The sequence below is a fragment of the Ammospiza caudacuta genome, chromosome 2 (assembly GCF_027887145.1).
Source record: "Ammospiza caudacuta isolate bAmmCau1 chromosome 2, bAmmCau1.pri, whole genome shotgun sequence".
In the NCBI taxonomy this organism is placed as follows: Eukaryota; Metazoa; Chordata; class Aves; order Passeriformes; family Passerellidae; genus Ammospiza; species Ammospiza caudacuta.
In genome coordinates, this window is record NC_080594.1 from 118,051,547 (window position 1) to 118,123,635 (window position 72,089).

At 43.0% G+C, this 72,089-nt stretch overlaps 2 protein-coding genes across 2 annotated transcripts in view; both read right to left on the bottom strand.

Annotated features, from left to right (window-relative positions):
* Nucleotides 1-17,033: 17,033 nt before the first annotated feature.
* Nucleotides 17,034-49,199, bottom strand: IGSF5 (immunoglobulin superfamily member 5). The gene is made up of 9 exons (XM_058800137.1): nucleotides 49,058-49,199; nucleotides 47,017-47,214; nucleotides 40,209-40,529; nucleotides 38,772-39,080; nucleotides 34,560-34,688; nucleotides 34,046-34,070; nucleotides 28,795-28,907; nucleotides 27,622-27,698; nucleotides 17,034-18,681 (listed from the first exon to the last, which is right to left on the bottom strand). Exons 2-9 carry the CDS (start codon nucleotides 47,072-47,074, stop codon nucleotides 18,613-18,615), a joined length of 1,101 nt encoding a protein of 366 aa, XP_058656120.1. The 5' UTR covers nucleotides 47,075-47,214; nucleotides 49,058-49,199; the 3' UTR covers nucleotides 17,034-18,612.
* Nucleotides 49,200-65,431: 16,232 nt separating this feature from the next.
* Nucleotides 65,432-72,089, bottom strand: part of B3GALT5 (beta-1,3-galactosyltransferase 5) — an 18,032-nt gene continuing 11,374 nt past the window's right edge. Inside the window, 3 exon segments of the mRNA XM_058799981.1 lie at nucleotides 65,432-65,646; nucleotides 65,649-66,384; nucleotides 67,523-67,705. Coding sequence (XP_058655964.1) covers nucleotides 65,432-65,646; nucleotides 65,649-66,384; nucleotides 67,523-67,603 — 1,032 coding nt within the window. The 5' untranslated portion in view covers nucleotides 67,604-67,705.

The following is a 72,089-nucleotide window of genomic DNA, read 5'->3' on the forward strand; positions in this document are numbered from 1 at the left end:
AAAAATCTAAAGAGACAGTTTCCACAGCTGAACTCCCATTAGTATGCCTTCTTACCTTTTAATTAAGAAGCTAATGGCTGTGGTAGTTAATCAACAAAATACCTTTAAAGATCTGGGCCTGAGGGCCTTTGTTACAACCTAACCTTTGTTCCCATGCAAGAAGAATGAGTCAATGGCTCCAGCAAAATCTTATTGCTGTCGTTGTCACAAAGATATCAAATACCATTTGAAAAATTGAGTCTTTTCTCAGGAGAGTTACAAGACATGACTTACTGTACAGTGTGAGTCATCTTCCAGCCTAAAAAAATACAGCCCCAAAACCAATCACCCAAATATATGTGTCAATTCTTCTGTCTGCCCAAAGAGTTTTGATGGATTTAATTCCGAGCTGTGTCCTTAACTTGGACAGACTTGTAAAAAAAGCCATTCTCAGTTTAAGCCAAACTCCCTAAAGTTTTGAAAGCCTGAAGAATGTTCTGGGCTTTGAGTCCTTGGCTGGCTCAGCTCTGCAGAGGATGAGAAGATGTGGAGCATTCAAATGTTACCTGGCGCTTACCTGTGGCAGTTCCCCTCTAAATTAGAAGGTAAAAGACATCATAATTACCAGTTAACAATTTTCAATCTCTGTACAGGCAAGGGAATTAATGTGATTTAGAAGATGCTCAATTATAACTTGTGATGTGGAGAGATAAGGATGTTTTAAGTAGATTTGTTCCCTTACTTTATTTCAGTGAGTTTGGGGAGGTTAAGGGCAAATTCTCAGGGAGTCTCTTCCCTAAATCCTTGTTCAGATAATGGATTTAGAAGGCTCCCAGCTTCAAAAGGGCTGAGGTAACATCCCTATAAGTATTAACCACTGGGAGGACCTTAGGGATCCCATCCTTTTCTCCTACCCCAGCTGCAGAGAACTGGTTTGGCCAAAAAGGAGACTCAATCCACCAAACACCACCCAGCAGTGCTGCTGGGACTGGGGGAGCTGCTGGATTATTATTTTTCTTGGTCTCTGTAACAGCAAAAAGCTGAGGTTCCAAAGAGCTTCTCTCCTCTTTATCTTTCATCTCTTAGACAGAGCACAGCCCCCAGAACAACCTCTGATCTTTGTGTCGTAGCAGTCCCAAATTTTGCCAGATATTTTACAGGGAAAAAAAATAATCAAGCTGAGACATCCAAACCCTTTCTTTTCACTTCATCCAGAAACCTTTTATTGCTGTGTTGACAGTAATTACACATAACATGTTCCAGTAAAAGGAAGCTAAAGTCACCAGGTCAAGTGATGCATAGTTAGTGGCTGCCAAAAGAGGAAACAAGTATGAACTCACTTCATCTCTGCTCTTCCCTCATGCAAATGCACATTGGGATTCCTCACTCTCTCAGAGGGCACAGAAATGCCTCTGCTGTGCAGGATGGGCAGGGACAGGGCATGGATCAGGCCAGAGAACTCTGCTGGAGAGGGAAAACCCTTATCAGTGTAAGAACTCACACATAAGAAGGTCAGTGAACAGCAGGAGTTGTCACTATTGCTAAATCCCTTCTTTAAAATATATTTATGGACTGATAAGTGAAGTTTGGCATTTCTCAGCCACAGCTGCTGGGGCCTTTTTTCCCTTGCATGCCTGGGTTTTGAACAGAGCCAGTTAGAATTAATGTTACACACAACATTGGCTGCAGGTAGGAAGCATGAAATGGGCTTGATACTTCAAGAGGCCCTGTCTAGGTTTATTTCCTACATTCAGTTTATTCACAAAGTGGAATCTCTTCCACTTAGCAAGGTAAAGGTATTTACTCAACATTCAGAAATTGAGCCAGGCAAGGGAGAGGTGAGCTCAGCACTTTTTAATTTCTGAGCTGTGAAGTGCAGCAGCAGACTGAGACACATTGGGCTGCCTTGTAAAATACCCCTTTAGCAATGGGCATAGTCAGAGACCCAAACCCAGGCACTTTAGCACAGCCTGTTCTGTCCCACTGAGTTAAATCTCTCCTTTTAGCCATGGTTGGTTTGCTGAGAGGAGTGTGAGGCATGGAAAGGAAAGGAGACATAAAATATGCTACCAAAAAAAAAAAAAATTATCCTGTTCAGCATCTTAAGACCTAAGATGATGAATAGGTGCAGCTAATTTGGCTGAATCTTTTTTAATGATATTCTTTGTCACTTTTTATGTTAAAAATGATAAAATGGAGGTGGAAATAAAAGCAACTCCCTGCTGACTGATGGAAAAGGATGACCCCTCACTTTTAACAGAAAGAAATGCTTAGTTCCCTTTCCTTCATCTTTCATCTGCAATGTCTGTGTTACCAATAATAACACCTCATTCAGCTATTTCCTATGGGCTTATGGTGACATTTCAGTTTAATGGTTGATGACTTTTCTGAGGCCCCTGCCCACCTTGAATCCTTGCTAGAAAGTGCTCTCTCAGAGCCACTCTCTTTATTTGGGGTATTATTAAGTGAAGGTTCTTGCAAAGGTCAGCACAACTCTAAAATAGATTCACGTTCACAAAAGGGAAGTGGTTCTCTGTCCTGGCTCACCATGGTGCCTTTTTATTCCGAGTTTTCCATGGTGGTATTTCCAAAGCCCCATCAGAAGCTGAGGTTGGAAGGTCTGGGCTCTCGGGGATCTTTCTGCACACCATGAAAGGGAAGTTTCCCCTGAGGTAATTTCAGGACATAGGTGACCATCCTGATTTGTGCCTTGCCAGAGCATCTCCCACTCATTCCCCCTCCCTCTCCTTTAACTTTCTACTCAGGTGAGGGAAAGAAAAGATCCCAAACCTATTTTTGGTCATTGAGGCTACACCCCTAAGGGCTGACACAGAAACCTTTCTCCTGAAAGATGAAAGTCTTCTATGGATAGCACTGGAGGAGGGTGAGAACAAGGCCAAGCTGTGGGATCCCCCAGCTCCAACCTCCCAGGCTGCATCTCTGGCACTCTGCTGCTCCCACAGCTTTTCTCTACTGATGTTACCTCTTCAAAATGCAACTGAGGGCACGTGGAGCTTGTTTAACACTTGCTGCTGCACAGAAATTAAAAATAGCTGCACCAGGTTACCTGGGACTAGGAAAAAAAGCACAGTGAGGTTTAATGCATTCTTGGGTAGTTGGTTTGTCCCTGTGCCCCTCGAGTGCCCTGAAGCACAAAGAGCTCTGACATTTACACCAGGATCTGGCCAGAACAAAAGTCCAGCCAGTGCTCCCTCAAATGACCAGAAATAAAATAATTTTGACTCAATTAGAAGCAGTTCAGGCCCTACAGTGTCCTTGGCAGTGAGATGGAGCATTGGCTATGAGCCTAATGGACAAACTAGATCTGATCTCAGCTATAAAAAACAGGAGTAGTCCTGGATTTACATTTTTTTTCATGCATTTTATTTGTATGAATAATAAGTAGGTTCATTTATATAAATTACTCAAAGGAGTTTCTGAAGGTCAGAGGAATTTAATCCAAGGTTCTCTTAAATATTTAGTTTATCATCTCTTTGTATTTAAAGTTTCAGAAGGTGAAACTTTAATGATGTTATGCAAGTGTAAACAGATGAGTTCACCTGATATTGAGGAAGGCACGGGTGTTAAATAACATAGCTCTTACCCAGGAAGGACCAAAAACCTGCTGGGTAATTTTACAGAGCACATTGCCATTTTGCTGAGCACGGATCTACCTTGTTTCATGTTTCAGAGCAATTCAATGGAATTCAAAACAATTCATAGCATCAAAGAATAATTTAGGTCACAAAGGAATTTCTGGAGGTCATCAGTGGAACAGCAATGAAATAATGAGTGCAAGGAAACAGTTCAAACATTTGATATAAATTTCTGGACACTGTGTGCAAGGAACTCTGACCTAAACCTGGAAATTTTTTTTGTATTAATTTTGTCAATAACACATTGTTATGGTGCTGGATGGCATTAGCTATGTGACTGTATTTTTATACAAATTTCAGATGATTAAAGAGGGCTTTTGTGTGAACCCTGTGTAGTTCCAACCTGTAGCAGGAGATTTCAGTGGCCCTAACACACTCACAGGGCTCCTGCTGCCATCTGGGCAGGAGCTGTTCCTTGTTGAGAACTTTGGAGCTGCTGTGAAGTATGCCCAAATTTTTGAGAGGCAGAAAACCTTCAAATCCATGGCCTGAGGGCATGCTGGACCTGTCTTAGCCTGGTGCAGGAGGAAAACATAGTTCAAACACTTGATATAAATTTCTGGACACAGGAAAAAGTATAAATTTATAAATTTCTGGACATTGTTCTGGAAAACACTTCCAGTCCTGTTCTAGCCAGCATGGGTGCCACAGGATCTTTAATGATATCTGAAGTTTTACTTCCTAATGGGATTTTCTGTTGTTTGCTCTGGAGAGCTCAGTTTGATGAGCACTGATCAGGGCAAAGACTGAGAAGGAGGTGAATGGCCACTGTATCCTCACTAATACCTCATTAAGCAGGATGGTTAATTATACTCTCAGTGCTGCATCTATAAACAGTTTGCTTCTTATCTGCTTAGACCACATTTAAATCCTGTCACTGACCTGTGCAATATGTGCTGTTCAGTGGGAAAACACTCATGATCAGTGTAAAACTGGGGGATTGGGCTCTCAGTCTTCTTCAAAGTGGTGTCTTTCAAGAAAACAGCTTCAAATGAATGAGCTTTGGTTTACTGTTGGAACTCTAAATACTGAGAATTGTAGACTTTCTCTGTTGAAAAACACAAACCCTCAAGAAAACACTACATGTAACCTAAAACCATAGAAAAAAACTTCCAAAATTGAACGATAGAACTAAGATTATAAGTGTGTAGTTTCAATAAAAGTGTGTAATATCAAGTAGCAAAAAACTTAAAGTTTTAAAATATAATATATATAAAACTAAAATAGAAGTTTTAGGGTGGTAGCTAATACTTCTTCTTCATAAGTTTAAGTAGTATTTTATAATTAGACAGAAAAATCCACATTATGAAACAAAAGTCATTAGGTATTAAATTTTAAAAAATAATTTGTGTCATTTCTTAATTAAATAGTTTTTTCCTTAAAAAACCTTAGAAAGATAGATATGAGGCCATTTTATAACTTGTTAGTAAAATACTGCAAAACTCACAGCTTATAAAACTTTAATATAAATAAGAAATTATAAACAAATCTGAAAACAAAATAGTGTCTCAAATACTTTCAATACCAACCCTAACCAAACAAAATTAAATAAATAAATTTTAAAAAAAACAGTTTCCAAAAGCAGAGAGGCTGCTCTTGCTGCTGCTGCAATGTGTCCTTCCCTCTGTGTCCATGTTCTCCTTCCTCCCTCACTGCTGCAGTGTTCTAGATTGTGACAAAAACTATTTCCAGAATATGATTTTTGCTGCTTTCTATTAACGTCAAGCAAAGAAATGTGCAAGTACAGAAACACCCCCACAAAAGTCCATTTCCATATTAGAGGTTTATTCTCTCTGTTCCATTACACACTTTTCTAATTTAAAGGGGGATGTGACTGATGCCTGGAAAACAAAGAAACCGCTGTGTCCTTTTGAGGTTTCGTGTTATAAATTATCTTTGCCATCAAGTAAATTAAAATTGTAATGTTCCAGGACCTGAAGGGAGCTTACAAGAAAGATGGAGAGAGATTATTTACAAGGCCCTGGAGTGACAGGACAAAGGGGAATTGCTTCAAACTGACAGAGAGCTGTTTTAGATTGGATATTAGGAAAAAAATCTTTACTGTGAGGGTGGGCAGGGGTTGGCAGAAGGTGCCCAGAGCAGCTGTGGCTGCCCCTGGATCCCTGGCAGTGCCAGGCTGGACACTGGGGCTGGAGCAGCCTGGGACAGTGGGAGGTGTCCCTGCCATGGCAGGGGTGGCACTGGACGGGCTTTGAGGTCCCTCCCAACCCAAACCATTCTGGGATTCTGTGGTTCCATTGGGAATCACCATGCCCTGCACACTGAAATGCCACTTCTAACCCGGGGGCTGGAATCATTAATTGGCTAATGAAATTGAAAGCATGATAATAGATTTATTACCTAAATTGCTGATTATGCCAATTGACCTTTTACTTAGGTCTTTAGGCTTTCATAAAATCTTCTTTTCCCTGACAGGCGAAAAAAAAAAGGCAACAACCCTGTGCAATCAAATCTGTTCACTTGACAGCTGTGGCTGAGAAGCAGAAAACAGCAAATGGAGCAAACTGAGTGCAGTGAACTCTTCCCTATGGATCTGCAGCATGGCATCCACTGAGGCAGTGTGGGCTGAACCCTGGGCTCTCTGCACCTGCAGCAGGAAAAGCAGCCACAGCCTTCCATGGAAATTGTTGCAATCAGAGGCTGTCCTGCTGATGGTTTAATTGCCTTGCTTGCTGACCCACGAGTGTGGCTGCAGGCAGTGTGTCCCTGGAGGGCAAACACACAGAACACGAGAGGTGCTGTGCCCCGTCCCTCACTTGCCCACGGTGAATTTTGATCATCCAGCAGCTACAAGAGGGCACAAAGAACAAAGGTGCTGCTTGGCAAACCCTGCTCCGTGGCAAAATTAACAAACACCAGCCAAGGAGTGATTGAAGTGTTGTCATGTGGGTAACCACAGCTTGTGGCTCTTCTTACGGTTTCCATTTCAAAGCACCATCATAATCTTCTGACATGAATTGTATCCACCTCTGCCCTACCAAAAGGGATTAGCAGTTGGAATCAAGTAAACCAAGGCTTTGTAACTTATTAGCTGTAAGCTGCTGAGTGGAGCAATACAGCAAAAGAAAGAAAAGCTCCATGGTTTTAGTGGATGGTCTGCCCAATATGCATTAGAAAGTCTTCATTAATTATTTCTGATTGGGTTCATTGAAATAATTGAATCACCTCTGCAGTGCAGGGCAGAGTTTGTCAGCAGCCTGGCCAGTGAGGGGAATGGATATAGATTTCCTTCCTTGTTTCTTCTGCAGAGCCATGTGGCTGATCCCAGAGCCTGACAGCCAGCTGAGGAGCCAAGGCACCTGCTCTGAGGCTTTTGGGCTCCTGATTAAACGAGTAAAGCTCGGAGAGTCGACAACAAATCGAGGGCAGAGGGGGAGAAAAGAAGCATCTGCAAAGAAGGGTGAGAAAGGAAACTTTCTGGAGGGAAATTAAACATTATTGGCAGTAGTGCTGCATAGTTCAGCGCTGGATTTGTTGCAGCAGGAAAGGAGTTGCAGTGAAAAGGTTTCTGAACACTGAAGGAATTTTCTTTGGGCATCTGCTTAGGGGTGGCAGGGCTGAGTGGCCTCTGCATTGATACCCCCAGGTGAATCAGTGAACACACAGTGATGAAGGCAAAAGCTCATTTCCCTCTTCCCTGTACAACCACTGGGTCTGTTGTTATGTGGCAAAGGGAGCTTTGCCCCCTCAAAAAAAGAAAAAGCCCCAGCTTGTGCCTCTGGGTAAAGGATGTTCCCACCTGTGCCCTGTGAGTGATGCTGTGGTTGTTTCAGAAGGGAGTTTGTCCCTTGTGTCAGGGACAAAAGGAGCACAAACAGAATCCCCAGAGCAGCTTTTAGGTTGGACAAAGCCCCTAAGATCAGAGTCCAGCCTTTGCCTGGACACCATCATCTCACCCTGACCGCCCCACTGAGTGCCACATCCTGCCATTTCTAGAACACCTCCAGGGATGGTGATTTTCCCTCCCTGGGCAGCCCATTCCAATGCTTGGCCACCCTTTCCATGAAAAAATTCATCCTGATGTCCAGCCTGAACCTCCTGTGGCACAACCTGAGGTCATTTCCTCTTGTCTTGTTGTCTGGGAGAGGGGACCAGCCCCAAATTGCTGCAACCTCTGTCACCATGATATATTCTGAAAAATTCCCTTGCCAGTATTTTTCTCCTGAGAAGCTGAGAATTCTCAGAAAAGAAATATAAACAATGATTATCTGATTGCATTGGAATGTGGTCTGGAGGTTGCTTACCAACAGGTGCATCTTTGATTGGTTCCATGTGAATTGTTTTTAATTAATGACCAATCCCAGTCCAGCTGTGTCAGACTCTCTGTCATGGGTTTTTATCATTCTTGTCTAATCTTCTGAGGTATCCTTTCTCTGTCTTTAGTAATATAATATAATATAATATAATATAATATAATATAATATAATATAATATAATATAATATAATATAATATAATATAATATAATATAATATAATAATATAAATCAGCCTTCTGAGAACTTGGAGTCAAATTCTCATCTCTCACCTCGTCCTGGGGACCCTCACAACACCACAACAAACTTCTTATCAGGGAAATGCAGAGGGTGATGCTGTGCCTCACTCCTGGTGGAAGGATTGCATTTAAATATGGAAGTAATTCTGTCCCAGAATGGATGGGGGTTACTCATCATAATGTGCAAATAGTGGAAGCTACAGAAGGTGCATTAACCACTTTATTTGTGTTGTCTGTAAAAATAACTTTTAAATCTCTCCCCAAAATAATCTTTCCTATAACCTGCAGAATTCCAACAGCCCTTTGCCAGGAAACAGAACTTTTCCGCAGCTCACCAAGGGTCAGAGCAGCACACAGGGTCAGGCCCCACCAGGCAGGCACCAGAAGCCCAGATGACCACACAAGTATGGGAATAAATCCCACAGGACTCCATTTTCTTCATGTGGAAAAAGCCCCTTCTTTATTCTCATAACTCCTTTTTATCCAGTTTTACAGACCTTGTATGGGACTCCAATTGGTCAGTAGTTTCTTGCCAATTACCTTTATTGGTTAGTAGCAAGTTGTTATTCTGTATTGATGGGTCACTCAAACTCAGTGTGTGGTGGTGTTCACAGGGGTCCCAGGACAAGGGAAGAGATGAGATCTTGACTCCATGTTTCAGAAGGCTGATTTATTATTTTATGATTTATATTATATTAAAAGAAAATTATATAATAAAACTGTACTAAAAGAATAGAAGAAAGGATTTAATCAGAAGGCTTGAAAGGAATAGATAGGAAGGATAATAAAATCTTGTGACTGACCAGAGAGTCTGAGCCAGCTGACTGTGATTGGCCATTAATTAAAAACAATCACATGAGACCAATTAAAGCTGCACCTGTTGCATTCCACAGCAGCAGATAATCATTGTTTACATTTTGTTTCTGAGGTCCCTCAGCTTCTCAGGAGAAAAATCCTGGCAAAAGGATTTTTCATAAAATGTGTCTGTGACACTCAGTGCATACATGTAGGGAAGGTGTTTGTGAAAGACAATTTTCATTTTTCTGTCTAATGGTGTAAAACCAGTTTATGCAGGTGCAAGTTGTTTTTTTGCCCAGGAATAGATTGTTATAACAAACTGCTCACAACAGGATTGCTTTCACATGGGAACTTGCAAAATGCCAGCTTTGACAAGGCCAGCCACTGATTCCAGGAGAGCAGGTTTGATTTTATGATTACGATTTTTCATAAATCATTTCCCTTTCTTTATGATTTTCCTACCTTGCTGCAACCCCCAGGTGCAGAGGGACAGGCAGGTGCAAGGTGCAGGCACCCAGGAGGGGCTGGGCAGTGGGCAGGGGGTCCCAGCTCCCTGCCAGGCACTGAGCAGAGCCCTGCCTGAGGATTCTCTGTGCTCCTTCCCCTCAGCCCTGCCTGAGGATTCTCTGTGCCCTTCCCCTCAGCCCTGCCTGAGGATTCTCTGTGTCCTTCCCCTCAGCCCTGCCTGAGGATTCTCTGTGCTCCTTCCCCTCAGCCCTGCCTGAGGATTCTCTGTGCCCTTTCCCTCAGCCCTGCCTGAGGATTCTCTGTGCCCTTCCCCTCAGCCCTGCCTGAGGATTCTCTGTGTCCTTTCCCTCAGCCCTGCCTGAGGATTCTCTGTGCCCTTTCCCTCAGCCCTGCCTGAGGATTCTCTGTGCCCTTCCCCTCAGCCCTGCCTGAGGATTCTCTGTGTCCTTTCCCTCAGCCCTGCCTGAGGATTCTCTCTGCTCTTTCCCCTCAGCCCTGCCTAAGGATTCTCTCTGCTCCTTCCCCTCAGCCCTGCCTGAGGATTCTCTCTGCTCTTTCCCCTCAGCCCTGCCTGAGGATTCTCTCTGCTCTTTCCCCTCAGCCCTGCCTGAGGATTCTCTGTGCTCCTTTCCCTCAGCCCTGCCTGAGGATTCTCTGTGTCCTTTCCCCTCAGCCCTGCCTGAGGATTCTCTGTGTCCTTTCCCCTCAGCCCTGCCTGAGGATTCTCTGTGCCCTTTTCCCTCAGCCCTGCCTGAGGATTCTCTGTGCTCCTTCCCCTCAGCCCTGCCTGAGGATTCTCTCTGCTCTTTCCCCTCAGCCCTGCCTGAGGATTCTCTCTGCTCCTTCCCCTCAGCTCTGGCTGAGGATTCTCTGTGCTCTTTCCCCTCAGCCCTTTCTGAGGATTCTCTCTGTTCTTTTGCCCCAGCTCAGCTGAGGATTCTCTCTGTTCTTTCCCCCAGCGCAGCTGAGGATTCTCTCTGCTCTTTCCGCCAGCTCTGTGCTCACAGAGAGTGAGGGAAGGTTACACAGCATCCCCTCAAACACTGGCAGCAAAGCCTTGCATGTGCAGGGTGGAATCCCCTGCAAAGCAGGATTACAGGGAAAGGTGGCTCCAGAGGCTGCTGGCATTCCCAGGGCCCTGAGGAACTGCACTGAATGCTCTCAAAACTGCATTTACAGCACCTAAGTCGTTTCAGCAGCTCCCCCAAGACCTCAGCTCTCAGGTACCAGCTCAGAGCAGTGGAAATGTTTATGTAGCACAGCCACCTCCTCCCTCACCTTGTACTTTGCAGCCTTGCACCTCTCAATGTTCCATCCTCATCAGTACCTGCCTCTTGTAAACACATATAATACACTCAGCTAACCTTTAAACGTTATGAAAAGAGGTAAAATACAAAAGCCTTGGAAAGAATACATTTATTTGTAACTCTGGATGGTCCTATTGCATAAGAGAGGTATTTTAGTTTTAAAAATAGGCTCAACCCCACCGAGATCAGCAAAGGTTTTGCATGAGCAAAGGGAACAGAATTTTGACTTGTCATTTCACACAAAGTTCTAAAATGTCTTCAAATTTGGTTGCACAACAGAGCTTAGAATGTCACAATTCTTTTCAGTATCTCTAAGGAAAGGTAATCATGGAATCTTAGAACAGTTTGGAATGGACCTTAAAGATCACATCTTTCCACCCCCTGCCATGGCAGGGACACCATCCATTATCCCAGGCTGCTCCAAACCCTGTCCAGCCTGGCCTTGGGCACTGCCAGGGATCCAGGGGCAGCCACAGCTGTGCCAGGGCCTACCCACCCTCCCAGGGAAGGGTAAACAATCAATAATTATTATTAGTAGCAAGCACCATCACAGAATCCACGATGTAACCATCATATATCACTTTAGGGGGAAATGGTAGATTTTCCTTTAATCTGTGCAGCATTTTCAGCTGCTCTCCCAGTCCTTTGCTCCCTTCCACCCAGCACAGCACTGTGAGCACTCCTGGTGAGCAGCACTCCCAAACCACTCCCTTCTGTTTGTTTCCTGCCCTGGCAATGGATAAAGGGAACAGGGGAAAATAATTGTTCCTCTGCCAGCTCAGATTCCTCTCCTGTGAGTTTTGAAGGCTGGCACAGGCACTGCTTCCCTCTTTGCTGCCTTTTAGTTATCATTTTGCAAATGGAGACAGGGAAGCAGTGATCAAATTTAAAGTGTTTTCTGAGCTCAGGCAGCATCAGAGGCTTGGCTGGTGACTTCAGATCTTCATCAGGATGATTTTAGAGGATCAGGGAACAGACTTGCAAATTTCCAAGATGAAGATCTCTACAAAAATTGTGGCTAAATTTGCTGGCCTTTTAACAGAACAGTGACTGGTTTAGAATCATCAGATCACAAAATGGTTTGGGTTAGAAGGCACCTTAAGGATCACCCCATTTCATCCCCTGCCACCAGCAGGGCCATCTTCCACTATCCCAGGTGGCTCCAAGCCCCAATGTACAACCTGGCCTGGGACTTTTCCAGGATCCAGGGGCAGCCACAGCTGCTCTGGGAAATCTGTGCCAGATTTTGAATGTGTTTGTCTGCTTGATACTGGAAAACACCACAACAAAATGCTATTTTTCAAACAGGAATTGTTTCGCCAACACAATTTCAGGGTGGATCAGCAGTTGTCAGGAAGATCAGGCTTCTCCAAAGATGCTGCAACATGCAAGAGGCAAACCCAAAGGGAGCAGTGCTCACCAAGGGGCTGTGTGTCAGTGGGGTGACATCTAAATGGAACCCATGGCATGAAATAATCCCAGCATCTGGCAGATTGCAGCCCCACATGAATCCTTGCTCTGTTGGGGAAGGAAAATTCATCCTGGCAACCTCTCTGGAAGAGGGGCAACATAGCTGAGCCAAGAGCCTCTTTCACCTTGCACGGGAGGTGTGAAATGTGTGCTGTCTGCAGAAAACACAGCCCAGGAAATACCTGAGCCCACAGCATCAGTATCTGCTGGGAAAGGCACTGGGATTAGGGAATCAATATCACAAATGAGCTGATCCAAGGTCAGGGCAGGCCCTGGGCACATTTGATGGGAGGCTGATGAGTGGGAGGCAGGGTTGAGATGGATCTGGTTGATTTCTCTAATAAAAACCTCTCAGTATTGTTTTCCCTCCATTTTGGCATTCTTCCCCCAAAACAAAACCAAACAAAGCATTTTGCTGGAACATTTTTAATTTTTTAAAAGCACTTGGTGTAAGCTTCCTTTGAGGGAGTGATCATAGCACAGGAGAAAATAAACAATATAAATAAAATCTGTGTGACACGAGCTCTGCTATCAGAGCTAATGCCAAATGATGCTGGGAACTCCCAAACATTGACTCTCTGAGCTGGAAAGAAGTTGCAATATTCCTCTGAGCCTGCAAATATGCATCATTTAAATAACTATCTGTGCTAATCTAGCATAAATAATCCATGGGATTATTCCCATTATTTCCAGGGTAATGGGAAGGAGTTGATACCAACCTGCACCTCCCAAAGAACAGAGAGCAGGGTGAGGACGACTAAGAGAAAACTGAACTCAGAAGGACAGAAATGTTACACAGAGCTCCAAACTGCAGCAATGTAGAACATTCCTGTCAAATTCCACCTTCACAACAACATGGAGAATTTTCCTGCTGGCTGAGGAGGTTTGGTGCACACATATTAATGCAGACCTGGTTTGGCTCTTTGTTTTTTTTTTATTTTTATTTATTCCCACCATTAATTCAGGAAGGTCAGCTGAGGTGGGCACAGTGTCCTCCTGAATCCTGGTAGATGGGATAATGGGAATACACAGCCACCAGTGTGTGTTTTATTGCATCAACTGGTTATTGCTGGAAATATCAGGCAAACTCTCAGGTATGCAAGCCCTTGTTCGGGTCTGAAATAGAAGCAGCAATTTTCAGAGCTAAATACAAGCTGAGAACAAACGCTCAGATGTTAATTAGGTATGTATCAATTAGGCCTTTGTTTAAAGGAAATGTATTTGGGAGCTGCGGAGAAGAAAGGATGGGGATGAGGGCGGAAAATGAGAGACACAGAAAGTTGAAGTTAAGTGAAGCTGCTTGTCACCTGGGGGGAGGAAGAGGCAGGTAGTTTACAGCCTGGGGAACAAGAGTCAATCGTGCTGAGTGGGAGGAGAGTAATCATAAAAGTCACATCTGCCGAGTGCATGCTCCTCCACATCAAGTGGCTTTGTGAATTTCAATGCTCAGCCTCATCCTCAGCAGGGGTTTTGGAGGCTGCTGGGAAAAAAAGTATCGAGATGCCAAAGGTGTTTGGGGAGCTGTGCTCTCCCCATGGCAGCTGAGGTTGGCTGGGTTTTGTTATAGATTGAAAATATGAGCCCACTTTGGTCCATCCTGATTGCTTAATTTCACTTATACAGTTACCATGAGGCCACTGGATTAATTTTATGGTGTTGTTGGGAATGTGGGTGTCACTGTCACATTTTCTGGAAAAATCCCTTTGCCAGGATTTCTTCTCCTGGGAAGCTGAGAAGCCTCAGAGAGAAATGAAAACAATAATTATCTGATTGCTTCCCCTGTGTTTGCTGCTTTGGAATGTGGTTTGGAGATTGTTTACCAACTGGTCAGTGTTTGATTGGTTTTATGTGAATTGTTTTTACTTAATGACCAATCACCATCAGCTGTGTCAGACATGAGTTTTTCATAATCATTCTTGTTAACGTTTTGATGTATCCTTTCTCTTTCTTTAGTATAGTTTAGTATAGCATTATATAATGTAATATAATATAATGTAATATAATGTAATATAATATAATGTAATATAATATAATATAATATAATATAATATAATATAATATAATATAATATAATTCAGCCTTCTGAGAACATGGAGTCAGATTCTCAATTCCTTCTTCATCTTGGGGACCCCACAAACTCAATATGTGGGTGTGGGATTTAGAGAAACTCAGAGAGAAGGAGAGTTGGGGCTTGGCCTCATTTCCCCACTTTGGATGGGGAAAATCTGCTTGGGTGGAGAGTGAGGGATGGGAAAATGAGATATCTCTGACACTTTAAGGAGACCATATTTCTGTTTTCCATGAGTTTTTGCTGGGGAATTTGGTAGGAAGCTGTGTTTTTCTTGCCTCATGCAGTATCCTTTTGAGAAAAGGCATGGTGAGCTCTGCAACCCAAGAGAGCTATTCCCATCTGTGTCACTGGGAGGCCCAAATCCTCAAAAATGCTGCATTTTAGCTCAACAGCACCATATATTGTACATTCTACCAAATAAATATTGAAAATAGTGGCTCTGTTCAATCAGATCAGTGAGAAGCCAAATGTTCAGTCAATATTGTGAGTGCTCCTCAGTAAGAGTTCATCTGTTGATTCCACTCAGCCCACACAAACCTGAGGTGCATTCTGTTGAAACAAGAAACCTCCCTGTGAAGCCAAGTGTTATTTTTAAGTGGTTTTGTATTAAAGGTAGCCTGAGTTTTCTGTGAAACACTAATCTGGTGAGACAAGTTTAGGAAACCTTACTGTGGCATGAAATACTGTTTATCTTCAGTGCATTTTTTTCCCTGTGTGTACAAGCACGGAATTCAAATTAGAAGATTTTGTAAGGAAACAGGGAAGGGTTTTATGTTATCAAACTGCGCACAGTCTGTGAGCTGTAAAAAGCTGGATACTTCTAGATTACTAAAATGTCCCTCAAGTCATAAATCAATATGCATGCATACAAAAGATTGGTGTCTCCATAAAGTGCCTGAAATTCAATATTTTTAGTCTACTGTGCCTTCTGAAAGTGCCTGTATATTTTATATTCCCTGTGAGCTGAAAATTGTCTCTGTATTTTATGTATTGTTATTTGTGGAGCTCTATTTGCAAACATAAGTAACAGCTAGTACTGGAGATGATATACAGGCTGTACAACATGCCCAAACAAACAAACCTGCAAGGAAATAAATGCCCCCAACCATAAATCCCAAGGACGCAATGAGAATTTTTTAACCTCGTGTCAGCGCTGTTAGGAGTGTTCCAGAGCTGTGTGGGATGCATTCCTTGAGCTGGCAGGGAGGGAGAAGAGCTCCAGACTCTGGTTAATGTGCAGTTTCCATGGCTGTGGTACCTGTTTGTGCAGAAAGCTTGGTTTGCTTGAGTGGCTGAGGGGTGCAGTCAGGGGCTGTGAACTCCTCCTGCTGCTGTGGGATGTTCAGGGGCATTTTCCTGGTTCCTGAGGTGAGAATGGCACCTTGGAGCACTTTTCCAGCTGCCTTAAGGTTGGAAGGGACCTTAAATCTCATCCAGAGCCACCCCCTGCCCTGGCAGGGACACCTTCCACTGTCCCAGGCTGCTCCAAGCCCCAGTGTCCAACCTGGTCTTGGGCACTGCCAGGGATCCAGGGGCAGCCGCAGCTTCTCCATTGCCCCTGCCATTTTTTTTATCTGTATCATCAATATTTATTGCTCTCTTAATCAGGAGTTCCAACCCTCCCATGAAATGATTCCTTCCCAATATCCCATCCAACCCTGCTCTCTGGCAGTTTGAAGCCATTCCCCCTTGTCCTGTCGCTACAATTCCTGATGAAGGATCCCTTCCCAGACTCCTTGGAGCCCCTCTCCAGGTTGCTATGAAATCTCCAACTGATGCCTCAGGTTTGAGCTTTTCTGTTTTTCAGGTTCTGTGCTGCTTTAGTGTGTGGCTCTGGGTTCACATTATGGGATGGTGAGCTCTGTGCACAGAGCAGGGAGACAAAACAATTCCTGCTCCAGCTGGGCACCAAGGACAAATGACCCAAATCTCAGCCCAGGAGCACAAACCCCGTGGGCTGGAGAGAGAAAAACAAGCAGGGTGGGACTGCAGGGCTAAAGCTGCAATGGGACAATGAACTGCAAGGTGCAAATGGAGCAGAACTGATCCCAGGGACAGAGCCCGTGCCCGGCCGTGCATTTTGGGGCCATTTTGGGTTGTGCTGCCCAAGGTGCATCCATGGAGGCCTCTTAATAAATCCCTGCTTTATTCTTTAGCTCTCTCCAGTCTCTGTTCTAGGTCAGCCTTCACAAGGCATCAGAACCTTTTCTTCTCAGACTGTTCACCCATCAGGAGTGCCAGGGAGCCCTTCGGCCCTGCAAACCAATTTTGGGAGCATTGCTGGTGTTCTCTGAAGAGCCTGGAGCACCTGAAATTGCAGCCTGGGAATCTCAGTGGGGACTCCCCAGCACAGAAATCTCCTTGCTGCTGACACAGTCTGTGTCCTCGGGCCCATGGCATCAACACAGAAATGTGCTTGATTAGTGTGGAAGGATTCAGATTAAGTGGAGAAAAGGTTTTCTTCAGTCCTAGGTTGGCTGCTTTGCTATGACACCAAATAATATCAAAGCTAAGCTTGAGAATAAGGACCTGGAGATAAAGGAGTACAGCTTGAACCCTTTGCAAAATATATCCCAATAAATCAACACTTCCTACTGGGAAACCACTGAGTTTAGAGATTATTTTACTTTTCTGACAACCAGCAGGCCCTGTTAACAATGCACATGAACAGAAAGGCAAAGCTCCATTTTTACCCCCTCAAATCCCAGGCTGGTGTTACCCTGGGCTTCCCTCTCTCATGCAGTGGACATTCCTCTAATAAAGTGGATTTTTCGTTTTGTTTAGGTTGCTTTCAGCTACAGTGGTAGCAAGCAAATGTCAGCAATAGGAATCCTTGTATCAGAATAAGGTAGATTTTTTCAACACAAGTGTTTAATTCAAAATAAGGATATTTTCAAGGATAATTTCAATATGCCACAATGTAAATTGCTTATATTTTTGTCTGTGTAACATTATAAAATTCATTTCAAAGCTCCTCCTTAGGCAGACAAGATAGAAAGGCAGTGGATGGTCAGAACTTGAAACAGCTTTGTGTACAAACAGCACATGGCAGACCCTGCACTTGTTCTGACAGACTGGCTGAAAATGCCACCAGCACACAAAATCTGCCACAAATTAAGGAGATACCAAATGCTAAATGTGCAAAACAACTTCTCCTTCCTGAGTTCAGGTCTCACATTCCTCAGTTTTGTGGCACAGAGAGTCACTGGAAGGGGTTTGAAGCAAGGGCTTCTTTCAGGAGCACGTCTGTACCAAAGATTAACGTGAGACACACTGAATAATTCAGAATTCTTTGAGTGGGAAGGAAGAAGAGCACACTGAAAATATCTTGTTTTTCTGGAAGAAGTTTGCCTTTTTGTAAAAGAAAAGAAATAAAATATTAACATTGAACTTTTTTATTATGAAATAGAAAATTTCAGACAAAATATTTCATCAGTTTTAGATATGGTCCATGTGCTGGATCTGCTCTGCTGAGAAGCTGCTTTGTTAAAGTGCATTTTCCATGGTCATTATCAACTGTATCCCTGAGGAAAAAACACTGTTCAGACTGAATTCCAGAAGCCACCATTGCTGTGACACAACTCAGCCCAGAAGTAGAACAGAGACATAAAACATTCAAGCAACAACTCTTCAAAGTCAAGAGTTTCAAACCTACATTTTTCAGCTTAAGATATTTGAATTTCAATTTTCTTTAAAAAGGTTTTTTTTTTTTTTTTTGGCACATGGGTGATTGGATTTTATTTTGAAATGGAATTTTAAGGCAAATACGTCTCATAAAATAATGCATTGAAATGGAGAAATGTCATTTCTGATCCAAAGATAGTTTTGTTAGAAATTTTGAAGCAGTCCCCATGAAAACTTCCCTTGATTTTATTACAGAATAGGAATGGAAAAATGTTGTTGATCTGAAAGCTCAGGATGATCAGCTGTACATAAAATATGTTTAAAAGCATAGATATTGCATTAACCATTATTATATTAACCATTTTCTTCTGAAATAATAAATATCTTGCATTTCCAGTCCTTGATCTTGCTGTAACACAACATTCCTATTTTTGCTGATTTCCTGGGGACCCAAAACCTGGATTCTTCATTCAGAGTCCCATCAAACTCATTGTCTTGGAAATGAGGGCAGTCTATTTATATTATTATTCATGTCCCTTATTTTGCTGTGATAACATATGCTGTGTTATAAAGGTTGCAATTTTATTTCATTGCAGGAGGGGAAAAGAAAAAAAAAAAAAAGAAAAATAACTTATAAGTTAAACTGAGAGAACTGGTTTAAACTTCTCTGCATTGCATGAAGGCATCCAAACATGTGAAAAAGCAACTTCTTGGAGAAGCACATCCTACACGAGTGTCACATTCCTGATTTTCTTTGGGCTGATGGGATAATCGGGACGCCTTTGAGGCCGCACCTAGGGGAGAGCAAAACCAGTGAGAGAGCTGGAAGAAATCCCAGAGAAGCAGTCCCACAAGGGGCCTCGGGAGGTTACCTGCCAACCCCTCAGCCCAGAGCATGACAGCAAAATGGAATTTATCACCAGCAGCCCACTCAAACTCCAAACACAAAGGAGAGCACGAGAGCAGAGCGAAACAAAAGCTCCACATGCACCATGCTGCTGCTGGCAGTGCTGGGAATTCATGATCTGCCTGAGAACTCCTTGTGGCCTCTGCAGCCTGTGTGATCCTAAGCAAAAGGTGATTTGGGGCGTTCCTCCTCTGGTTCTCTTAAAGGAACCTGCAAATGTTTCCTTTTAAAAATCTGTGTGTTTGCTTTTTGTACATTGCTGTAAAAAATCTGAATATTTCCTTTCCAAACCCATCAGAAATCACAGCACAGCAGCATTTCACGTGGCTGGAAGATCACTCTCAGTGTCTCAGTGTTTATCTTTTTTAAACTTCCCAAGACTGCCAGGATTCCCCTGCCACTGACTGCACTGTGGGATCAGAGCAGGGAAAATACTCAGCAGCCTTGGAAAGCTTCTCCTCCTTCATCTGAAACAAGGGCAGGTGCATCTCCAGCCCTAACTACTCCTGTGCTTTCACAAAATATCATTGCAGAGGAAAAGACAAGGAAAAATTCGCTCTCAAATGCATCTGAGTAACAAAAACTGTGGATTTTTAAATGTAGTAGCAACAGCTCCTCCCTGTAATTCCTCACCTGGTCTCAAGGCCTTGGAAATTAATGGAAATTTCACTGTTTTTCTCAGTGAAATGTTTTATCAAGGCAGACTTGGCTCTCTGACTATTGACCAATTTTCCTGAGGTTTGTTTCTGGAGCATTAATCATGCACAGTCTGTATTGCTCTGGTATTCTTCCAGTATTAAACATCTTCAATAATGCATTTGGTACATATACATTATTGAATAACAGATGGAGGCAAATGTTAGATAACAAATGTGGACAACACAGCTCTGGTATTTAATGAGCCCCAGCACCACTGTGGGATAAATTTAACCATCCTAGGAGCATTTCATGAGACAGCTGCCTTCTGTTTTAAACACAACTCTCTTTCTCCACCCTCCCATCCCTTCTTGTAGCCAGAACATGCTGCTGTTTTCTAAATTTACCCTTCTTTACTGTTTATTTTTGCACAGAGGAGAGGTGCTTTGGGAAGTAACAGCATTGCCTGGCTCTGTTCAAAGACCTTTTCCAACATCCCTCTGCTGCACTTGATTTCTTGCCCAAAGACCTCAGTGGTCTTGCCCAAAGACCTCAGTGTTAAGCAGAGGAGCTCTCTACTACCACCCCCACCAAAATAACAAATTTTCAAGTAGAATGGGAAAAAATCTGAAAAAAAAATCCAAAGGCAAGTTTTATGTTTGTGGAAGGGAAATATTCCCACATATTGTTGTCTGTGAGAATAAAGGATACAGAACCAGTAGCATAGTGAGTAACCAGAAGGTTTCAGAGGGGGCCCAAGAACACCTTGTCTCTAAAACTCCCTGAAACAGGTCATGGTTTGTATCCCATGTTTAGCAAGATACTGAGGTGAGAATATTTCCCAGAACTTGCTGGAGAAAAATTTTCTATTGCACCAGATTTGCCTAAGGAAAAAAAGACATAAATCAGAAAGTTCTCCCAGCAGTGTTGTGGAAAGAGAAAAATAAAACATTTCGGGGCAATGTGGGGGCAATGCTACAGGAGATTTAGGGAGATTTTGTCCCTGTGTCCCCTCAGGTGATTCCCCACCTGCAGAGCTGCCCCAGCCAGGGAGGAGCTGGAGCTGCTGCAGAGCCCAGAGGAGGCTCCAGGATGGGCAGAGGATGGAGCAGCTCTGCTGGCAGGAAAGGCTGGCACAGCTGGCATTGCTCACCTGCACAGGAGAAGCTTTGGGCTGAGCTCAGGGTGGCCTTGCAGGGCCTGGAGGAGCCCCAGGAAAGCTGGAGAGAGACAATTGCCAGGGGATGCAGGGACAGCACACAGGGAATGGCTCCCACTGATAGAAGGAAGGCCTATATTGGATATTAGGAAGGAATTGTTCCCTGTGATGGAAATGAGGGGCTGGGATGGAATTCCCAGAGCAGCTGGGGCTGCCCCTGGATTCCTGGCAGTGCCCAAGGCCAGGTTGGACACTGGGGCTTGGAACAGTGGAAGGTGTCCCTGCCATTGCAGGGGTGGAATTGGATGATTTTTTAGATCCCTTCCAACCCCAATAACTCTGATATTCTCTTTTAGGCTTGTAGATGATCCTGACCAGCAGGGAGCCAGAGGATGAGCAGCAGCTGGATCCAGGCAGCCCCATGAGAGCACTGGGGAAAGGAAAACCCCACCAGGGCTATTTTTCTTTTAAAATCCCATCCTCAGTAATGAACCATCCAGCCCAGTCATGGCACTTCTCCTCTCCACCAAAGCAGGACCTGAGCAGGGTTTGCTCCCAGTGATGTCCATGAGGGTTCACCCTTGCACTGCTGCATCTCTCACAGTTATTTGCTTTAGAGTTGCTTCTCCTTCAAGCTAACTGTGCTCTGGTGTCAATTAATGAATGATTTAATGAATTTCAATCAGCTCATGCTGTGTGCTGGCCCATTTTCTGGGAAGCTTTCTCTGAAGCAGCAGAGCCTTCCTGAGGTTGCGCTTCGCTGAAATGGAGGCTGCTGGCTGCTGGTCACTGACCTAAAACTCATTTTCTGAATGGAAGATTTCATACAACACATCACAAATAATAATGCAGAGGAGCAGGACCACAACAACCACTTCCTATTTATACCCTGACCTGCTGGAGATGCTGGAGCCCCTGCTTGGTTCTGATTCCAAAGTTGTTTCCTCTTTAGATTAATTCAGTGCTTTACTACTCCTGCCAGTCCTAGTCTGAGGAAAAAGGGCTTCATAACTCATTACACCCTACAGATTGAAGGGGAAAATCCCCATTTCCAGTGGCTTGTCCACAGCACAACATCACAGGAGTGAGTTCCTGAGGTGGCCACCCCATCAGGAAGGATGTGCTAACATCAGCATTTCTTTTACATAGTTTAAAATCTCTTTGTGCTGTCAGCTTGGCATCCAGTTAACCATGGATATCTGACAGTCACATGCTGTTGATTTATCATCTGCCTTGGGTGCCTTTTCACAGGGATTGCTGTAAAAGGATTGTAATACTGGGAAAAGCTTCACATAGTTTTGTTGGTTTGGTTGGGGAAACAGATGCAGCACAGATCTTTTCATCTCCTCCAGCTCTTCAGCCAGACAAAAAGGGAGCTAGCAACACATGGATGAATCAGAAGGTAAACTGAGTGTGTATCAGCTGCTCTCAGGGGTGAATCCTTCCATGATGCTTTGAATAGTGATCTTCAGTCAATGAAAGAAGGATTTCTGCTCTTACAAGCAGGTTTCAGTCACTTCTGCACCCTGTTTGATATGATGTGAATGATGAGCACATCTGGCCCTGTGGAACAGGACTCTCAGCACTGAGGGGAGGGATGGTAGATCCTCAGACACTGATGCTGAGATAAACTCAAGGCTTGCTACCAGCCAGCCAAGAAATATTCTAGCCCAACTGCATGAGAACAAAGTGCTGACATTAATGTGGCAGGAGGGCTCCCAAATGTGTCTGCATGCATCACACACTGGGCTGACAAAAACAGAACAAAGAATCAGGGGGGCAAAGCCACAGATTTCTGGTTCTGAAGGTTATTTCTCTCCCTGCCCTTACTTTTCAAATTTGATTCGAAATTCACTTCTTTCCCCCTTGTTTCTTCATGGGTTAATCCCACCCTTATGCCTTAACTCCTCCCCTTCTTCCACAGACATTTAGGAGAAAAAATCTGTAAACTGCCCCTGCCATTTCTTTATCTGTATCATCAATATTTATTGCTCTCAGAGGGGCAAAGCCACAGATTTCTGGTTCTGAAGGTTATTTCTCTCCCTGCCCTTAGTTTTCAATTTTGACTCGAAATCTGCTTCTTTTACAGGAAAACACCTACACCCATAAATTGTGGATACCCACAAAATAATTCAGACACATTATTACTTCAAGTAACAAACCAATTCCATTCTGTCAACTTTTTGGACCCTCAGCACATTTCCCTGCCCACCAATACAGCCTGGAAATTCCCCCTTGTTTCTTCATGGGTTAATCCCACCCTTATGCCTTAACTCCTCCCCTTCTCCCACAGATATTTAGGAGAAAAAAATCTGTAAACTTCCCCTGCCATTTCTTTATCTGTATCATCAATATTTATTGCTCTCTTAATCAAGATATGCTAACCAATGGATATCATAACATGACATATCTGCAGCCCATTTCATCAGCAGGGGTAAAATTGTTTGCTTTCATCGATTTATTTTTCTATTTATTGACCTTTTAATTCAATTTTGATAGCTTAATTTTTCTTTCCAACAACCCTCAGAGTCAGAGCAGTTCTATATGGGGCAATAAATGGAGCTGCAATTCATCATTCATTTCCTTCTCAGGATAAAACCACAAGCACAGCTAAATAATATTTCCAGTTTATAGAGTGTCATTTGGAGTAGTTAGGAAGAAAAATAGATCTTTCCCCATTAAGGGAGCCATGACTCACTCTGGATTGGGAAGGAGGAGTGAGGCTGTGGAAGACTCCTGGAGCTGTGCTGGAGTCACAGCAGGGATGGGCCCAGCCCATTGGAAATGACCATTCCCTCCCTCATGGAATGGGCTCCTGGTTTATCACAGAGACCTTCATGGCATATTAAATGAGCTCGTTATGGAGATTGTCCAATCCTGCAAGGTGCTCAGTCCTCAGAGCTCCTTCTGTGGGAATTTGGAGAACAGAGCTCCTGAGAGGTGGCACTGCCCCAAAATCTGCAGAATCTCAGGCAGGGGATGCCCCTTGTCGCAGACATCTTTTCATTAAAAATCATTCCTTTCTTTCTGGGAAGCTGGGAGGCCTCAGGAACAAAATGTAAACATTGATTGTCTGCTGCTGTGGAATGCAACAGGTGCATCTGGGATTGGTCTCATGTGGATGTTTGGAATTAATGGCCAAACACAGCACAGCTAGCTCTCTCTCTGTCCAAGCCACAAACCTTTGTTATTCATTCTTTTCTATTCTTAGCCAGCCTTCTGATGAGAACTTTTCCTTCTATTCTTTTAGTATAGTTTTAATGTAATATATATCATAAAATAATAAATCAAGCCTTCTGAAACATGGAGTCAGATCCTGGTCTCTTCCCTCATCCTAAGACCCCTGTGAACACCATCACACCCCCTCACTGCTCTTGGGCTTTGGAAGGGAATGAGGAACTTGGGTGGGGCAGGGAATGAGGAACTGTTCCCTGAGTGGATGTTGGTCCCTAAAAGCCATTTTTGTGGCAGTGGCAGCTCAGCCCTGGTACTGGGAGCAAGGATCACACTCACCCATCCCTGACAGGAACCACATCTGCAATTAAACAGAAGCCTGCACCTCTGCTCTCAGTTTGACCTTTTCTCAGTTAATATCATCACAATGAAGACCTTCCAGCACCTCTGACTGATGCTTCTGGCCTCTTCTTCCAGTGCCTGGTCATTTTTCCCTCAGCTCAACAATTTGCTTCATTACTCATCATTTTTTAAACGTCTCACACACTTCTGATTTTCCTCCCTTGTTCTTTGCCAAACCTTTCGTTCAGGTTGTGAATTGATCAGTGCAATTACTGGGCAGCATTTATCTTCTGTGGACGTTTTGCATTAGTTTCTGATTCAAAGAGTTTGAATGGCCAAAAGCTGAGCTCGGTGTTTTTCTGTTGTCACCCTGTGTGACACACACCAGAGACTTCAGGTTTGTACCCAGCTGGGTCTATGGGTAACAAATCCTGAGGAAGCAAAACCTTGATATGAAGGCTCCTTCAATCTCCCAAATCATTTAAAATTGTAACTTTTTACATCTGGAACAGAAGGGATCAGATTTGAAGCCCTTACCCTCAGAGACACAGGAATAGACAAGGTTTTACATCTTCAATCTGCATTTTTTCCATCAGTAGATGGACTTCCTGCTCCTCAGAGAGGCCTTGGATTTTCCCTCCTTCTTCTTGACCTCTAAAGAAGCACTGCAAGGACTTTTGCTCATTTTTCCTGATTACCCAGGTAGAGAGAAATAATTTATTGGAGTCCACCCCTTCCTAACCTCCTTCACTATGGAAAAAATCCTCACCTTTTCTTCCTCCTGTTGCTTTTTGGGTTTTTTACCCCCTGCTTCTCCCTAAAAGGCCCTAGAGAATAAAGATGAAAATCTTTGGGAATGTCTCCAGTAGTCAGGCAGGGAAAGCCAAGTGAGAATCACAACTTCCTGTGCTTGGAAGATGGCAGGAAGGCAGGTGGCTTCTGAACAATTTGTTTGGTTCAGCACTAGCCAGCAAACAGCAAAATGAGTGAGCATCTTATTTCACCTACTTGACAAGAAATATGATGAAAGAGCACTACAATGGTTATTAGGCAATGTATTGGCATCAGTGGTGATTGAACTTTATTGGAATATATCCAGAAACACCTTTTGTGAGAAAACCTGTATTATGCAGTTAACAGGGAAGGTTGTGAATGTAAAAGGAAAACACTTTTTGTCTGGGAAATATGCTGCTCAGTTTGCATTTGTTGCAATAAAATTAAATCACAGACTGCAAATCCACGATTTAGGGTAAAACTTCAGCAGCCTTTTATCAGCTCCTGCATGCACAAATGGGGCCATCACAATATACTTAACTATTTAGTGCAATACAACACAAACTGACAAATAGTTTGTCTTCACAAGCCAATTTTAGATTGCTAAATATTCCTCTAACAAATGGAAAATAGTTATAAATAATTTCCACCTCTCAATTCTCTCTTGGTGTTTTTCAAGAATGTGTGTGCAGCTCTTGATGCAGGTAGAAGCCACTGTGACAGAGTTTTTGTAGAACTGGTTTAAAAATCATAAATATTTCAATGTTATGCGGTGTTCCTGTGATGGATTCAAAGTTTCCCTGGCCACTTGAACTCCTAGGCCACCTAACCCAGGATTTCATGTGGAGGATGCTCCTTTCATGTCACAGTTTCAATCAGGACAGTGAAGAGAAGCTTCCATGCATGTGGCACGTGGTGTCTGCTCTGACAACCTGTAAAGGTTGTGCTGAGCACCCTGGGCACATTTAAGGGCAGGATATTGATCCCAGAGGTGTCTGGATGTGGCGACATGATTCAGGGGTGATGATGGTGGTGATGGTTGATGATGGGCCTGGATGATCTGGAGGTCTCTGCCAGCCTTGGTGCCTCTGGGACTTGATGGTTCTGGGATCCCTTTGGGCATTTCCCAGTGCCTGGGTGCTCACTGATGGTTCATGGGCACTGGTTGGGCACTGTGGTGGCATTAAGGCATTTAGTGACATCTGAAAGGCACCAAATTTGGGTGTTCTCAGGCAGCTCCATCCACTGTGAGCACCATAATGTTGTGAGTGGGGAGCATCAGGGTTCACTGTCCTGATTCAAACTGAGACATGAAAGGTGCAGCCTCCACATGAAATCCTGGGTTAGGTGGCCCAGGAGATCAAGTGGCCAGGGAAACTTTGAATCCATCACAGGAACACAGCATAAAATTGAAATATTTATGATTTTCAAACCAGTTGTCCCTGGACAATATAAAAACTGTCACAGTGGCTTCTACCTGCATCAAGAGCTGCACACACATTCTTGAAAAACACCAAGAGAGAATCAAGAGGTGAAAATTATTTATAACTATTTTTCATGTGTTAGAGGAATACTTAGCAATCTAAAAATGGCTTGGTGAAGACAAAAATTTTTCAGTTTTGAACAGGGCTTCTCAGTATATTGTGATGGCTTCTCAGTATATTGTGATGCAGGAGCTGATAAAAGCCCCATAATTCTGTTCACAACCATTCACAACCACAAACTCTGTCTGAAAGTGTTGCTTGGAGTTACAGATCCACACTGATGCCTCCACTGTTTTGTGCAGACTTTTCAGCTTTCCTTTAAAACTATTTTGTTTGACAAGTAATTCATGTCAACCATCATAACTAGCAGGCACAAATGCATCAGTGTCATTGCTGTTATTTTGTACTGGTATTATGTGATCATTGTTTTAATTGTTGATTGAGTGCTTCCTAAATTTCATTGTGTGCCAAGAGAAGTTGACACACTCTGCTGTGATTTATGTGCAGTGTCATCCCCAAGACAGATTTGTGCATTGTACATGTTGAAGCAGCTCTTCAGAAATAAATGAGTTATCACTGTGTTGAGGAGTGAACTCAGTACCACATCACCACCACTCTCTCAAGAGAATATTGGCAAAAAAAAAAAAACATCCTGGAGGTGCTAAATGGATTTTATAAAATTATGGCATAAATTTTATGGCATAAATTAAGGTTCACATTGCTCTTGTGCAGGAAGCTAAGAGAGAGCAGCACCAGCCTTCAGAATGAGGTCACTGAGAATGGAACCAGTGGAGGAGCAAACACTGAGCTCTTCTTTTTGCATTTTATCCACATGGAAAAGGGGCAAAGCTCTGGGGGCACTGGGTGTTGGGTGTTTGCTGTCTCTCCTGAGATAACAAAGATTTCAAGATCAATGTAAAGTTCCTGATTGAAGCAACTTCTAGAATATTGGAAAATACAGTCAAGAAATGATCCAGAGAAAATTCACATTTATTTACTCTCTCTACACTGGATTTTGTTTGCAGAGGAACCTCAAACCTCACCTTCACAGTGCCTCCATCTTATTTTCACATTTCCTTCAAGTCTGAAGGAAAATGCAGTCAAGAATGCTGAGGGGACATTCCACTTACCCAATTACAGCTGTAATTGACTTCTAATTGTCTACCTGCCCAAAATCTGTTTGGCTCTTGCACAATACACACTCTGTGAAAAAGCAAAAAAAAAATAAAGGTCGAGATATTCAAGAAATCAGCATTACCTTTGGTACAGAACTGATGTGCAAATTGTCATCAGGGCCAGCAAACTTGGAAAACACTGGGGGAAGAGAGGAAAGTCCTGCAAAAAGAATATAAAATATTAATGTTACTCAGTGTCCATCATGGCAGGAAACACAATGGCTAATATTAATTATTAATTAATAATATTAATGATTAATATTGTGAGCAAAACTAAGGTTAATATTTTGGGCTAACATGGCCGGATTTTTGTACTGAGGGAGTTTGCAGGGGTGATTTCTGTGAGGTGACCAGGAGCTGTGACATTGGTGGCACCTCTGCCATAACTTATTTAAGGAAAGGTAAAAACCCCAGCACAGAAAGACCTGGGAAAGAGGAGAGAGAAAAGGAAACAGTCCTGGAGACACCTAGATCAGTGGAGAAGGGAGGTGATGTGGACTCAATTTGTCCAGATCCACTTAATTTCCCTTTTAATTTTTATAACTGCTGCATTTTATAGTACTACAAAATCTTTCCCCTGTACTTATTTCTTCACCACTTATTTGTCAGAGAGGAAAGGATGTGTGCCTGGATAATAGACTCTGCACAATAATTTTGTGCCATTAAGTGTTTGATTAAATGTTTTGAGAATAACGTGGTTAAAAATGCAAGTGGTGGGCAATGATTTGGTGGAGATTTACATTTGCTTTTGAAGAGTCTTTGTGATTAAGGACAAGAGTTTATAATGCTAACTTAGTCATTTATCAGTAAAATAATAGTTCACTAACTGCCTTTATTCCTTCTTTCTTCTCTTTCTTTCCTTTTTCTTATTTTAATTTTTTTTTCTTTTGTGTGTGTGTGTGTTGGCAGTGGTAACTTTTCTTTTATTTTCACAGGCCAACTGCAAAATATTGCCTAAATTGCTGCTTGTATGAAAATCCAGTCCTCCCACTTCTGGCCCCAGAAGACAATTAGAAGAACAAAGGCATTTAAAAAAAAAACTAACGCAGGACTAAATCTAAATTCAATTGCAAAGAACTTGGGTGTTTCCACAATATTTTTGGAGGATCTTCGTCTAAAACATCAAAAATGTTCTGGAGAGGTCCAGAAAAAGCACAAGTCCTTCACTAAATATTGTGAAAGCTCATAATTTTAATTGTCTGACCTGTTGTCCAACAGGCCCACGTTGAGAAGCAATTTAACAATCTGTGATTCACCTGAGCTGTGCTCTGTGTTCCACAGTTCCTCTGGAATGTATCCCAGATTTTCACTGCCACTCCTCTGCCTGTCTTCCAAACCACCTTCTTTCTTCTTCTCAGCTGAAACTTTTCTAGAAAACAAAAAGGTGTCATTTGAAGTTCTTCAAGGTGGGAGAACTCTTAGGTAGCAGACTAGAAAGAAGTAAATGTCTCACATCCCAAAAAATGGTATTTTTACACCTAAAAAAATATAAAAAATTTTACACCTAAATTTTTTACACCTAAAATTTTTACACCTAAATTTTTTACACCTAAAATTTTTGCACCTAATTTTTTTTTAGGTGTAAAACATATTCCAAGCAATTAGCATGGAGGTATTGCCCATGGAATTCTGTTTGGAAAGTTTCCATCAGCTGCAATGTCAATGGAAATAAAGCAACCTTCCAAAAGTGTGCCAGATCCATAGGTTTTGCAGAAAATTAATTATGATCTCTGATTGTGAATTGTAGGATATTTATGTGCCCAATAGTGGACCACCAGCCAGGTCAGTTATGACAGCTGATCATTTTGGTGCCCAGCTGCAAACACAAACCCAAAGCATGTCCTCTCACATCCCCACAGTCAGGGATCCATCTGTGCACTCTGAAGTTAATCTTTCACTCTGAAATTTACCTTACATGAGAGAGAAACTCCTTGGTTAAAGTTACACATCTCTGAATTTGCAGAATGCTGCCCTCACAGCTGCACAGAGAGAATTTGGGTGCTTTTTCACCCAAAAATCTGATGCCAGAAGAGATGCTACTATTGATCTGTTGCTACCATGGACCCATCTCCAGGACACTCCCAGGTCCACTTCTGCCTGGGTTTGAGGTGTGGCAAACACAAATCCACCATGGAAAACCAGGAATTTTTGGCGGGAAGGGATGTTGGTGACGTTTGTGGAAAATGTTGCATTCTTTGTACAAAAGTTGTAGTGAGGGTCGGGCTCTGCTGCCAGGGAACAGGGACAGGAGCAGAGGGAGCGGCCTCAGGCTGGGCCAGGGCAGGCTCAGCTGGGACAGCAGCAGCAATTTGCCCATGGAAAGGGAGCTCAGGCCTTGGCAGGGGCTGCCCAGGGAGCTTTGCAGTGCCCATCCCTGCAGGTGTGCCCTGGAGGTGGCACTGAGTGCTCTGGGCTGGGCACAAGGTGGGGACCAGGCACAGCTTGGCCTCAGTGACCTTGCAGAGCTTTCCCAACCTCAATGATTCCATTATTCTGTAGTTCTCCTTCTTTTCTATTTAGTAGGAATCACTTTGCAGACCCCCAGAGCTTCAGAGGGGTGTCACTAATGCACACACACAAATCTGGTGATTCAGCTCTCAGCTATGGGGCTTTTTTAGGAGATGAACAGGCTGGACACCACTAAGAGCCCTGCCATGGTTGCTAGAAGACAAAAGCAAATGTTTAGGGCTACCACCCCTACATGTTACATGACACTGTGCTGTCACTTTTATCTGAGCCTTAGATCCCAACAAACTCAGTGGAGTAGCCAAATAAAAAGCAGCTACCAAAAAAAAAAATTAAAAAAGAAAAGGTGTGTGGGAGGCATAGGAAGATAGCCAGCCAAGTTAAAAATAAAGGTGAGAAATAAACCAGTGTATGTTTGGTCTCACTACTTCTTTGCTACCACAGCAATGCAGCTTCCAAAATCTGGACAAGCATCATTCTTTTTCTTCAGGGAAGTTCCCCCCCAAGGGAAAAAACACTGAGCCTACAAAATCTGTGATTGTTAATAATCCTTCCTGTGATTTCAGGGTCATTGTTTTTCAAACTTTGAAATCAACACTGAATCTTCAAGTCCAAACTGGGCCTCAGAGCCTGAACTTTAAAGTATAAGCAAGGTTTGTGAACACAGCGAGACAACTCATCTTTAATGGAGAAATAATAACTTTGTAGTATTGTGAGCTAAAACCACGTTTCTGCCATGAAGGTAAAATTCTTTCTGCCCACATCAGGTGCAAAAACACAAGGGGAAAGAAAGGTTATGCCCTGTTCTGGACCTGTTCAGGTTGTCTGAAGGAAGCACTGCACATCCACAGCAGCAAGGCAGGGTCTGGCAAGGACACAGACCCCACTGCGGGGCAGGTCCTTCCCTTCATGTTTAACTGGTTTTGCCTTTGTAGGGTTGATCCTTGTGGAAGTTTTTGGGGTTCTGAACTAAGCCAGAATCCAAGCAATCCCTGCTGATTTAGTCCTGCCCTATTTATGGAGCTGCACTTGGCAAAATGATGAATTTAGCCCCACAAAGTAAGAAATCACAAAGTTTACACGTATGGCATGGCATAATAAGCATCATTTCCTCGGGAGAAAACTGAGGGTATCTAATTTCCTTACTTTGTTTCCCATCAATAAAGTGCTTTAAAAATGGAAATCTGTCAACAGACCTGCACAGACTTTCCCCACAAGAGGCTGCTAATGAAACTGGGAATTGCTGACGTGCCAGGCAGCGGGGTGGAACATTCTGCAAACTCATTAAGGGACGGGGACTTAAACCCCCACAGGCGTAGGCAGGGAATGAATTCACAATGCTGCCTAAATATAAATAATAATATTAATAACCCCACTGCCACGGCTGTCACAGCTGCTGATAAAAGGGATCTTAATGCTGAGAGCCACCAGTTAATGATTTCTAAAGTTTTCCATCTCAGTGCAATAATAGAACAACTTTGTACTGAAATACATCTGAAAATCAGTGTATGAGGTGCTGATACTCATGGGGCAGCTTTATAAATTTTAATAGATTATTATTATATTATATTATATTATATTATATTATATTATATTATATATTAATTATTATTATATAATAGCTTGGGCTGGAAGAAACCTTAAAGATCATCTTGTTCCGAGCAGTTTTATTAATTTTTTAATTAAAAATCCATGGGACAGTTTTATTAACTTTTTTGCATTCTTAAAACATTATATTATATTATATTATATTATATTATATTATATTATATTATATTATATTATATTATATTATATTATATTATATTATATTATATTATATTTTTATTATTATAAAATAGCGTGGCTTGGAAGAAACCTTAAAGATTATCTCACTCCAAGCCCCTGCTGTAGGCATGGACACCTTCCACTATCCCAGGCTGCTCCAAGGAACACCCCCAGGGATGGAGAGTCACATCATCCCTGGACAACCTGTCCCAGTCAAGAATTTCTTAATATGTAATATATAATGTAATCATACTATAAATTATACATATTTTATTTTTACATTACATCTTTATAGATTATTTTTATTTTATAATATGTATTTTATATATTTATATAGAAACTATATATGTTATTTATTTATTATTTATAAAATACTAATTATTTATAATATTGTTTATTTATTTAAATTATTCTCTATTGTTCATAAAATATAAATGTATATTTTATGTAATAATAAATATATTTATAAAATAAATATATTTTATATAATACATTTATATATTATATTATATTATATTATATTATATTATATTATATTATATTATATTATATTATATCATATCATATCATATCATATCATATCATATTATATTATATTATATTATATTATATTATATTATATTATATTATATTATATGTATTATATGTATTATATTTATTATATTATATTTATTATTATATGAAATATAGTTTATATATACAAATATATAATTATTAATTTAATATATATGATATGATATGATATATGTTATATTTAATATATATGTAATAGATATTCATATATTATATTTAATTTCTTCCTCTTAATATCTAATCCAAACCTTCCCTATATATACTATGTAATATATAATATAATATAATATAATATAATATAATATAATATAATATAATATAATATAATATAATATAATATATAATATATAATATAATATAATATAATATAATATAATATAATATAATATAATATAATATAATATAATATAATATATATAATTATATATACAAATATTTAATTATATATAATATATAATTATATATTATATCTAGAACTAATATATATACATACATATAATATATGTATTCATATATAATATTTAATTTCTTCCTTTTCCGAAACCTGCCCTGTGAACCCTTTTTTCCCCGGTTACCGGTGCAATTTGCCGGCCGCTCCCGGCTCCCGGCGCGCTGCCGGCCGGTGTGGCAGCGCCACCCTGTGGCGGCGGCGGCAATCGCCGGCCGGGCTCGGCTCCGGTCCCGCCATCCCCCGTCCGTGCCTTCCCCGGCACACCCGGGGCACAGCCGGCTCCAGGGATCCGCTTTGTCCTTCAGCTTTAACAGAGCTGGCATCTGAGCCGCATCAGCGCTTTGGGGCTTCCGAGGGGTGTTCAGCGCTGTGGGATCGGAGTTCACTGCCTGCTGAGAGCCTGGGGCTCTCCCTTCATCCCTAAATCAGTGCCATTCCCGGGATGCTGTCCCCATCCCTAAGTCAGTGCCATCCCTGGATGGCATCCCCCATCCCTGAGTCAGTGTCTGTCACAGACATCTTTCATGAAAAATCTTTTTTTTTTTAGGATTTTTTCTCCTGAGAAGCTGGGAGGCCTCAGGAACAAAATGTAAACAATGATTGTCTGCTGCTGTGGGATGCAACAGGTGCATCTGGGATTGGTCTATGTGGTTGTTTCTAATTAATGGCCAATCACAGTCAGCTGGCTCAGACTCTCTGTCCGAGACACAACCTTTTGTTATCATTCTTTTTTTTTCTATTCTTAGCTAGCTTTCTGATGAAATCTATTCTTTTAGTATAGTTTTAATATAATATATATCATAAAATAATAAATCAGCCTTCTGAAACATGGAGTCAGATCCTTGTCTCTTCCCTCATCCTAAGGCCCTGTGAACACTGTCACAAGATCCTTCCCTGGATGCTGTCCCCCATCTCTGATTCAATCCCCTTCCCTGGATGCTGTCCCCCATCTCTAATTCAATCCCTTTCCCTGGATGCTGTCCCCCATCTCTAATTCAATCCCTTTCCCTGGATGCTGTCCCCCATCTCTAATTCAATCCCCTTCCCTGGATGCTGTCCCCCATCTCTAATTCAATCCCTTTCCCTGGATGCTGTTCCCCATCCCTGACCTGTCCCACAAGCTCACACAGCCCAGGAGTTCTGCGATGATGGATGCCAGGACAAGGACACTGGCACGTCCCTCTTGCCACCCTGCAGCAACCTCAAAGAATCCAGCAAACACACCAAGAATTTTTCATCATCTGTCTTACCTTATTTCATTTTGATAAGTAGATCCTAAAAATGAAAAAAAAAAAAAAAAAGATGTGTTTAAAATGCAGGAAATTCAAATTTAAAACTTCTATGAGTTCTCTAAGAGCATGACTTGAGTTCCAGCTACCACAGGAGCATCTCTCCACCCTGTCTGCAAAATTGGGCAGCCCTGTAGAGCATCTAATGTGGAAACTGGAATTAGGCACACAGCACTGAAAATATTCTTCAATAAATAACCTTTAAATGTCTTTAAAAGTCAAAACTCCCAAAAAACATGACCCCCCCCGGGAGTTAATGTGAAAGGCTGACTGGAATAAATTCATGAGAGAAACATGATGGTGAAATTAAGGAGGATCTTAAACAGGTCATGGCTAAGAGCAGGATCTGCCTGCTCAGTCTTCTGCTTACAGAAGTAAAATTAAAATTTGTGCAGCATCAGAGCTGACACAAGTAGATTTATGTCTTACCAAAACCCCTTTTTAATGTTTAGCCCAGCTGTGAGGGTTCACTCACCTCTCCTCTTCAGGCAGCAGCGCACAGCGACCACAACAATAACGACCAGGAGAACAATGCCAAGGAATGAGAGCACAACTGCAAGCACAATAACCCACGTGCTCGTGTTGTCTTCACTGTAATAATTTTCTGTTAAATTAAATGGAGAAACATTGGACTATCAGACCCTCACAACACCCTTTTCAGCATGTTTGCCTTGTCTGGGAGATGCTATTAAATGTTTGGTGAGTATTTAACAAGGAGACTCTGTTTTCCAAATGACAGACTCTGTTTCTATGGATGGCACCCAAGAATTTAAAATATTCCTGAATTCAAATCCTTTATTGTGGTTGTAGTTTCTCCCACTGCTTCTTCTTGTCTGAAGAGCACAGGATTGCAAACATCAAACTTAACTTTATTTTATAATTATGCTGGGCATCCCAGAGTCCTTTGGAGACATTTGGGGAAAGGCGTTAAGATTCAGTTTAGGTGTTCATACTGCAAATATTGAATGTCTTACCTGGCTGCTCTTGTCAGTGGAGAGAAAACAGGTATTTTGGGTTGCAATTAATTTGATCAATTGTGTATGTGTCCCTTTTAATAAGGTGAACTGCTTTGAAAAAAATGTCCATTTCTCCCCACAAACCACAGCAAGAGTTGTAGAGGATTAGAACAGTTGGTGATCTCTAGCCTGGAAAAATGATTTTCTAATCCACTCCATTTTGGGATTTCTCTCAATGATTTCAACAAGTGTTTGATTTTGGGATGTGCTTGGTGGGACTCCTGTTCCTCACTTAAAGAGCACCAAAGAGCAAAACCAGTGAAGAACACACAGCTACTGGCCCATCTTCTCTACAGCATGCTCACATTTAACTGATTCCTTCATCTTTGCTGTAATCTACAGGGCTAAATGAGGGGATTTAAGGATAATTCAGTGTCTTGCTGAAATCAGCTGCTATGACCAAACAGAGCTCCCACATGCACAGAATTTTAAAAACATCTTGCATTTAGAATTAGAGAATCATGGAATGGTTTGGTTTGGAAGAGACCTCAAAGATCACTGAGTTCCACCCCCTGCCATGGGCAGGTTCCACCATTCCAGGTTTATTCAGTTCCTGGCCTTGGACACTTCCAGGGCTGGGGAATATTTCTCAGGCAGCTGGATGTACAAGGAAGATGCCAGTTCTGCTTGTCACATCATCCTGCCCCTTGGTTTGACCAAATATTCCAGAAGCACCTCAAATTTGGGTTCCCTTTGGAAAGCAGCCCCAAAACACTTTTGGCAGTTTAGAAACAATCTTCCAATCCAAATTACAGGTGTGAGGCATGTGCAGATTTGGCACAGTCCTGTCCCATGGGTCTGTGATTGCCTTTTCCTCGTTTGAGGTCCCAATTAACAACTCCATGGGCACACAGCTTCTGGAAAAGGCACCACAGGAATGAGGGGGACTGGGAGCTGCTCAAGGTCAGGGCAATTGATGAAATTCCCTGATGTGGGAACCAGGTTTACCTGTGGCAGGGAATAAACTAAATCCTTTCAAACTAAATCCTTTTGAATTTTCCTGGGTGTGTGTTTGGGGTTTGGAGGTTTCAAACTCAAAAGATACAGAACCAAAACCTCCTACAAAGCTTGAACCTCTGCCAGGAACCTGCATTCTCCAAAGCTCAGGTCACTATCATTAAGCAATTTGTTTCAGTCCTCTCTAATCCTAATGCTCAACCAGCATGTTTGGAATTTCTTCTATTAGGATAAAAAACAAGCACTCAGTTTTATTGGGGAAAAAAAATCACAGGATTTACTGCTGAAAATTAGCAATAAATCCTGCAGGCTGCCATCAATTGGTGATAAACTTGTTCATAGTATTTTTATCTAGAAGTACTGCAACAGATATCTACATCTTAGTACTTTTTGTTCCATAGAGGTGCCATGGGGGTTTCAAGCTGACTAAAATATGAATTACATCTATTTAGCTAGAGGGGAAAGCTTAACCCTGGTGAGAAGGGAGGGGATAAACACACCTGCACCAGCCACACCAAGGTGTTTCACTCCCTGCCAGGGTCAGGTTATCTCCAAGAGATTTATGGAGCTGAAGCCACAAGGAGAGGGAACGACACAAACACTCTCGGAGGTTCAGCATTTTTGTGTCTCTGCAGTTTTGGAGGGTGCAGAAAGAAGCTGGAGCTGGGTGTGGATGAGGAGCTGCCAGGTGAACACACAAACAGGGCAGCACAAAGGGGTGAAGGAGTTAAATCCCTTTGAGTCCTTAGGAAATGCAAACCAAGCTCCATGGAGTGTTCAGTGTGGACAGAGCCACTTCCTCATTCCACAGGGCCCATCCTCTGCTGCCATCCCGACCTCTGGCTCCTCCCTAAGTTGTCCAAACATTGACAAAGTGTTTGCAGAAAAGGGGATTTTCCGAGGCAGTGAGGAATGAGAGACTGGAAAAACCTGCACGTGTCTCCTTGGACACTTTGGAGCTTTCTGGTTGAGCCCAAAAGCAAAGGACATCCAAAGGCTCATGGGAGACCCCCTGCTCTCAACTTCTGCAGGTCAAAAAGCCTGCAGGAATTCACCACCAAAGCCAAAGACAGCTTGGACCCAGCTAAGGAGCTGCCCCATGGATCCCATTCCAAGTAGCAGCTCTGTGAATGCATCTCCTGGGATAACTCTGTAGGAGTTGCCAAATTTCAGGCACAGCCAAAAACCCCTGTAGGAATAGTGAATGACATGAAAATGCATCACTTTGCATGGAAAGACTGACCCAGAGGTGCAGGAAGGTGGGACATTCCCTCCCCAGGGGCTGGAGAAGGATCAGGTTTTCTGTAGTTCTTGTATTGCTTGAGAGAAACAAGGAATTTGATTCCCCCAGCTTTTAAGGGGAAAATTTGAGTAGTTTTGGGAAGGATTTCTTACATGTTTGAAGCTGGTTGTGCTCTTTCCCAAGAGCCAGCTAAGGCTGAGCCCATGTATGAAAACTGGGACAAGCTCTTAGATTTTGAGTGTGATGTGTACATTATATACCTTCCTGTGTCACAAATCCCATGCTTTTATTTCATCCCAATCATTTAAAGACTTCAGATTCTCCTCTCCTGTCAAATTTTGAGTGCCTGCTGCTGCTGCTGCTGCACAATGGTATTTCCAAAGAGAAATGAATGATGGTCCTGTACAATCACAAATTATACACTAATAGTGCTTCATGACATCTGTTTTTCTCCTCTTCTGATTTGCAGGGAGTAGCTACGGAAACATCACAAATGAGTGGGCAGGGGAATTTATTAATTTCCTCAGGATAGTCCTGTTTTGCTTAGTCAGTAATTAAGATCAATGTGACTACAAAAGGCCATATTAAGGATGGTAAAATCACCTTTTCCAACTGCATTACCAAGCAAACACTTCTGAAAAAGGCCTGCTAATAATGATTCATACAGAAAACAAAGGGCACAGCCACTCAATCTTCTCAGTTGTTTATGTGTCAAAATGTCTGTACCAAACCCCTCATTGATACCCTGTAAGGATGTTTTGTGTGTGCCTTGTTCACCCATTGCAGAAGAAGAATCAGTTCATCAAGAGAAGCTGTCAGCATGATTACAACCTTAGCAAAAATATTTAGAGTTATCAAAGGCCTTGCTAACTGCTCTGAAGAGATTTGCATGACATCCCAACTTGGATTAAAGCAACGTTGAATTTCTTTAAGTGAAAGCCAGTAAAAAGCAACCTAATGCACTGCCCAAAAAATTCCATGTATGTTAGGACAGAATTTATTCTGGGTTGTGTGCAGAAACCGGGAGGGTTTTTTTTTCCCAAATCAGGGGTAAAACTGGTATTGGATATTCCAGAGAACAATTTCACACAAGGGTTTGGCTTTGTAAGAAATTAATTTAATATGGCTGGCATGCTCTGATCAAGGGTATTTAACATCTAAATTCCTTGGGTGTTTTCCTGGTCAAGGAGCAAAGGCTGGTTTTCCTAGCAGTGAATCCGCAGGAGTCAGAGGCAGAGATATTTGTCAGAGGCTTTGTCCTGCTCAGTCCTACCTTGGGCTTCATCGTTCATTAGACTGCTAAAAGCTCATTTAACCCTACCTGTACATCATGCTGTGACTCCTGGCCCCGAATCCCACACCCCAGAGGATTTCACTGGCAAATAAACAACTTTCTAAAGCAAAACCAACCAGAACAAAACGCACAGCCCTGAGCACAGGACCGGGAAAAGCACAACAAACATTCACTTACCCGTGGCAGAGTTGTCAAAAATAAGAGTTACAGATGCATTCTGAGGGCTGGGGAGTGCTTCTATGTCAGCTAAACAAGTCAAAACCTCCGTGTCCCTCGGAGTCAGAGTTAAGGTGCTCAGGGCATTGTGGAGGCCATGAGATCCTGGGCTTTGCTGGGTGACATAGCTCGACTTATCAACCCAAGAGTCATTTGTCATCCAGGCAATGTCTGGAGCTGGAGCCCATCCTAAGGCTTCACAAACAATCTCAATTGTTTGGTTGTCTTTTACTGTTAAGGTGCTATTTTTGATGAGTAAAGATCCATTAACTGTGGGAGGGAAAAGATGTTTTTGTTCCTTCAGAACGTTTCGCTGCATTGCTTTCCTGCTGGTGGTTTTTAAATCTTATCTCGCTACCCAGAAATAGCTATGCCTTGAGATATGAAGTGGAAAACAATTATTAATACAGATACACCACATGCATGATGGAAACATGCAGATATTTCAGCTACACTGGCCCATTACCCAATAGGCTAAAGCACAAGTCTCAACTTTCAGTACCTTTCCAATAAAAAGCAGGAAATTGCACTTTTTGGACATCTTGACACATATCCAGCTGGAGGACAACACAGTGAAATAACAGTGTTGTTCTCTGAGTTTTAAATATGCTCAGGTCATATAAGAAGAGGTTTACAGGTGGGTGATGAGATCAACACTGCACCAAGTCCCTCCTTGACAAATGGATGGTGCCTGGTGGTGACATCCTGCTTTCCTGGCTGCAGGATGATAAGGAATAAGAGACGGAGCAGGAAAAAACAGGGGCAGTTAAAACCTCTGTTATTGGCACTCTGCATGTGACTCAAACCCAATCAGTAAAATGAGGATGAGGAGGGCAGGAGGCCAAGGATGGGAAATGGGAGCATTGTGCTTCTTCCCAGGGATAACCTGAGCAATTCTTCAGAGGATTCCCTGAAGTGCAGCACAATAAAACAGCTTTTTGCTGGTGGCTGTGATGCTTCAGGTTTGAGCTTTTCTGTTTTTCAGATTTTGTGCTGCTTCAGTGTGTGGCTCTGGGTTCACATTATGGGATGGTGAGCTCTGTGCACAGAGCAGGGATACAAAACAATTCCTGCTCCAGCTGGGCACCAAGGACAAATGACCCAAATCTCAGCCCAGGAGCACAAACACCGTGGGCTGGAGAGAGAAAAACAAGCAGGGTGGGACTGCAGGGCTAAAGCTGCAATGGGACAATGAACTGCAAGGTGCAAATGGAGCAGAACTGATCCCAGGGACAGAGCCCGTGCCCGGCCGTGCATTTTGGGGCCATTTTGGTTCATCCTGGGTGCAGCCCTGGCTGGGCTCTTGTGCTGCCCAAGGTGCATCCATTTTCATAAATCCCTGCTTTATTCTGTAGCTCTGTTCTAGGTCAGCCTTCCCAGGGCATCAGCCATACACACCTTGAACAGAGAGGAAGGCAAAGTTGTTCTCACTGGGCTGCTGGATGCTGCACTCGATCCTGCCAGAGTCACTCAGCTGGGTGTTGTGGATGATCAGCTCCGAGGTGAACTCATCCCCAGTGCTGTAGTTCCTGGAGGTGAAGCGTTCTGTGGTCTCCACAGAGCCCTGGGAGCTGAGCACAGTGAGCACAGGGCTGCCCTGGAAGAGCCAGATGATGACTTTCCATCCTGCAGACACCGTGCAGTTGAACCTGGCCTCAGAGCCAGCCAGCACCGTGGCGTTCTCAGGGCCTTTTGTGATGGAGTAACAAAAGCCCAGACCTGTGAGGGAGCCAAAATCAGTCCATAAATACATTTACAACACCAGCAGAGGTGGTTGGATAGTGTAAAACATCTTAACTAGTTCAGAGATGGAGGTGTGCAATCTATTCTTTCAGATTTTTAGATTAAGTGCTTTTCTTTAAAAATGCCTTTAATTATTTTGTCTCTCCTTTTCCCACTCCAAAATCACCTGTTTCTCTTAAATAATTCACTGACTACTATTTTACCGACAGAAAAATCCCATTTTAACTAGGAAAATACATGAGTTGCCTACACTTTAAATAATTAAAGGAGTGTGTAACCAGTCCCTTTTCCATATCTTGCCACTGATTTTTTGCAGCCCCATCAGTGCTCTTTCCCCTGTTCCTCAATCATTCATCACACACATTGTCATGTATTTCTTCTAAAGCCTTCCTAAAGGCTTTCTGTTATCCAAGGTGTGCTTGAACTCATTAGTTTTAACTCCTTGAAAGGCAGTGTGAATTTTGGCCAATATTTTTTCAGAGCTGAAAGCTCCCAACAAAGTCACTTTGTTTTCCTTTCCTCCTCACAGACCCAGAGCCTCCCATTGCCAACTCCCCCAGTTGCACAGGAATATTTTGAGTCCAAGCATGGACATTTCCCTCCTGCCAGGGGGATCTGCTCCCCAAGGGAATATTCCTGCTGTGGTGCCCCAGTGCTTCCAGCTGAGCCCTGCACCATGACAGCAATTAGACACTGCAGCCCATGGCAGCCTAATTAAAACCCCATGCCAGCCAATTTGGCCTGAGAATAAGTGCTCAGTTATGTTCCAGGAGAAAGGAAGCCTGAAATGGTCGTCACTCCCTTGCTAAGAGTATTCAGGGCAATGAAGTAATTTTTAAGGGTTTTGTTCACACCAGGTTGGTTTTTAGGTAGTTTGTTCATTAATGGATTAGCTATAAATTATAGAAAAAAAATTCCTTTCAGTCAGCAGCTGATGTGAGAAGGACACACTGTATTTTTCACACAACAGGGGTGTTTGGAGTTTACTTAAATACAACCAGAGCCCAGACTCAGTGAGGACATTGCAACCAGTGCCTCAGTGAGCTGCTCCCAGGACTGGGGTCTGGAACCTCATTGCTCCATTGCCCAGAGCCTTCTGCAGTTCCCAGCTGTCACTGTGATATTTTCTGAAAAATCCCTTTGCCAGGATTTCTTCTCCTGGGAAGATGAAAAGCCTCAGCTTCTCCATGTTTTACTGCTCTGGAATGTGGTCGGGAGATTGTTTATCCAAACATGTGAATTGTTTTTAATTAATGACCAATCACCATCACCTGCGTCAGACTCTGAGGAGTCAGTCACAAGATTTTATTATTCATTTTTGTTAAGCCTTTGGATGTATCCTTTCTCTTTCTTTAGTATAGTTTTATTATAGTATTAATATCATATCATATCCTTTTATATTTATATATAAATATAATTATATTTTAAAATATATTTTATATAAAACATCATAAATTTTATATAATATAAATTATATTTTATTATAGAATATATATTATGATATAATATATTTTATATAATATAAATTATATTTTATTATAAAATATTATATATATGATAAAATATATACTATATTTATAATATATAATATATTTATAATATATAATATATTATATAATATGATATAATATAATATAATATGATATGATATAATATAATATGATATGATATAATATAATATGATATGATATAATATGATATAATATGATATGATATAGTATGATATAATATGATATGATATAGTATGATATAGTACGATATAGTACGATATAGTACGATATAGTACGATATAGTATGATATAATATAATATAATATAATATAATATAATATAATATAATATAATATAATATAATATAATATAATATAATATAATATAATATATCAGCCTTCTGAGAACATGGAGTCAGATTCTCATCTCTCACCTCGTCCTGGGGACCCTCACAAACACCACACCCAGCCCACATTTAAGCCCTGTACATCCAACCAGGCTGGTGCCAGGGATTGTTCTTTAATATAAATAGCTCCTCTCTTTCCTCCCACCTGCTGCAGGCATTTTCAGACTTCTTTGTTTTGCAGGATTTTGCAAACCTCGCTCTCCCTGGCTCTGTGTATGGCTGACTCTGAGTTCTGTCATGTTTACAAAAACCTCCACAAGAATTTTCCACCTTCCTGGATTATGTTACCTCTGCCATTCCCCTCAGTCTGCTGAGTATATCTGTTGTGTGAGCAACAAAACATTAAATGAAAAGCAAACTTTACCTACTGATAATTAATAAAGCCAGATAAGATTAAGTAAATCATATTTCTGTTCAAATTAAAACTTACCCACTCTGCCCCTCTTAATGCAAACTGTTCTCTGTGCACTTGGAATTTATTTCCATGCCTGTGCAAACACTCTGCTTTTTCAAGGAGCTGTGGTCTGCCAGGGCTCTGAATAAATGGTTCAACTTTCAGGACAATGCTTGCTGTTAATTAATCTTTTAAATTTATCCTTAAACAGGAATAATCAGTGATCATTGGCTCCAAAAATAATTGGCTGTGTTGCTTTTGCTTTCTTCAGGGCAGTATAGGCAGGTAGGTATGAGTTAATCATTTATCTGTGATAATTATTTTTTATCAGTCCATAGGTAAAGAAGGATCTACATCTCCTTCCACCAGCCATGTCTGCTGGAGCAATAAATGACATTTCCCTGATTGCTGCCCCATGGGGAAAGGTCCCTGAGCCCTGCATGGGGATCCCTGGGGAGGCAGAAGGGCTGAGGATTGGGACATCACCTCTCCTGCATTTAGCTCCCAGCCCATGAAGGAGTTCCATCAGCTTTCTCCACCTGTGGCCTGAATGGTTCTGGTGATTTCTCCTCTGCCTCTTTATCTCCTTGCTTTTATTGTTTGTTCTGCACGTGGAGTCCTGAACCAACAGCGTGTTCCATTGTCCAAGCCGTGCACAAACAGTGACAAAGTCACCTGTGGGAGGTCACAGAGGACATTCATGGCACAAAAGGGACCTAAACCCAGCCACCAATGCCTCCAGCCAGTGCTGGACCTTGCCTCATGCACTGGGGGGAAAAATGTTAGTGCTGCTTTCATTTGCATCCCGCTTCAAAAATACCTTGCAGATGGTTGCTTTTAAACAAATTAAGGGCTAGATTCTCATTGCACTTTACAGGAATTACGTGTTCAGCTCTTAACAGCTGCTTTAGCATCTGCTCCCCCCCACAGCAGCAGGGAGAGATCCCACCCAGGCAGAGAGCAGGGAAATGCTGGGCTGGCTCCCTGATCACCCCTGGGCTGAGGGAGGACACCTTCTCTGAGGCACATCACTCAATGTCTGCAGAGCAGTCAGCGGGGGTGAAAATTTGCTTAAATGAAGTGTTTATGGTGTTTCTGGTGTCCCAGGCGCATCCCAGCAACACAAACCAACTCCTCTGCGAGCTGGGGTTTTCCCTCCTCTGCCACACAAATTCCCTGTGACACCACTGCAGGTGGTGAAGAAATGAAAATGCACCTTGTGCAGGATGGTGCCTGCACTGAGGGAAGCTCATTTGCCATAGAGCCACCCTTGCCCATCATCAGCAATGATTTTATTCCACACTTGAATGAACCCCAAAGGACCTCTCTTCCACACTGGATTTTCAACAACAGGGGCATTGAGACCTGGCTACCTCCTCTTCCTTGCCTCCTGTCCTCTGCTGGCTCTGCCTTTCCTCTTTTGTGAGTGACCTATTTGGATGCAGCACAGGGAAGGACAGGATGAGCTTATCCTTTTGCCATAATGATTCCTCTTTTTTTTTCAGCCTCATTATCGTATTTCAAAATAATCTCCCCCTCTCTACCCATATTGCCCATCCACAAACACTGCTTTTCATCCTTCACTTTTTTGTATCCAATATCTGCCTTTCTGTTTGAATTTCTACATCTTTTTTGTTTTTTCCTTCCCAGTCTCTTTGAAATTCCTTTTTCTCTTCACTTTTTCTTCATTCTCCCGCTCACCCCACCTTGCCTCCTACCTCCCCTTCCTCACCACTGCTCCAGCCACAGCTCTGCTATCAGCTGCTAAACACACAACAACAAATAAATAAATAAATAAATAAATAAACAACAATAAATAGATAACTAAATAAATAAATAAATAAATTAAGCAGCTCGAGTTTGTCTCAAAACCCAAGAGCCCTGCAGCTGAGCTTTTTGAAAACCGAAGTAGGTTAGAGCTTGTCAGAGCCTGCAGCGAGGCACTGGCTCGTTCACTTGTGTTAACAAGAATTTTTAAATGCTTACAGGATGTTTCTGTCAAGTAATACCAGACTCCTGATGCTCAGCAACTTGTTATTTCCTCCCACCTGCACACAAACCTCTCCACAGCCCCCAGGCTTGTCTTGCTCTCTCCTTTCACTCAATGTTTGACAGAAATCCCTGGTAGAACTTCCCAGTGCTCAAAAAAATAGACATCCTGGGATTTCCTGAGCCAAAAATTGCTTTTTTTGTGGTATTCTCTGGGGTCCTCATCATGGGAAGGAAATGATGAATCTGACTCCATGTTCTTAGGAGGATATTATATTATATTATATTATATTATATTATATTATATTATATTATATTATATTATATTATATTATATTATATTATATTATATTATATTATAATCATACTAAAGAATAGAGAAAGGATACAGACAGAAGGCTTAACAAGATCGTAATTAAAAACTCCTGACTTTCTCCCCAGAGTCCCAATACAGCCTGACTGTGATTGGTCATTAAGTCAAAACAATTCACAGGTTGGATAAAAAAAATCTCCAAACCATATTCCAAAGCAGCAAAACACAGGAGAAGCAAATCAGATAATTATTGTTTTCCTTTTCCTCTGAGGTTTCTCAGCTTCCCAGGAGGAGAAATCCTGGTGAAGGGATTTTTCAGAAAATGTGATGGTGACACTTCTGCACCTATGGATCTACCCTTTATGATATTTGTTTCTAGGTTTTTTCAGCCTGTTTATAATTTGATACCCCTCACAGCCAGTGACCATGAGCTTTACTATTTAATGACATGCTCTGAGAAAAGAACAGTCTTTGATTAGCCTTAAATCTGATACTTTTAGTGGTTACCTCAAATTCTTTTTGTTACGAGAAATTGTGGATAATCATTTCACCATTCACTTCCATAAAATTCATCTTTTTAATACATTTTTACCATTTATTCTTCTTTACAAGCAGGAAAAAGATATGCCAGTCTAATGAAGCCTCCTCATCCTCCCCTCCTGGGCAAGAGGGGCTTTGGATGCCCCATCCTGGAAGCGTTCAGGGCTGATGGAGCACTGAGGAAGCTGCTCTGGTGAAAAATGTCCCTGCCCAACTAGGGAGGCTGGAACTGGAAGATTTTTAAGGTCTTTTCCAACCCAAACCCTCCAATGATTCTTTATTCTCTGCCTTAGAACAGCTCCATCACACTTTGTAGCTTTCTCAGTCCTGTTTGTGATGGAAGGGTTAACAAAACAGCAATATCTGAGATGAAACCTTTCTGTGGATTTACATCATGCCAGGTTTCATTTTACCTGCCCTTGCTGAAGACATTAAATGGTGAAATTTTCTCTCTTTTTCAGCAATTTACTCTCTTTCCAAGACATCTATTATTTTCCCCACTAGACATTGCATTTAAGAGATGCTTTGCATTAGATGCTTTTTCTGCCTTTCTTACTTACAGATCTGACATCGTGACATTTTCTGGCAAATCTTCCTGGTCCCTTTTTGGATTTGGCTGCCCTAAGTAATTCTGCACTGCTTGCAGAGTCTGCCACCTCACAGCTCCCTCCTCTTCACCAGGTTGTTTAAGAGCTTGTTGAATGTCACACATCCCTGTGCAGCTCCGTGCTCAGAACACTCCATGTTTATCCCTGCATTGTGTTTCCTTTCACTATCAATCCATGACAACACCTTTCCCCTCATCCCACTGCAGCTCATTCCTGTCAGAGCCTCTTAAAACTCCAGCTAGACTGTAATTAAAAAAAAAAAAATCAGCCTTGTCTCCATTACCCAACTAGTCACTTAATATTCACTTTTCCTCTAAAGCTTTGCCACCAAGACACAGTTAATCTGAATTGACTTTGAGACTTGTGAAATGTGAATTGGTGGTAAAACAGCAATGTGATAATTTGCATTTACTTCTGGAAGTAAAAACCAGCTGCTGATGCTGAGTTTTCTACAGATGCAAAAGCAGTCCCAAACAGGAGGAACAGAAAAACAAGTAAACTGAAAGAGGGCAGCCCTCCCACCTCCTCCCCACCCCACATTCTGCTCAGTCCTTCACACTCAAGCACACTTTAGGTTGTTCAGGCTTGAAATACAAACATCTCCTTTCAAACAGTTGAAATAATCAGCCTGAGCTCATCCCCAAGGCCATTTCCACCACCCTGAAATGAGAGCCCACATTTTATCCCTGCTGGTTCATCTCACAGGTTATGAACGGGTCCTACCTGGCAGCGAGGCAGTCAGGATGAGGGGGAGCAAAATGCATTTATGGAAACTCTCCATTGGAGCATTCTCTCCTGGTCCCCGAGGCAGGAAGCCACCAGTGGTCACTGCATGCTTGAGAGGACAGAGCTGAAGGACAGAACTGCTGGAGAAACTCAGGAATGAGTTTGGGTGCTGTGACGAGGGTGACTTTGTGTGACCTGTTCCACCAACAAGGGGAAAAGATTAAATGAGGGAGGGTTTGGAAGCAGAGCAGAATCTTTCCTCAAATAACTGTTTTTAAAGACACAGAGGAATTGGAACTTGTTTTCAGCAGAGAAACCTCCTCCTGCAGATCTCCCATTCCTCAGCCCCTCCTGCTTCAGCACTGACAGGGCCAGGGCAGCTCCAGCTGCATCATTGAAGTTACCCTTGAACAATTAGGAAAAATAATTCTCTGAGCTGCTGCACTTGTGGGGATGAGAAACATCAAATCTCCCCCCAGCTGCCCAGACTGAGCCCTCAGAAAGGCTGAGAATGCAAAAAAAAAGATCCCCAGAGTTATTCCTCAGAACCTGAGAGTGCCTCCTATATACCCCACAATAAACCACCTGCAGCTCTCCACTGTGGTCAGAAATAATGCAGATTCTGGGTGTGAGACACCACCTGACTCCCATATTTTCTGCTTTTTCAGTGTTTGTGATTCACTTGTCAGATATTCTCCTCCTCCCCCTCAAAATATGTGGGAGAGGCTTTGACTGCGCTTGGTTTACAAATTCCTCATCTGGGCCACTGAAGCTTGCCTTTGTGAAAGGAACCTGGGCCAGGGGATGTGGTTTTGTGGCCAGACCAAATTTCTTGTCAGGAAAAGTGTTTCTGACTGCTGGGGTGCTCTTTGTGGCAGCTCTGTGCAGGGCATGACAATTCAGTGTCACCACAAGGACACCCTGGGTTCTTCAGCACTAGGAGGTATCAGAGCTCTGTTCCTGGATGGAATCTGGCAGGCTCAGCTTTCATTTCCATCCACATTTTCCCATTTTCATCCACATTTTCCCGTTTTTCAAGCTTTCAGTTTACCCTGGGAACCTTCAAGGTTCCCTGTCAACTTAATCAACATTTTCAGCCAAGCCTGTGGGCTGATTTCTTCACCTGTTTGTTCAGGTTTTCCTGGTGTGTTTTAAAAGGTTTTGGGGTATTTTTATCTCCATATTTTCTGTGTGGAGGAGTCCCCAGCAGGCAGGTGGGGAGGGAGGGTCACTGTGCAGGGCCTGCAGGGATTTCTCTGCGCTCTGTCACTGTCACAGCTCTTGGCTGTCACACACAAAGCAGTCAGGATTACAGGAGCTGGTATCATCTGTCACACCAAGGGAAACAGCCCGAGTAAAGCACCAGGGAACAAATCCAAAACACAGGGCTGGGTCCTTTTCCAGGAAGCTGTGACACCAAGCAGGATTTCCAACCAGAACAGCAGCCTTCATACCCCCCCTGACAAATCCAAAGCAATCTGAGCTGGGCAAAGTTTTACATGGTGAGGAATAAACTGGCAAGAGCATTGTGCCAAATCCAGGACAAAAATCAGTCAACAGCTTGGGGTGAAGTAAAGCAAGGCAGGAAAGGGAGGGATCTATAATATTTTGTTTTACTTGGTTTCAAAATGGACTTTCAAAGGGCTGGGAAATACAATCTGATCTCCAGATGAAACAGGATATTTTGGCCGAGGATGAATTAAATGCCTGGGTTTGTTTTGGGCTGCTTTTCCCCTCCTCTGCCAGCGCATGGGTGACTCAGGTTGCTCTGAGCCTGCTCCCTCCCTCATCCACGACACAGGCAGGGGATAACAACAATAATCATCCCCTCCAGGAATGGCAGCTGGACCCAGAGAGGGGCTCAGCGCTTTGGGCACCCCACGACAGACACCAACCCCAAATGCCAGGAAGCAGAACAGCAGACAAAGCCACAAACCCCTCCTGCCACCCAGGGCAGCTCCATGCTGAGGCAGGAGCAGGGAAAGGGGCTAAAAGGGTTAAATTATCTTCCATCCGGGAAGCAAATCCAGGGCTTTACCTGGATCATATCCCTGGTGCTGAGCTCTGTCACCGCTCCCCTCTGACGGCAGCTCCGGCTCCCGCTGCCCACAGGGGCCTGAGGGGATCCAGGGGAGGGTCCCGGGCCTGCCCGCACCTGTGTCCCCAGGAACGTCCCTCGGGTGCTGGGGACGCTGTCTGCGAGGGAAGGGAGGCCGCTCCGAGCTGTGCCCCAGCCGCAGGCCGTGCCTGGCACTGTGACACGCAGGGATGGCCTCTGCCTTCCCCCGCCCTGTGCCTGTCAATGTTTAACCGGCCCGGAGGAAGTGACACGCACGGTGACACACGGAGCCAGCCCTGCACGGTGACACACGGAGCTGGCTCTGCACGGTGACATGGAGCGAACTGAGTCCCGCACGGTGACACACAGAGCCAGCCCCGCATGGTGACACACGGAGGGGACCCTGCACGGTGACACACGGAGCTGGCTCTGCACGGTGACACATGGAGCCAACAATTCTGCATGGTGACACACGCAGTGAACTCAGCCCCGCACGGTGACACACGGAGCGGACCCCGCAGGGTGACACACGGAGCTGGCTCTGCACGGTGACACACGGAGCCAACAACCCCGCAGGGTGACACACGGAGCTGGCTCTGCACGGTGACACACGGAGCCAACAACCCCGCAGGGTGACACACGGAGCTGGCTCTGCACGGTGACACACGGAGCTGGCTCTGCATGGTGACACACGGAGACAACTGAGCCCCGCACGGTGACACACGGAGCCAACAACCCCGCACGGTGACACACGGTGACACACGGAGCCACCACTCCATGGTGACACACAGAGAGAGCTCCGCACGGTGACACACAGAGCCAACCCCGCACGGTGACACACGGAGCCAGCCCCGCATGGAGACACACGGAGCACCGTGGGACAGCTGGGACCAGACACGGGCACGGCCGGGGACAGGGCTCGGGGCGGCCAGGGGGGCAACCGGCACGAGACAGGGACGGCCTGGGACAGGTGGTCCTGTCACAGGGACACTGGTGAGAGCCATGATGCCAATTTCCCATTACAGTGACACAGGTGAGAGCCATGGTACCTGGGACAGGTGTCCTCTGTTACAGTGACACAGGTGAGAGCCATGGTGCCCGGGACAGTTGTCCCCTGTTACAGGGACACAGGTGACGCCCATGGTGTCTGGAATGGGTGTCTTCCATCACAGTGACACAGGTGAGTGTGATGGTGCCAATTTCCCCTGTCACAGTGACACAGGTGAGAGCCATAGTCCCTGGGATGGCTGTCCCCTGTCACAGTGACACTTGAGAGCCATGGTGCCAATTTCCCCTGTCACAGTAACACAGGTGAATGCAATCGTGCCAATTTCTCCTGTTACAGTGACACAGGTGAGAGCCATGGTGCCTGGAACAGGTGTCCCCTGTTATAATGACACAGTTGAGTGTGATTGTGTCTGGAATAGGTATCCCCTGTCACACTGACACAGGTGAGAGCCATGGTGCCAATTTCCCCTGTCACAGTGACTGTCATGGTCCCAATTCCCCCCGTTATAATGACACAGGTGAGTGTAATGGTGCCTGGCACAGATGTCCCCTGTTACAGTGACACAGGTGAGTGTGATGTGTCTGGAATGCATGTCCTCTGTTACAATGGCACAGGTGTATGAGGCTGGAGCACACCCCACTGTTGAAATGCCCAGGCAGGGTGGCAGAGAGCAGGAGTGCCTGTGCCAGCCATGCTGCTGCCAGTGGTCACTGTCACCCCAGCTGGGGGTGCTGGGGTCCACCAGCAGCCCTGGACAGGGTGAGGGGCTGGGCCAGGCCCAGGGAGCATCCAGGGGATCATCTGCAGCTGGAGGAGATGGGGCAGGGCTGCAGGTAAGGCTTTGCAAGAGCTCAGGTGTAAAACTTTTCAGGTAAATCTTTTGCATGTAAAACCAAGGTGCCCATCCAAGGACAAGGGCAGGGATGGATCAGGCTGTGGCAGCACTGGGGAACATCACAGAGTCACAGAATCAATTAGGGTGGAGAAGACCTCTGAGATCATCAAGTCCAACCTTTGCCCGAACATCACCTCGTCAACCCGACCGGAGCGCTGAGTGCCACACCCTTAAACGCCTCTCAAAGCCTTTCCTCAAACGCCTCCAGGGACAGTAACTCCACCTCCCGGGAGTGCTTTCCAGTGTTTAATCACCTTTTCCGTGATGAAATTCATTCTGATGGCCCGGGAGACTGAGAGGGTTGTGTGTGTGAGATGTTCCTACAGCCTTTGTCTCCTTCCAAGAACTGCAGCCTGCATTTTATGCCATTGTGGTCAGTGAATTGAGCTGATGTGACACGTCAAGGGATAACTTGAACTGATGTGACACGTCAGTTTTACATCCCTTTTTTACAATTTAAACTTATAATTTTTATGATTTTTAAATTGTAAAAAAGGGATGTAAAACTTCCCTAAACTGTATTTCCTATAAGCACAGTAACAGTAGCAAGAAGAAATTAGTGCCACAGTGACTCAAAATTGAAAGGTTCAGCAAAGAGAAATTAATCATTCACTTTGGGGAATAGTGAGAAATTTCTGCAAATGAATTTTAAAAATTTTGCTTTATTAAAAAAAGTATTTCCCAGATTTGTTAAAAAAAAAAAAAACATGAAAGCTGCAGGAAGAGGTTTTTTTGACCAGTTATAATTTTTTGTTACTATTTCCTTGACTTTACAAACCTTCTTTTTTAAAGTCTAAAACGTCACACTCTTGTTCCACCTACTCAAATAACAGTATTGTTGAAATGCTTTCCATACAGGTGTGTCTGAATAAAGCTAGAGAAAAAAAAAAGAGATAAATAACATCTAATGAGCACTTTCCATCTCTGGTTGCCCAAGCAGGAGAAGTGAAGAAGGTTAAAATGAATTTTCAACTTGAATTAATCAAGATAACCCTTCATAAAAATGCTTTGGAAAGGATAATTGCTGCTTTTAGAACTTTCACAAAGCTATCATTTGGCACTGCTGGGAAGAGATTGTCCTCTCTACACTGAGGGGATGGGCAAGAACCAATGAAGAGCAATTTCAGAGATGGCAGAGCCAAAATCAGCTATGTTAGAAAAGACCAGCACGTGCATTGACATTTTATTAATTATTAATTACTGCCCTTGTCAGCTCCTTCCTTCCTTTGGCCTTCCTAATGAACCATGGTGTTGGGATGAGTAAAACCTTGGGTGAGAATGGAGTAGGATGGGATGAAGTGGGATGGGATGGGATGGAATGGTGTGCTGGTGTTCACAGGGGTCTTAGGATGAGGGAAGAGACGAGGATCTGACTCCATGTTTCAGAAGGTTTGATTTATTATTTTATTATATATATTACATTAAAACTATAATAAAAGAATAGAAGGAAAGGTTTCATCTCAGCAGGCTGGCTAAGCTAAGAATAGAAAAGAAAAGAATGATAACAAAGGCAGCTGTCAAGGACTCTCTCTCTGAGCCAGCTGACTGTGATTGCCATTAATTCCAAACATCCACATGAGACCAATCCCAGATGCACCTGTTGCATTCCACAGCAGCAGATAATCAATGTTTACATTCTGTCCCTGAGGCCTCTCAGCTTCTCAGGAGGAAAAAATCTTGAGGAAAAAATCTTAAGGAAAGATTTTAATGAAAAGATGTCTGTGACAGAGTGGGTAAGATGGAGTGTGATAAGATGGAGCGTGGTAAGATGTGTTCCCCAGTGTGCATGCACAAGGCTACCCTTGCTCATGATGTTTAAAAGACCAGGTCCTTACTTTGCCAGCCTGATTTCAATGGAAAAGCATCTTTGAATCACCAGGCAAGTCCTGCCTCCCACTCCACTTCCCCGAGACACTTCTTTCCAATTTTTCCTTTTTCTTCTGCTGGTGAGTAGGAGGATTTTCACCCTTTTTTTCCCCGCCCCCCCCAGCCCTTCCATGCCCATTTCTGGATGGTGTGTACACTGTGAACTCCTAAGGAACCCCCACAATTTTGTTCTGGGGTGTGTGAGGCTGGAACATATGTCTGCACAGCTTGCTGTGCCATTCCACACAAGGAGCTCTGAGGACTTCCTGGGATTCACTCAGGGAAAGCTTCTGTCACTGCCACTGGGGCCACAAGTGTAATTTCTGTCTCCCCTGCAGGAGAACGGGACAAATTGTCACTGTGGGAATGACTTCAGATGAAAAGAGCTGGTTTAGATTGGATATTGGGAATAAATTCTTCCTAGGAGGGTGGGCAGGCCCTGGCACAGGGTGCCCAGAGCAGCTGTGGCTGCCCCTGTGTGGGAAATGGGTTTGTAGAAAATTCTCAAACACAGAAGGCTCACACAGTGTGTGCATCTGTGTGCAAACTTTAAGATAAGAAATACTGATTTAAAAATACCGTAGAATAGGACAGACATGGTTGAGTGAGAACTAGAACTAGAAACAAGTTTCAAAGAAATACAAATAGGTATCTAGTCTTACAAAAAAGACTAGATATTTTAGAGAAATAGAACTATGAAAGATGCATTGTAGTAAAACCCACAAGGGGTAATTTTAAATTATTGGCTTTAAGGCATTTACAACATGGTGTGGCTAAAGCTAATACGTCAAGAAATGCTGATAATGTATTGTAATTAAGAAATAGTTAACTTCTGATTGTAGTAGTGTAAATTGTAACATCTGTATTGTCTCACCCTTCACATGAGACTGAAAATAAAACAAAATTTTTAAAAATGCCTCTCAGTTACTCCATCTCTAAGTCAGAAAAAAACTTCATCCAACACCCCTGGATCCCTGGCAGTGCCCAAGGCCAGGTTGGACACTGGGGCTTGGAGCAGCCTGGGACAGTGGAAGGTGTCCCTGCCATGGCACAGGAGATGGAACTGGATGATCCTTAAGTTCCCTTCCAGCCCAAACCATTCTGTGATAGAAAATGAGCAATATTTAGACACCTTCATCTGCAAAATCACCAAGCCCTACAGTTCCATGCTGTATTTTGGCTTATTTAGCTGAGTCAAAGAAAATTATGATCAGATTGTCTGAGCACTAAAACAGCAGAGAAAAGCCACTTTCTGATTAAAGCTGATTTGAGGTCGGTGACAGAAACAGAAATAAGATTCTTCATTTCTTCATGAAAATGGGCTTAAAAGGAGGTTGGACCATTGCAAGGATTTTGAGAAATGGCTCCCTATCCAAGAAATAAATGTTGTTTTCTCTCATGAAGAGCAAGGGAGTTGAAACCCCTAGAAAAGACAAAGGCAGGAAAAAAGCTGCCCATGGGGCTGAATTAGTTATCTCTGTCTTGCTGCCTACAGGATGCTGCTCTCCAGCAGCAAATCAGGCCAAAGAGATGCTAAGCCATAACTTTTCCACCTCTGCCTCTGGTTTTTCCTCTCTTTTTATGCTCTTCCTCCTTTCCTTTACTGTTGTCCAAAATATCTGGTGCTCTGCAAGGTGTTTCTCATTCAAAACAGATTTTATTAGTGTTCACTGTAAAAGTCTAAGTGAGACACACAGATCCCTCTCTGTCTCTAATGAGTTTTTTTAAATCTTATAATTAGTCTGTTAGTGTAGTCACATTTTTCGTTAATCAGAAGCTTAGAGGGAAAAATAGCTCTGGAAATAACAGGGCTGGGCCATTTCCTCTTTGTGTCACCCTTGTAAACATTGAGATGCATTTTCCCCCATTGTCTCCCTCCTTATTTTCACTCCAGAGGAGTCTGAAGGACTGGACTGGACTTTCTGGTTTAAACTGCAAAATTTGCTGAGACCAATCCCACCAGGTTGCTTCCCACTGGTCTGAGGAATCCTGCTTTGTCTCTTTCTAAGGAAATCAGGTAATATTTGCCTTGCTGTAAAGTTTCATGGAATTATGCTGCCATGAATCTAGGCCAGGATAAATTCTCAAAAACCTTGTAACACAAATTTAACTAATCTGATTTTTTTCTTTAATTTCTTTTTTTTCCCTTGCTGATTATTATTATTTCCTGATTATAATGAAGCCACAGCTATATTATATATTATATATTATATATTATATATTATATATTATATATTATATATTATATATTATATATTATATATTATATATTATATATTATATATTATATATTATATACAGAATTGCCGTGGGCCGTTAATGAGGAAAGCTTTGGACATAATCTTCTTCCAGACTTTCACACCCAGGAGGCCTCAGGATTAAACACTTTTTTTTTTTTTTTGGCACAAATGCCCTCAACAGTTTTTATTTGTCCTGAATAAATCTGCACAACTGGAATGCAGTGCTCCAGTCCTCTCCTGCCAGCACTCCTTGGGAACCACATTCCATGCTTCCCCTTTGCCAGGTGCATTTCTCCTCTCCAGCCCTGAAACCAGTGAGTTGTAGCTGGAAAAAATGAAAATGTCATCATTCAGGCCAGGTAGGTGAAGACATTTATCATTTCTTACTTCATCTTGCCAGTTCAGGCAAGATGAAGTAAGAAACTTTATCACACAGTGACAGAAGATGCAGCTCTGGTGCTGTCAGAGGGAGTGTAAATCTGAGAAGGAAATTTTTTAATACATCAGTTCCCCTGGCAACATTTTCTTTAGCTTTAGAAATGCTTTGTCTCTGATTCAAACAGCTTTAATTGCTCTGGTTATCCTCCAGTTTATTCTAAAGAACTTTTCAATGCGTGATAATGTGCCAGGAAAAGGGAAACATCATTCTCTACACTCATAATTATGATTGCATTTTTCATTATTGCTTAAGGTCATGCTTTTTACACTCTTCCTGAGGCTTACATGGAAAACAGATTACTCAAGGAGTTCAAGCAAAGTGCAAATCTCTCCAGAGCTCCTCTAAAACTGGTGCTCACCACCTCTCTCTTGCAAGCACAGTGAGTCCAGCTCTGGGCACAGCAGATGGACAAAGCTTGGTCAGAGGAATGCACACACAGACACTGAGTCCAGGGCTCCAAATCCCACAGGACTTCCCAGAAAAATTACCATAGGACTATGGAATTAAACCCCTTTTCACACAGAATCCCACAGAATTTATAGTATTGGAAGGGACCTCTGAAGTTCATCTTGTCCAACACCCCCAGGCCTTTCTTGTTTTCCTGATGGTTTTGCAAGGGCTGCCAGTTATGAGAAAGATTTCTACTCACACCTCTGAAAATAGAATATTAATGAATATTCCCCAAGTGCCCTGTGGGGATACCAGCTGTGGGTTTCTCTGGATCTGGATTGAAGGCACTTGAGATGGTGTTTCATGTTCACACTCAAGTATTTATTATTTCTTATCAGTAAAACAGTCTCACTACTGTGAGTTCAGCAGCTTTTCATTAGAAGGCACAAAATGGCCAACAATCTCTTGGTACAAGCTCTTTTAAGACTAAACTATCCAGTGAAGAACTGACACCTGGATTATTTTCCCTCTTACCCCAATAACTGATCCCACAGAGCTGCAATGGGGACTTTTCTGCCTAATTACAAAATGCCACCCAAACCCATGGAGAAGAAGGAAGAAGCAGCATGAAGAAGAAACCCAGGACAACACCCTGTGCCCTCCATCTTGCTTCCATCCACAACACACTAAAAACCCCAAACCCTCAATTTCTCACCAAGTGATACACCTACACTGCTCTCTATAATCTATTTCACACTTTTGTGGATTCTGGTCTATCCTGAAGTCTGGGAAACTTTCTCCATGAATGAGGGTCAGAGTCAGTGCTGCCCTGGGGGTCAGAGCAGACACAGAAATATTCCTAGTGCCCTGGGTTTCTACAGTGCCCCACAGGGATGATCCAGAGTGGCACAAGCACAGTGGGTGTGATATTGGGAGATCTGCCTGTCTCCCTTTTACATTTTCATTAAGCACATCCATCCCTATGGCTGACGTCTTGCTGCTCCCTTTGGGCATTCATTCAAGATCACCAAGTAGAAATAGCAGGGTTGTTTTTTGGAAATCAATGTTTCCCCTGCACTGTTTGTGGTACCAGGTCTGTGACTGAGAGCTGCCCTTTTGCAGTAGGACACCGTGAGGCTCTGGAGAGATGGGCTCAGATACTCAATTTCTCTTCATGTGGCAGAATCACTGCTGTGTTTTGGCTTTCTCCTGTAGAGGAGCAGTGAATTTATTTTGATATTGAGGCTGAGAGAGTTGGGGCTGCTCACACCAGAGAAATCTCCAGGGAGATCTTACTGCACTTTTCCATTATCTGAAGGAGCTACAAGAGAGCTGGAGAGGGAATTTTTACAAGACCTTGTACTGATAGGAAAAGGAGGTAATGGCTTTAAACTGGAGGAGGGTCAGTTTAAACTAGATATGAGTGAGAATTTTTTACAATGAAGAAAACCACAACAGGTTGTCCAGAGAAGTGGTGGATTTCCAATCCTTTGAAAACTTCAGGGCCAGGCTGGACAGGGCTCTGACAAAGTTGAAAATGTCACTGCCCACAGCAGAGGGGGTGGGACTGGATGAACTTTAAAGGGTCCTTTCAACCCAACCACTCTGATTTCATTATTCTGTTTGGTCATTTCCTTTGAAACACTTGTAGACAAACAATAAGGGGCTCTCAGGCTAAAATATGGGGGCAGGAATAACAGGTCTGTATTAGGGAAGAAAAAAAAATTAAATAAACAATGCAGTAAACCAAAACAACACTGACAGAGTCAGAACCCAACCTGACACCCTGTGGGTCAGGCTGTTGGCAGCAGTCCCATTGGAATTGTGGCTCAGCCCTCCTGCCGTGTCAGGGCTGGTTCTGCTGGAGCAGGGATCCTGGAGAAAGGTGCATCTTCCTCTGAAGATCCAGTGGAAGAAGAGGCAGCTGCTGTTCCTCTGGGAATCCAGTGCAGAAGCCGTGCTGGTGTTCCAGAATCTCCAGATTATATCCAGGTAGGAATGCTTGGCTCCTCCCTCTGGGCTCACATCTCCCAGTGGGATGCTGTAGTTCTTATCAGCCATGCAGTGACATTCAATAGCTGTTATCAGCAGATGCCCCCTCCTGAGGGAGGAATGACTGTGGAAGAGATAAGGAAAACTGCCCAATGATCAGAAGACAAATGTGGTGTTTGAGGTCCCCAGGACCAGGTGAGAGATAAGAATTTGACTCCATGTTCTCAGAAGGCTGATTTATTATTCTATTCCATTCTATTCTATTCTATTCTATTCTATTCTATTCTATTCTATTCTATTCTATTCTATTCTATTCTATTCTATTCTCCCTGAGCTGCTCCACCCCTCCTCAGCCTGCCAGCACCCAGCAGCATCACTCCCACTCCTCATCCTGCTCGCAGCTCAGCTCTCTCTGCTCTCTCATTCCCCTCTGCACCTTGACAAGCAGCAGCTCAGGGTGGAAAAGCTGCAGGTCCCTTTGTGTACCCAAGTCAAACATTTACTTACAACTGCTGTTTCAGCAGGAATAATTAAATTAAACACGGAGGGATTAGAGCTGCCTGACAGATCCACGAGCTGGAGGTGCAAATCACAGCACATCAGTAATTTATGGCATTCCATGTACAGGAGTTTGTGGAGTGGAATTGTGTAACTGGAAATGGAGCTGGGATTCCTGAGGAGCAGGAAGGTGATTGCAGACCTCTGTCCCTGCACCCAAAGTCATAAATTAAACAAGGTCAGGTTAGGTCAGTAGCTGAATGCAAGGAATGTTGTGTACATGGTTCACTTGGGCAGATTTTAAGAAGGGACATGGATTTATTTCTTTTTTCCTGAAAAAAATAATGCATCTTTGAATATGGGAAACATTATTTCTCAACCATTAAAATCATCCAATTACATTTTGCAGTGAAAATGTGCTTAAGTGAACTCTTTAGAAGAACAGCCTCAAATCCACTGTATTACAAGGTTTTAAAAAAAGTCTCTGTTTGCTCAGCCAGAACATGTGCAAATTCAATTCTGCTTTTCAGGCTGGATCTCCTATGTGCTGCATATGTCTAAGACCTGTGACAATATTTGCAGATATTCCTGGGAATATATTGCCGTCATGAACTAATGAATTGAAGTCCAGTGAAAAAAAAAAAAACTCAAGCAAAATACATCAGAAATGTAAGCAAAATAAAATAAAAGATAAAGGCAGTAAGGGGCGACTTTTATGGGGTTTTTTTGTTCATAACTGCTTGTGTTTGAAAATCAGTCTGACAGTCTGCAGTTATTTCACATTTCTCCTTTAAGTGTTAAGAGAATAGCCCTGTACTTCCAGGTCCCAGAAGGGCCCTGGCAGCCATCCTCAGGCACACAGTGGGACAGAAATCACTACAGTTTGGCTCTTGTTCCTCCCAAAGGTATCAGCTGTGGTTAAATTTATTTTTTCTTTCAATTTCCCTCACTATTTCCTAAAAAATTTTTGAGAAGGGGAGAAAATTCAACAGCTTCAAATTCAGATTTAAGAAGACTAAGTGTTGAATCCTGCTTGTAGGTCACAACAACCCTGGGGAGCTCCAGGCTGGGCAGAGGAGCTGGAGAGCTGGAAAGGCCCTGGGGGTGCTGTGACAGGGGCTGGACACGAGCCCAGGGGTGCCCAGGGGGGCAAGAGGCCCCTGGCAGCTGGGCTGGATGGGGAATTGTGTGTGCAGCAGGAGCAGGGCAGGGATTGTCCCTCTGTGCTGGCTCTGAGAGGCCCCTCCAGGGCTGGGCCCAGTTCTGCTCCTGCAGGAGAGCCCTGGAGGGGCTGGAGCGTGTCCAGGGCAGGGAACGGAGCTGGGCAGGGGCTGGAGCCCCAGGAGGGGCTGAAGGAGCTGGAAGGGGCTGAGGCTGGAGCAAAGGAGGCTCAGGGGCCCTTGTGGCTCTGCACAAGTCCCTGCCAGGAGGGCACAGCCGGGGGGGTCGGGCTCTGCTCCAGGGAACAGGGACAGGAGCAGAGGGAGCGGCCTCAGGCTGGGCCAGGGCAGGCTCAGCTGGGACAGCAGCAGCAATTTGCCCATGGAAAGGGTTGTAAAACATTGCCAGGGGCTGCCCATGGAGTTTTGCAGTGCCCATCCCTGGGGGGGTTCGAGAGCTGTGCTGATGTGGCACTTGGGGACATGGGGACTGCAGGACTCAGTTAAAGGTTGGACTCAATGACCTTCAGTGTCACTTCCAACCCAAATGATTCTCAAATTTTACTGCTTTTAACTTGAAAAGGAAGCAGCCCCTGACACATCAAAACATTGATACATTCACAACCAGAAAGGCAAGAGAACACACACAAAACTCTGGTAGCAAAATTCTTTACTAATAAAATATCAAACATGGAACTGTTGGCTCAACACTCTCATGTTCTATGCAAATAACACAAACATTGTCACGCCTCTGAGATGAACATGGCATTGTCACCTGCACACATCCATGAGGAGCAGCGTCCCTGTCACATCCAGCACACCCCAGGAGCCCTTTTCTCCCCTTCCACTCTGAAATAAGGCAAAACTTCCATTGCAAAAATCCCCTTCTGTATTTTCAGCAGTGCCTGGGAGGGTTGTGCCTCCTCAATAAGTCTGTGTCAGAGGAGCTGCGAGACCAAATCCTTTGTGCACAGATTTGAAAATCCTAATTTAAACTGAGAATGTGTTAGTTGATGAATTAGGGTTGTGGGGGGAAAAATTGTAATAATTTTTATGCATCCAAAAACTGATCTTGGAAGAAATAGAGTGTGCTGAAATGTAACCAACTCTAAGACACTGCCAGCTCTGCTGATTTCTGCACTCCTCCCCACTTAGAAGCAGTGGAGTAACTTTTAGATTACCTTTTCAAAGCTATTCATTAAAAAAAAAAAAAAAAAAAACACAAACATTTAATGAACTTCTAACCCAGAATGCATAAAAACATAGGGGTAGTGTTCAACTTCTGCAGACAAACTGTCCCCAAATTTCCTGAATTCTTTTATCAGTCTACACAAAATTTTAAAAATAAGTATATGTACACTGCCGAATTGTGTTTACAGTTCTGCTTACATTTCTGATCGTTTTGTGATGGCCTTTCATAGGAAAATTAATCTAATTTCACAAAAGGCCACTAATTCTGTTTTGATTGTTTTAAAATTCATGATCTGAGGCCTCAGCTGCAAAAGCTAATTTAATTTAGCAGATACATATAAACTCACTAGCACAGTGGCTTTGTTTAAATAAATGGATTTGCCTTACATGCAATCATCTGCTTTTTCTTAAATCACAATTTCCAGCAGGGTAACTTTATGTTTTAAGTAATTAATTACTCAATTAATATATTCTTATTCAAAGCAGCCTAGGGAGCAGGGGAAGGGTTTATTCTGGAGAAAAGGAGGCTCAGGGGGATTTCACTGCACTTCATGGAGGAGTGCAGTGAGGGTGTGCTGAGATGGGGTTTGGTCTCTTTCCCAAGTGAATAGCGACAGGACAAGAAGAAATGGCTTCAAGTTGCACCAGGGGAGGTTTAGATTGAATTTATGAAAAATTTCTTCACAGAAAGGGTGGTAAAGCACAGGACAGGCAGCCCAAGGAAGTGGTGGAATCTGTCCCTGAAAGTGTTTAAAAATGTGCAGATGTGGTGCTTAGGGACACCTTTTGGGGCTAATGGCTGGACTCAGGGAACTTGCAGTTCTTTTCCCAACCTAAACAAATCTATGATTCTGTGAATTACAATATCAGTTTCTCATTTACACAGAGAATCATTACACCGAGGAAAATTCTGTGCAGAAACTGAAAGCTTTCACTTGGGAAACCCCTCTGCAAAGAGGAGAGGAGCAGAAAAATCCCTGAAAATCTGAATCCCTGACATTTCAACCCAAACTCATCTGCTCCTCCGCAGAGCTCCAGCAGGGCCAAATTAAATACTTTGGAGACTGAGGTGGGGACAAAACATCCTGAAGGCAGCAACAGAGACATCCTGCCCAGGTCACTGGAAATGGCAATTCCATCTCCCTGAAATGGTGCCAGGATGGTTTCAGCATCTGGTGTCAGGTCCTTGTTCCCGATCCTGCAGAGATGGATTCATGGAGCCCCCACAGAATGGTTTGGATTGGGTTTGAGGTTGGAGTTGGGTTTGGGGCTGGGTTTGGGGTGGAGGAGGCCTCGAAGAACATCCATTCCCACCCCCTTACCACAGACAGGGACATCTTCCACTGGAATTTAACCCCAAAAATACAGAGGTTGAGTCTGCAGAAGAACAGTCAGCAGCTGGATTCAAGTAATTTGGAACATTCCTTGACTCAAATAAAAGCCCCAGCCAAGAGGCCAAGCCACCATCAAGGGTGGCTTTTTTTTTATGTGGATGCAAAGCCACAAAGTGCTGGCACCAGGCACAAAGGTGGGAGTGAGACCTGCAATTGCCCGCAGGATTATTTCATTTTTATATTATTATTTTTATGACTGAATTGTTACCTGTGAGAACAAGAAGAGAGCATCAGGCTGATGATGCTGTCCCAGCTCACAGAGCTCTGCCCCTCCAGACAAAGAGCTAGCAATGAATGACCAGGGTAAATCCCTTTCTGCTCACCAATTTTCCATAAATTAAAGGAATAACAATCTTGCCCCTTGGGCACAACCTCAATGAATGACACAAGATATTTCTGCATATTACATGGAAAAAATAGTGATTAAAAAGATGTTGGTTTGGCTTTATCAGTCTGAGCCATCATGCCTTCTGAAGGCAGCTAAAGTATTAAAAAATAGCTGAATTTTAAGCAAAATGCAGCTATTTAAATATTTTAATTCTTTAAATAAAATATTAAAATTTTATTAAAGAAGCTTAAAATGCAAAAGACCATTCTTCTGACAAACAAATAAACATTGTTTCTTTCATCATCAGTGGTCAAAAATAAGTGCATGATCTTGGGTTACACCAGAGGAAAATAAATAATACATTATAACCATTATTAAACACTTCTCAGGATCTTCCTGCTGAAAATATTTACCCTGCTCTTCAGACACAGACAAGTAAAATGAGATACTTGGAGAAAAGAAAAGAAATTTCAAGGAAAGGAAATTTCAAGGAAAGGAAATTTCAAGGAAATTTCAAGGAAAGGAAATTTCAGGAAAGGAAAGGAAATTTCAAGGAAAGGAAGTTTCAAGGAAAGGAAATTTCAAGGAAAGGAAAGGAAAGGAAATTTCAAGGAAAGGAAAGGAAATTTCAAGGAAAGGAAAAGAAAGGAAAGAAAAGAAAAGAAAAGAAAAGAAAAGAAAAGAAAAGAAAAGAAAAGAAAAGAAAAGAAAAGAAAAGAAAAGAAAAGAAAAGAAAAGAAAAGAAAAGAAAAGAAAAGAAAAGAAAAGAAAAGAAAAGAAAAGAAAAGAAAAGAAAAGAAAAGAAAAGAAGAAAAGAAAGAGAGAGGAAGTGTCGGAAGGAAGTGTCGGAAGGAAGTAAGAGAAAGAAAGAAAGAAAGAAAGAAAGAAAGAAAGAAAGAAAGAAAGAAAGAAAGAAAGAAAGAAAGAAAGAAAGAAAGAAAGAAAGAAAGAAAGAAAGAAAGAAAGAAAGAAAGAAAGAAAGAAAGAAAGAAAGAAAGAAAGAAAGAAAGAAAGAAAGAAAGAAAGAAAGAAAGAAAGAAAGAAAGAAAGAAAGAAAGAAAGAAAGAAAGAAAGAAAGAAAGACCCTTCTCTTCAATGAAAAGAAACAATAAAAATAAATAACTCCAAAACAATAAAATCTGTTTTCCTGCCTTTCTTGCAAGCTTTTCCCATGCTGGATGTTGGATCCCCTCAGCTCCCCTTGGGAACAGCTCCACTTTCACTGCTTTTTTAGAAAAAACCCTTCCCACAGACATTACAGGCATTCCATGCTGATAACACTGACCGCTGTTATCAGCTCTAACTGTGCCTGCAGGAAAATCAAACAGGACCATTGCATAAGGGAGGATTTCTCAGCTCCCTTCTGCCTCCTCAGAGCCCTGAGGGATTTTTCAGCATCTGCTGTAAAGACCCCTCTCCTTATCTCTGAAACTTATCATCATCCCAAAGATTTCATGAGTCCTTGCCTGGGAGTGAAAATAAGAAATAGCACTCCCAGCCTGAATGATTACTTGAGCACATTTTCCACTAGGTCTTGTTATAAAAGGAGAAAAATCCTCCTGTCTTCTCCCTCACACACCCAGTTTCTCTTTGAAAAAAAAAAAATAAAAAGTCTAAATCACTGCAAGTGACTCTGGTTTAGCCTTGGCAAGCCATTCACAGCAGCTCTCAGGCAATCCAAGTGAGACACAAATATAAAAGATGTCTCCAGGGTCTGTTTTAATGGGAAGAGCAGACACCCTGCACTGGCTCCACCACTGAATTATTTTCAGCAGGAAGCACAGACAAGGAAAGAGCTGCAGCAGCTTTTACACCTCCATCAGCTGACCTGCACTGCCCAAGGTTGTCCTGAGAGCATTGCATGGGCAATTTCTGCCATCTCTGCAAAAATAAGATAAAATTTGTGTAGATGAAGGAGGGATCTGTGCCAGGATGCAGCTCAGCCCACTCAGAGCTGGCTGCAAGGGCAGGGCTGCAGCTCCCTGTGCCAGGAGGAGCATCCTGACAGCTACAAATGCCATCCCTTGAGTGCCTGCACAGATGGGTGCAGCAATTCATCAAGAAGATGCTGCAGATTTTATTCCCTGAACAAAAGTGCTTTGACTTTTTTTTTTTTTTTTTGTTTGGCACAGCAGAAATGTTCCCAGGACTCTGGCAGCAAGGTTTAGAGGGTGAGTTAGCAGGCCTGGATATTTCAGGGAAAAAAAATTGTAATTTGTGTAGAGAAGGAATGCACAGAGGTGGGAGTGAATGGAGAGAAGGAGGTTTGCAGGTTTTTGGGCAGAAATAGGGAATTTTTTCACAGAAAGGGTGGTTGAGCACTAAAAGGGGCTGCCCAGGGAGGGGCTCAGGGAATGACTGGATGTGGGAAATCATTGCCAAGAAGGCTTTGAAAAGAAAAGGAAAGGAAGGAAAGGAATGACTGGATTGGGAAATCATTGCCAAGAAGGCTTTGAAAAGAAAAGGAAAGGAAGGAAAGGAACGAAAGGAAGGAAAGGAATGACTGGATTGGGAAATCGTTGGGCACTGGAAGGGGGTGCCCAGGAAGGTGCTCAAGGAATGGCTGGATGTGGGAAATCATTGCCAAGAAGGATTTGAAAAGAAAGGGAAAGGAAGGAAAGGAAGGAAAGGAAGGAAAGGAAGGAAAGGAATGACTGGATTGGGAAATCACTGGGCACTGGAAGGAGCTGCCTAGGGATGTATTCAAGGAGTGACTGGATGTGGCACTCAGTGCTCTGGCTTAGTTGACCAGGTGGTGTTTGGTCAAAGGTTTGACTCAATGATCTTGGAGATCTTTTCCCACCTTAACCATTCTCTGATCCTGTGATTAAAATAACCATTTCTGAATCCTTTAACCTGACAGAGCTGGAGTTCATTGGGATTTTGCTGGAGTGGGGAGCAGCCCTGTAAAAGCAGAGAATTTCAGTCTGTTCAGTGGGGCAGGGCAGGTGCTACAGCACTCCTCCTTGGGTGGCTGCCACCAGGTGGTTCCAGTAGCTCATCTGCTCAGCAGGTTTGATCCCATGGCACGTCACGATTTTCCTGAAGCGAGGAACAGAGAACCTGATCCTTTCTGGGAAAAACGTCTGCTCTGAGTGCAGCTCCTGCAGCTGAATCTTTAATTTGTCCAGGCACAGCCCTATGAACACATCCTCCAGTTTGATGAAGGAACACTCTCAGAAATGTTATAGATCTGGCTGGCCACGTCGCTGGATAAAACATATCCAGTCCCGGAACAAAAGGGTGGGTAGGTCGCTCCTGGATACTCTTCCCTACTCACATACCACTTACTCCTTCTTGTCCTGATGGGGTACTCGTGCAGTTTTAAAAACCCTGTGAAGAGCCCAGTGCTCTTCTTTTTCCTCAGGAGCAGCTCGGTGAGGTAAAACACGTTGACAAACACGTCCGTGTCGGTTTTCATGGCGAAGCTGGCCTGGGAGCAAAACCTGTGCATCCACTCCATGCCCATCATGGTTTTCAGGGTCAGGTTGTAGTAGGTGTCTGTGAAGTTCTTCTGGATGATGTCTCTGTATGTCTGGCTCTCAGCAGCCAGGCCAGCCTGCTGGCTGGGCTCCCCAGGGCTCCCCAGCAGGAACAGGGTCACCAGGCGCTTCCCAGCCACCGTCCTCTCCCTGCCCCAGCTGTGCCTGATGGCCATCCTGGCATCCAGCTGCTGGAACGAGCACGCCACCAGCAGCACCAGGAAAGGGGGGTCCTTGTGGCAGTCAACATCTGGGAGCTGGGAGAAGTTCCCTTCCATCCTCCTGAAGGGCTCCGTGGGGAGCAGGTAGCCCTGGCTGCTCTCACAGAACAGGCACAGCTCGGTCCAGGTGTGGAAAAGCCAGAGGCTGGCACTGCTGAGCCCCACCAGGCAGACAAACAGCCTGAACTTCCTGGAATCCATCTGAAAAGGAACAAAGAGGAGCAGCACATCCATAAAAGTAATCTCTTGTTCCTCTCAGTGCTCCTCTGCCAAGTCCCTGCACGGGGATTCAAAGCCAGGTCAGCTCTGAAGGGAAGCTGCTGTTTGAGGGCACTCAGCCACCTGCATTTCTCCTCCTGTCACCCCCAGGAGATGTTCTGCTGGCAGATTCACACTTGGGCTTAACCTGAACTGCCCTCCAGGCTAGTGTGTCCTCAGAAACCCACTCAAGCCTGTCCATTAACACCAGGTTACCCAGGCTGGTCCTTCAAGCCCCCTCCCCATTTTCCGCATCCTACAAACCAGGTTTAGACCCACCAGGGCCAGAGAAGGGTGTGGTGAGATGGGGCTTGGTCTCTTCTCCCAAGTAAAAGGCAGCAGAACAAGAAGAAATGAAGCTGATGCTTCAAGCCCCCTCCCCATTTTCATCATCCTGTTTGAGGGCACTCAGCCACCTGCATTTCTCCTCCTGTCACCCCCAGGAGATGTTCTGCTGGCAGATTCACACTTGGGCTTAACCTGAACTGCCCTCCAGGCCAGTGTGTCCTCAGAAAAAACACTCAAGCCTGTCCACTGAGACACTAGATTACCCAGGATGGTCCTTCAAACCCTCTCCCCATTTTCAGCATCCTACAAACCAAGTTTAGACCCACCAGGGCCAGAGAAGGAGCAGAAGGGTGTGGTGAGATGGGGCTTGGTCTCTTCTCCCAAGTGCAAAGCAGCAGAAGAAATGAAGCTGATGCTTCAAGCCCCCTCCCCATATTCAGCATCCTACTAACCAGGTTTACACCCACCAGGGCCAGAGAAGGAGCAGATTTATGTATCTATCTCAGAGGGAAGAGAATAACAATTACAGTCTTTTGGTTTTTGGGGGTGTTTTGGGGGTTTTTGGGGGTTTTTTTTTGGAGTTTTTTGTTTGCTTGTTTTTTTGTGGGTTTTTGGGGGTTTTTTATTGTTTTTTTTGTGGGTTTTGGGGTTTTTGTTGGTTGGTTTTTGTGGGTTTTTGGGGTTTTTTTATTGTTTTTTGTGGGTTTTGGGGTTCTTTGTTTGTTTTGGTTTTGTTTTTTGTTTTGGTTTGGTTTGGGTTTTTTGGGTGGTTTTTTTTTTCTGGTTTACATACCATGTTTTTCCATTTGTGCCTGTGTCCCAGAGCCAGCAGCTGTCCCAGGGTCACAGCCAGCCAGGTTCCTCTCATCTTCATCACCTCTGCCTCCCGTGGGGCTCTTGCACCAACCCAGAAACTGCTCCTGATCCCTTTGCTGGAGGGGCCATGAGTCACATTTCTGAAGCTGGGTCAGCTGCTCTGAAAAAGAGAAAAGAACCAAAACACCAGAGGGTCACATTATTATTTAATGTGCAGAGTTTGAGTGACTCACCAGGACATGCTGAGGTGAGAAGGGGCTTCTCCTATTCCCCTTCCCTTTTTAAATGAGAAAGATCCAAACAACAACATTTTACCTTGTAAGAGATTAATGAGCTGGACATCTGGTTATAAATCTAACAGAAATTTTGAGTTAGAGAAAAACTATCAAAGCAACTCCCAAATCCTTACTGTGCCGAAAATATGACACATCTCCACGAATTAACCTGGTGAGAGGAATTTAAGACTTGATTTCTCATTCCAGTAATCCATAGTCTGTCCTACTGCTATTTTAGAGCTCTGGGATGGGGCATTTTTTACCAGGGCACACCTTCCACCTTCCCCCTTCTCAACAAGGAATTGTATCTGGAAACACAGCAAACCAAGTTAAACCATGGCCAGAGCTGCAGATTTCATGGAAATCTGATCTCTGCCTTCTGACCAGGAATGTTCTGTGGAGACTCCCCCAAATCACCTCAGTGCCTTCCTTTTGCTCAAATTCCCCTTTCCAGGCAATCAAAGGTTTTTCATTGCAGGATTGAAACTCATTCGGAAATTCCAGGTGTCCCTGGAACCAAATCCTGCTCATTTACCCCCAAGAATAATCCCACTGACTTCTGGGAATTCTCAAAGCATGAAACAAATAGAACTGGAGTCTTAGTTTACTGGAATTGCTCCCACAGTGAAGTGCATTTTTGCAATGATTCACTAATCAATTTTGACAATATTTCAAAAGTTCACATTTCTTCTGGCACTTAAATTTTAATACGCTTTATCCTTAAATAGAGTAATTCTCAGATCTGATTTTTTCTTGTATTTATAGCTCACTGTAGTTTTGTAATTAATTTTACAAGTGCTTTAGTTAAATACCTATGTAAAATTGCAGTTATATTATATGTGTATACAAAAAATTATACTAAATTCTGCTCTGCATCTGTTCTCACACTTTTCAGTGGCCTGGGAGGAAGCACAGGAATGACCTGAATTATGTTTTCAGGACAGGAAGGTGTTCTGAGGTTGACAATGGAGATCTAGAGAGGTTTTTTCCTGTCACCAGCTCACAGAAGAGTGTTTGAGAGTCTGATATTTCTCTGTTACAGAAATTCCAGAACATGTACAAACCAAATACTGAAATAAGGAAAAAGTGGAGAGCAACATTCTGTTAAAACCCATGAAAACCTTTCCACAAATGTTCAAGGTGCCGTAACACACAACAACCATTTTACAAGATTTCAGTAGAATCAGACTGATGTAAAATGACCATTACTTACTTTTGTTTTCAGCATTGGTAACAGATCAAAAAAAAAAACTTTTAAACTGTCCTTGATTTGGACAGCTGGGTGAGCAGCCTCCCACCTTTACCATTTTTTTATTTCCGGAATCTGATTGCCTTCCCCTCTCAGCCCATGTGTGAAGGAGCACACACACAAAAAACCCACAAACACACACAGCTGGGCAATGCAAATGCTGCCAAATGCATGCAAATTGTAAATATTTTATTTTAGAAGGTTGCATGTGGCACAGGCATCCATGGATCCTCTCCCAGGGATCAAGGGGTGGGCAGTGGCAATGATGAGAAGAACCATGGAATGGTTTGGGTTGAAAAGGACCTTAAACATCACCCAGTGCCACCCCTGCCATGGCAGGGACACCTTCCCCTGTCCCAGGCTGCTCCAGCCCCAGTGTCCAACCTCCAAGGGAAAGGATGACAGACACACAAGCTGCTTCCTCTTCTTGCCAAGGCCATATTTCTTCGAAAACCATCCATTCAATCCTTGCTTTCAGACGAACAGGGATGTTTCTGTACACTAAATTTGTTTCTGAACACTAAAACTGTTCCTGAACACTAAAACCATTTTATAATAATGCAGTCAGGGCAGTTCCTTGGAGCACTGAAGTTTCTCTGTCAGGGAATTCAACCACCCTGGTGTTGTCTCCTTACCCCTGAGATGCTGAGCCCCCCCTCCCCTCCCCATTTTGCACCAAAACAAATATTTCTGGTTTTATATAAAGTCTTTTTGCATGATGAAATATTTGATTTTTCTCTGTGCTCTCAATCAGAAACCACAGTTTTTAATTATCTCAACGCTATTTCCATCTCTTGTTGTTCCAAAAGCAAAACATTTGCCAAAAAAATTGCCTGTTCCATGTCCTAGAGACTTTTCTTAAGCTGACTGGCACTTCATGGGTCTCTGCAGCTGTGGCTTGCATGGAATCCTGGCACCAAACCATGTGGGAGCTGCAGCCTCTGCTCACACTCACCTGAAATGAACACATTAAAAACCACTCTGCTCTCTCCCAGCAGCTTAAGGGGAGCTGAAATGTTTCATTCTCTTTGTTATTTATCAAATCCTTCCTTTTCCTTGAGACTGTCTCTTTTAGGCAAGTCACAATACTTTATTTTCCAGCACAAAGTGTTACAGCAAGTGAACACAAACAAGTAAACACTGAAATTATTACAGATGACTCCACAAATGCATTTTGTAGCAGTCCCCAGATTGGTGGCCATGAGTAAAACCAACCTCATCCAAGAGTTTTCTTATTTCTGCCACTCTTCCATTGCTTTTTTCTATCCATTTTTGTCTGCTGGGCTGCAAACTCATCCCTGATGTAAATGCAACCTTCTTGTCCCATAATAGCAAATTTTTCCTTAAGGCCATGTGGTTCTGTGGAGCCTTGAGAACATATCCAGCAATTAATTACCTTTCATATTTCAGCTACTTGAAATTCTCATAGGAATTTTCATGTCTAACCCCTCAGTGAAACTCCAAAGGTGTTTTTGGCAAACAAAGATTTTGGTTGAACTATGGAGACGCCTCTTACAGATATGAGCAATACTCCAGTTGCTCATATCTGTAAGTTACTTTATCCTCAATTTTATTCTGGCTGGGGGTAATAATTTAAGTTTAATAGCATAATTCATTCCTTCTGCCTTTCTTGTGACCAGCATGGAGTGTGTAAATCCCACTGGATTCCCAAGCCTTGCTTACTTATCCCACAATTCCTGCTATAAAATGAGACCTCTGTCTGATGAAATTCCTAGAAGAGCTCCAAAGCATGGAAATAACTGATTTAGAAATATTCCCTCTACTGCTTTTGCCATGTTGGTGCAACAGGGAAATGCTTCAGGCCACCCAGAGCAGGGATCCACTAAAAGGAAATTTACAGCTCTCTTTGCATGCAGTTCTGTAAAGCCAATTTGCCAATAATCTCCAGGAGAGTTCCTACATTTGATAACCTCCATCCCTAATTTATTCCCTCAGAACCTATTCCTTGTCCACCAGGGGTGACTGCCCATCCACCAGGGGGAAATTTAGAATATAAAATTCTGATTACCTGAAATTTTTTGCTTTGTTCTGGTTTAATATCTCCGTAACTGTGACTGCTCACAAAGAGCAGGGCCAGCCTTGGCATGAGAGAATAATTCAAAACATTTCACAGGATCTAGGAAGCCCAAAGCTGGAGACCTCATCAGGGCTTTTTGAGTCATTTGAAAGCAGCCTGAGTAGCATCAGGCCATATAATAAAGTATTTCTGTATTTAAAAGTATTTATGTTTTTAAAAGTATTTACAGCTATAAACTCTGTTTGGCTATTAGTATATAAAATATTTAAAACTCCATACAAAGGGTGAACTAATAATTCAAAATTCCTTTAAGGCTATTACAGTGAGCCATTCAAAATTTATTCATTTACTTTTTTTAGTGTGGTTATGAGTGTTTTGGGTAATTTAGCAATTTTTGGGTTAGTTAGCCATTTTATTAATTGCTCCTGAGTCTTGTACTAACTGAAAATCTTCACAATTCATATTTTTGTCTGGCAAAAATGGAGTTCACCAACAGCCTGTACCTTAAAATTTTCTTAATCTTAGGTAATGAGCCTTTTCAATGTTTTAATTTTAAAGGATGTTGGTTTTGTCTTACCAGGCCATTGTCTGATTCAATTTCATTCTCACAGGTTCTGCTCTTTTTGATTTTCAGGAATCTCCCTGGCCCACACAAAGGGGATTACTGCATCCTTAATTATCTTTGGGATGGGTTCAGATTGGGAAGTCAGGGTAATATAAAAATTGAAGCTTCCATGTATTTAGATCAGGGATTTTAATTTGAATGTATCCTTCCTGAAACTTGATTTTTGTACTCAATTTTCCCAGTAAGTTTTTCCTTAATAACAGTTTTGGAGAGTTGGGTACAAAAATTGATGAGTTATTTATTTATAATATCATAATTTTATAATTAATTAAATTATTATTATATTATTATTATTATTATTATTATTATTATTATTACTACTACTACTACTACTACTATTACTATTACTATTATTAC

Bases quoted from the DNA above. Each gene is read 5' to 3' on its own strand.
- IGSF5 (XM_058800137.1), bottom strand. From the start codon at position 47,074: ATGGAGAGTTTCCATAAATGCATTTTGCTCCCCCTCATCCTGACTGCC. The intron at 39,081-40,208 runs GTGTGTATGGCT...TCCCTCCCACAG, and splicing joins TGCCTTCCTCTCTGTTCAAG to TTAATGGATCTTTACTCATC. The intron at 34,071-34,559 runs GTGAGTGAACCC...TTTCATTTTTAG, and splicing joins CTGCTGCCTGAAGAGGAGAG to GATCTACTTATCAAAATGAA.